We start from the raw sequence: 72089 nt of genomic DNA on the forward strand, positions 1-72089 counted from the left end.
GGAACCACTGCTTTAAAGGGGCTGTTCACCTTTAAATTAAAGGTAGAGCAGGACCTCCAACCGTTTTCACCCATGAGCCTCATTCAGATGTAAAATGTTTCAGAATGGTGCCAAATAAGTGTTGTGATTGGCTATTCATTAGCCCCTATGTGGACTGGTATTCTCAAGGAGGCTCTGTTTGTCAGTACACCTGGTTTTTATGCAACCAACACTAGCCTCCAAGTCAGGAATTTTAAAAAAAACAGCTGATTTGAGACCACTGTGAGCAACATGGTTCAGAAAGTCCTGCTCACAAACCACTGGTTGGGGATCACTGATGCAGAGAGAGAGATATTCTGAGACAATTTGCTACTGATTTATTGTTTGCGGTTTTTGAGTTACTTTACTTTTAACAGCTCTCCAAAGCGTCTTAAAGGCATCCTATATAATAAAGTTCAAGTGTCTCTGCGTCCAGTCCCTGTGTCCGTGGGATTGCGCTACTGCGCATGTGCCCCACGGACCGTCAGTTGAAGTGTCTCTGCATCCAGTCCCTGTGCGCCCGTTAATTTAATGGGCTTAAGTGAATCAATAATACAAAAGGCTGTGGTGTATTTCTCGCGACTGCTAGGAGTCACTGACATATTCTGCAGCTTATTTTGGAACCTTTTCTCGAAACCTTTAAGACATTAGTGGGTTTTTGTTGCAGTGTAGCAGTTTCCCCATACTGATAAGCAATGAATACGGTTCTCACCGCTTCTCGCGGGACAGAGCCAATTCTCTCAAAACGGCCCGTTGTCCCTTAGCCGTGAATATCCAGCCCCTTTACCGCTGCCGGACGGCGAATTCGACGTCACAAGTCTCATCTCGCGAGTTTGGCGTCACAACTACACGTATAAAAGCGCAGTGACGCTACACGTAAGCTGCTGAGTCTATGTTGTGCGAGGCAGCCATACGCACTCATGGTCTGTTGCTCGCGGCTTCTACTTCTGTGAGGGGGTGTCAGGGGAACAATTACAAATCATTTATTTGGTGTTGGTTATTGTCTCCTTGACACCAAAACCTCAGCTCCAGGGTTGCCAGGTCTCATCAAAACCAGCGAAAGTCGGCTACAAACTAGCCAAGAGGCACTTCAAAAGTAGCCCAAAAATAGCACACTGCAGTGAAAAAAAAGTCTAGAAAATAAATGAAAATATATATATATGAAAATATGCCTTTTTCAAATTTTCAGTTTCACAAATTTGAAGCAAAATGGGACAGATTCGCCTGTCCATGTAACTACAGATACATATATACATATACAATTTTAATAAAGTTGAAGTGTTTCTGCGTCCAGTCCCTGTGTCCGTGGGATTGCGCTACTGCGCATGTGCCCCACGGACCGTCAGTTGAAATGTCTCTGCGTCCAGTCCCTGTGCGCCCGTTAATTTAACGGGCTTAATGTCTAGTGACAATATAATGTACTGTTGCCCTGCACTGGTACAACTGGTGGGTTTGTTTCAGATACACTTCTATAGTTTATATAAACAAGCTTCTATGAAGCAATGGAGGCAGCCAATCAAGCACAGGATACACAATGAATAACATAAGTTCTGAAAAAAAATCTCTGTGTATAACAGAGCTTATCTGTTATCTGCGGTATATCCTGTGCCTTTTCTCCTTTTTCAACTTTGAACGAATTCCTCCATGGCTACAAAGCAGCTTAATATATACTAATGTAGATTTTCTGAAACAAACACACCAGTTTTAACAGTACAGTACAACATTACATTATATTTGCATTACTTTAACAAAAAAAACCGTCATTTTTTTGGTGTTACTGTTCCTTTAAGTAAACTGGAGAGCTGGATGGGGGGGGGCATGCTCTTGTTACATCCCTGGGCAAACTATTTGAGGTTAAAAGAGCACCTATCAGAATAAAACTGTTGCCCTACTGGAGGGGCGGGCTAGAACAGACTTTGCTCCAGTTGGGAGAAACAATAATATTTGCACCAGAAAATGCACGGTGCTGTCCACTATGGGTGGGCAGATTTTTTGTCTTGTTTCGACTCAAAAATAACGCCCATAGACTTGTATATCGTCAAAAAAAAAAGACGCGCGTCAAAACAATTTCGACGTGCGACAAAATTTTTTGGCGAAACGAAACGGGTCAGATTCGCCCATATCTACTGTCCACATTGAGACGTAGCCCCCAATTCAAGTGGTCATGTTATGCCAATAACATTGTATGATTTAATATGGGGGGATCAACTGATTTTAAGTTACATATGCACAGAATTTTTAGTCAAACCAAACATGGCTGCCCACACCCAGAGCTCCTTCCCGATGAGGGCAGTATACCCCTTGCAAGGAGCATTTTCAGGCCCAAATAGCATTGTTTTCCCCAACACAATACTGGGCTCCTGTGGTAGAATTTTTTTTTTTAATAGGTGCTTCTACCAATATTCTTGGCAGTTTAAAGGAATAGTTTAGTGTAAAAATAAAAACTGTGTAAATAGATAGTCTGTGCAAAATAAAACATGTTTCTAATAGAGTTAGTTAGCCAAAAATGTAATATATAAAGACTGGAGTGAGCAGATGTCTAAAATAATAGCCAGAACACTACTTCCTGCTTTTCAGCTCTCTAACTCTGAGTTAGTCAACGACTTGAAGGGGGGCCACATGGGACATACAGTAACTGTTCAGTGAGTTTGCAATTGATCCTCAGCATTCAGCTCAGATTCAAAAGCAACAGTTATGACCCATGTGCCCCCCCCCCCTCAAGTCACTAGTGGCAAGCAATAAATGTAACAGCACCGAGCAGCTAGTCAGGAATATGAGGAGTTAAAGGATGTTCCTTGCAGATTGCAACAAATGTTTTAATGCTGCAACATGTATTTTCATCTACAATTTAATATTCCTTATCACCCTAGAGTTTTGTCAGCATGTCTTTCCACGTGGTGATTAGCTAGCCCTTACTGGGAATTGAATGTGAACTTGAAGTGTTATTAGCGTCCTTAACAAGAAATTCTCTATGACCTTTCTCCCCAGTGACTAGTTATCCCTAAATGGGAATTCTTCCATGCGCTAATTAGCTCTCCTCAACAAAGGACTAGAAGAACATGCTAAATCGAAATGAGCTTCCATGGATTGTGTTAATCTTCTCCTGGCCATTCATCATTTAGAGCTTCTGATTACACATTGAGGACATTCAATTTCAAGCACATTTCATTAAAATGTTAAAATGTGGAGAACACTGATTATAAAGCATGCCAGTGGTTTTATTTACTTCAACCTATTTTGGAATTTTCTAAACAGAAAGCTGAAAATAGGTACAGGTATGGGAAACATGATTCAGAAATCCTTTAACCAGAAACATCCAAAATATGGGATGGCCATCTCCCATAGACTCCATTTTAATTAGATCATTCAATTTTTTTAAAAAAAAAATAAAAGGATTTCCTTTTTCTCTGTAATAAAAAACAGTACACTATACTGTATTGTGTCTAAGTCACACCACATGGGTTGTATCTGCATTTTCCCTAGAAAATGATGGACCCAGAAGTGATATAAGGAACATCGCTACCTCTCACGTCTTCTCTAGCCAAAAGGATGTAATGTGATTTGCTTTGGACTCAATCATAAAGAAATGTTCTAATTGCATTGTCTTTGAACTCAATCATAAAGGACAGTGAAAAAGGCCAATTTTTGTATTGGCGGAGCCATGTATTAGGCCACTGGCTTACACGTACATTACAGGCTAATGACAGACCATTGGCTAATGAAAGACCATTGGCCAGTTTGGCAACACACAGTTGACATCAGATTTGCTATTGACGCTCTGATGTAATCACTCAGCAGTGACATCAAGGGGGTAGAGTTGTGCTAAGTGTACAATGGGGAGGGGATTTGGTGAGTATAAGAGCTAGGAAGCACAGAAAAGAGTGGATCAGAGTTACAGTAGACCAACTAGCTATTAAAAACTTACCGTTAAGTACATTGGAAGTAAATATATCATACCAGTCCCCAGCTGGAGCTTTACTGGCTACGCTGGTGATATGTCAGCCAGGTTGCAACCCTAGTCCTTACCTGTACACAGGGCACACAATTAAAGAAAGTGAGTAGAGAGGGGGTTATGGAGAACGGTAGTGACAGCTCAGTTACTGATATTCCAGGATCCATTCAAATTCTTCATTCATGACTCTAATCCACAAACAAGAAACTTAAGACCATTATTAAATAAAAACCTAAGAGGCAACACATTTTGGAAGCATTGTTAAAGCAGAACAATACTGTGAATATATTTGTATAACCAATGGGAATAGGAAGCATAACAGCAAATTCAAGTGGAATGATTTCTCATTAGTCAGTATATACTGTATATAGAGAAGATGGTGGAACCGAAGCCAAATATATTTTCTAAACACTGCAGTTCCACTGTTTTTAGTCACTAGAGGGCAGATCTGTAAAAGTAAATCGGCATACTGTGTTGTATTTCAGAGCCACTGTCTGATAACACTGCAGCTTTTATGGAAATATACACACTAGCAAGCACATTTTTCCAATAAAGGATAGACCTCTTGTGGAAAGGTTTAGGCATTTACAGTTTATACAGTATTTGTGAAAACACTTTCTATAGAGTTCAGCCAAAATATATAATCGCTCTGAAGACAAAACTGTACTTGCAAAATAGCAATGTGAAAAGGCAGAAGGATAGTGGCGCATTTGTCATAGCGCATGAAAGTCCAAAATCTCTCTCTCACAGAGGCTTGGATAATATTGATAGATTAGATAAGATAAATTAATTTGTTATAGCCTATACCAGTGATCTCCAACCATTGGCTCGTGCTCTCCAACCACTTGACAGTTGCCTTGAGTGGCCTTAAAATAGGTGCTTATTTTTGTTTTCCTGGTTTGGAGGCAGGTTTTGCCTGCATAAAAACAAGGTGTACTGCCAGTCCACATAGGGCTAAAAATGTACTTACCTCTGTAGATAAGCCAGCGTTGTCTTTGCCGCACTTCGCCAGTCGTAGATTCGTCAGGACATCACAAATTCACGAAGATCCGAAGTTCCGCACAAGTTACCGATCATTTCCCGCTACAGCGCCAAATTTGAATATCAATGGATGTGTATGCAGCAGCGCATACAGAACACTACACAAGCACAGGGAAACTTGTGTAGTGTGTACATGTGCCCACAGTATAGTTAAGGTGCCACAAATGTAGGGGGGAAGGTGGGCACCCTAAAAAAAATACCGATCCTTTTCAGCCTATCACCCAAAAACATTTAAACTATTTTGGGACTTTTTTTTTTTTTTAAACTCCTTTTTAAAACTCCTTTTCGCCAGCGTTAGTCACTTCGCCCTTTAGACTCCATTTTATCCAAATAATTCAAATTTTTTAAAGATATCCGTGGATTGTATGCCCAGTGTTTCCCAACTCTTGCCTCGGAGGACACAAAAGGAAATTCCTAAACTTGGTTAAGTACTTAGGGTTTTCTTAGTGTTTTATTTTATTTATGGCTTTGCAATTCTATGTTTAAAGTATGTCTTCTTTGTAACATATATTTTATATAAATGCACTGTTACTGCCGTACTATTAAATACAGTATAACATTGATTTTCCTTTTTCTCTGTAATAATAAAACAGTAACTTGTACTTGATCCAAACTAAGATATAATTAATCTTTATTGGAAGCAGAACCAGTCTATTGGGTTTATTTAACGTTTAAATGATTTTCTAGTAGACAAGGTATGAAGATCCAAATTACTGAAAAATCAGTTACCCGGAAAACCCCAGCTTCCAAGCATTCTGGATAACAGGTCACATACCTATACCAACAAGTTTTGCTGCTCACTTCCTCAGGGGTCTGCAGATTTCTTACAGGTTATATACTGCAAAGACCAGGGGATTTCTGTCTAAACATGGAGTACATTTAGAAAAGGTCATATCTACAGGCATGTCAGCAAGATGCAGTTTCACACAGGACATATGGTGAATCGACGCAACATTTATTTGTAGCAAAATTGACATTTTGATTCCCAGCATTGCTCAAAGTGCCAAAATGCAAATGATAGCCATGTGCTTGCTGAAAATACATTTTGCTATATAGCTAACACAGCACAATCACCTTGAAATAGAATAAAGGTATTTGGGTTCATTAAAAATACAACAGCAAACAACTCAACAGGTCTTAAAGTGAAGCATACATAGAGTTGTTCACTTTGTCAGACAAATGTGTGTGCTGAATAAATAAGTCACAGGAGTGTAGTATGTCTAGTGAAATATGACATCAACATACTGTATAGAGCAAGTAATTGGGTAAAAATATCAAAACGTGATTTGACATTTCTCCACTGACCTTTCCAAATCCAGTTGGGTGAGGACCACTTCAGTTCAGCTTGCTCTTCAAATACCTACCAAATACGACCTTCCCATATAAACAGTCACAGACTCCATAATTCAAGTAACGCACAGATTAATATAAAAGAGCAGATATAAAATAAGTAGGGGCGGGGGAATCATATTTAACCACTGCTACAATTTAGGAATTTAAAGGATAATTTTGCACCTGCACAAGACCAAAAAACTTGAAATAGCCCCCATTTGCTTGGAAGAAGCATCATCTGCAAGTAATAGGTGCGGTCAAGTATTTTATCAAAAGGAAAGGTTGTGGGAGCATCATAAAGGTGGCCATACATGGAGAGATCCGCTCGTTTGGCGACATCGCGGATCACCTTGAGGTGGGCAATATCGGGCCGATCTGATCGTGGGCCCTAGGGCCCAACGATCGGATCCTAACGATGCCTAACGGGCGGTCGGATCGCGGGACCGCATCAACGAACGGATGCGGCCACGATCCGACGTGATTTTTAGTCCCATCCGATTGAGATCTCTCGATCGGGGAAGCCCGTCGGGGGGGCCCCATACACAGGCCAATAAGCTGCCGACTCGGTCTGTCGGCAGCTTTTATCGGCCCGTGTATGGCCATCTTAAGATTGATAAGCCGCCATATGGGTTTTACCTTGACGTGATATGGTGGCTTATCAATCTTATGATCATAATTTTGTAACTAAAAAAACCCTGTCTTTGTAAATACATGCATCTGCATAGATTACTTGTATGACAGGGGACCCGGGAATGTGCATTGATCAATCTCTCTTCTTTTTCTCTATGTCTGTAGTTAATTTAGCCAGATCAGTGGCACTTCCATTGTATTTTGGTACATTTTTATTTAGCCATGGAGTACTCCCACCTTTTCTTTTTGCATTTTGTATTGTAGCAGATCTATTCTGTTTGGAAGTTCAGCAGCAATGCTGCAGGCCAGGCTTCCGTGTGGTTGTAGCACCCCCACACCTGTCCCTTTAAATGGTGGAACAATGCCTTTGGAAATGGGTGTTGGTCTGGGCAGTTTCTCTCTCTTAAAAGCCACAAGCGGGGGAGGATTAATCTCATGGAACCAATGCTGGGGTCTAGGTCTCCCCTTTGAAAGCTAATGGCGGGGGAGGACTAAGCCCTATGATTGAAACCAATGCCCAGGTCGGGAGACCTTTATTTCAGGTAATGCTCTTATGCCGGGAGGCTTTAGCATTTGATATTATGACCAGAGGTAAATAGTTAGGGACCGCCAAATGGGTTTTACCTTGACGTGGTATGGTGGCTTATCAATCTTATGATCATAATTTTGTAACTAAAAAAAAACCCTGTCTTGTGGACAGGGAATGTGCATTGATCAATCTCTCTTCTTTTTCTCTATGTCTGCGGTCATGTATTTTACCTCTGATGATATCTGTTTGGTGCAGTTTTTTGGGCTCATTGTTGAGCAAATTTCTCATATGTGACAAAGTGTGTCATTGTCCTTATGGGTTAGACACCACAATGGCAAGATGACAATAATAATAACACATGCATGTGTGTCATCACAGAATGTTGAGAATTTAGAATAAGCAAAGAAATGAATAAGAATATTCTTAGCAAAGTAAAGGGAACAACCACATCACTTTATACAATAAATATGTTTTGGGTACAAAACGAAATAGAAATATGGGGTTCTCACATCATACACAATGGCCCTCACATACATCCGATCCACGAGTCTCTCAAACAAATGCTCCATGCGTTATTTAATGTGCTGTAATATGATGAAAAGATACTCGGATTTCACAAATGAGTATAATTTGTCCATTTATTATGCTTTATGAAGTCTGTTAACATAAAAACCAGATGCATATTACAAAATGTATGTTATCTCTGTTGAGGGTATAACATTTCAAAATATATATATTAAGAAAAGAAAATCCTTTTCTGTCATAGATAATCCTTTATATAAAAGCAGTATATTTTCAGTCAAGAATCTTGTTACAATTATAAATACAAGATATACACAGCCTTTCTTTAAGGAAAAGTACGTTTCTTACAAATATCTACATATAAAACATTAAAAGCCGTGCTCAGTTAACAGCTGTCTTTTAATGAGTTATGTCTACACCAGAAAAATACGTCTGTCATTTTTTTTTTTCCTTTTTCAGAATTTTGCTCAATGAATAATGGCTTGGAGAGGAAAAATCAAATCCCAAATCATTTAACAAGAATAATATAGCACTGAAAATCGCTAACTTGCACTCGTGGAAGCCAGCAACTTGTGTCACTGCTTACCAGCTCTACTAGACAGAGAGATTCACTGAGCTGCAGTAGCACAACAGTTGGAGCACTGAAGTTGGCCTAAAGCCCAATCTATCACAATCGGCACAATCCTTTAAACAACATAATGAATAAATAATGTATGATATGTAGGCTATACTTTGTAACAGTATTAAGGCTGGGTTCTACTCAATGGACATTATTTACAATGTTTTTTGCACTGCAAGGAGAAATATAGAACATAAATAAATTAACTAAGTCCCTGCACAGTCTTGCAGTATGGCTGAATGTGCAGCCAAGTTAACGGAGTTGTCTACATTTGATTTAGCTTGTTTTAGTGAGTATTAAGTAACAGTAAGGTTAATACAGTCCTTCTAACAAGTGCACCCACAGGCACAGCATCAGTGGAGTGAATATCTATGAAAAATATGCATACTTTTCGTTTTCATGGCAGATTAGCTCACTGGCTGACGCCATACCTGTAAGTGCCCTTGTAAGAAAGAGAGGATGGGAGCATATCAGCTTTTCTCCATCTGCATTTCGACCCAGGTAGAGAAACAGCCCTGTGTGCCACTAGCCCAAAGCTAAACCTGTCAGCAATGGCTTGGGCCAGGGGTGAGCTACTTAGAAACTACTGTGGAAGACAAGATTGCTTTACAAGTGACAAGCATGAGCTGCTGGGATATGTTGCAGCATTAATGCCTTAATTAATGCCTGAATTCAAGCTAGCCTTCCAAGTATTTTGAGCTACTTTCTTGGGACATATAAAGAAAGCACTGTAACCATTTTCTTCCTACCCCTGTAAAGCACAAGTAATGCTGTGATCACACAAGACACTATAAAGAAAAAAGCTGAAATAAAGATTTAGGCTAATATTACACAGGGGCTGAAATTGGAGTGCTAAAATTGGTAGGACATGAATTGGCCTCTACATTATCCTGGCCGCAGCCAGAACCACTGTATTGGCCCAGGTGCAGGAACATGCAGAAGATTTCACCAGAACCAGGATAGGAGGCTAATGCCCACATAGGGGCTGATTCTCGGACTGTGTGTTTCAGAAGACCAATTTCAGATCCCCAAATGGCATTAGCCTTGAACTTGTCAAAGTATTTTCAATACCCATTGGTCTCCAAACGGCTTGTTAAATCCTTATGTAAATTATTTAACATCATAATAATAAAATGCTGTATCTATGTCAACCACAATGCCCTGAACACAGCAGCCCTTTTTAACCGACAAACTTTGCTTCTGTTCAGTAACCCATAAAAAGTAAACATGCGCCTAGTGCAGTTAGAATATTGAAAGTAAATATCTGACATGGTTGGAAGTATGGTACTTACGCAAATCTGCATCCATGTCAATAAAGAAAGATACAGTATGTTCTTAGAGCCCATGTATATTTTATCAGCTTGCTAGGCTGCTTTGCTTTATTCTAGCAGTAAATGGACTGCTGATGCAGGCAGGGAGTGCATTAGATTTCATTTATTTGGGTCAAACTGCTTTCTAATACTGAAGCAATCTTCTTTCTTTTCTCCACCTCTCCGATGACATTACACCATGATTATACATAGGAGAAACAAAAGCTGGTTTTAGGGTGTAGGTAGTGATCACCAACAGGCAGATATGCTGGTTGTAAGTCCAATGAATCAAACCAGTGCAGATCTTTACAGCAGCCCTATTCAAGTAAGGTTTTGGTTGTGGCTACAGACTCTACATTTCATCAAGTGCCATTCCCTGTCAATGAAATCCTACATGCACCCAGTCTGGCAGTCTTGCATGCGCACTAGGTAGTTTCAGAGTCATGCGCTATTCTGCTCATACGAATAGTCATTTTAACAAGTGAGGCTGATCAAAAGTGACAGCACGTGGATGGACGGTGTGCAAGGGGAGAAAGGAAAACTGGTGGATATGGGCTACTCTATACAAAGCTTTCTTTCCTAAATAGTGGCATCAACATTAATAAAAAATAACGGCTGCTTTGAGTAGAGCAAACTAAAATGTAAAATAAGCTGGATGTCTGAGGATTTTGGTTTAGAAATTCTTGCAGCTGTATCACAGGAATAGTTTCCTGCTGTTGAAGACATAGTTTCTCAAACTGAGCAGCAAGAAAGACAGAAAACTTAAACCCATCTTCCTCCTAAAAATCTGAATGCAGGCACTGAAAGGTATAGTCAACACCGGCTCATTATGCACATGGTACCTTTCTGAGACTGATATTCTGTCACTGCAACATCTAGTTTTCTTCCCCACGCAAAAATATAATGCAATGACATGGTTTGAGGTAGCAAAATAGACCAAACCAAGATTTAAATATTTTTTTTCAAATGTCAAACCATTAGCTGCTTGATCTACTGGAGATTTTGGCTACCCATGCAAGCTCCTATGCACCGCATTGGTAGTCAACTGGTATTTTATACAAGAATGAAGACAAAAATAATAGTCTCCATTAAAAAATGGATCCAGTTAAAAAAAAAAAAAAAAAACTTTTGCATTTCCTGTAACTGAGCCTGGTACATTCTTTTAGTTCACTTTATGCAACTTTTGAGAACAAGAAAAAAAAATAGACAGCTCACACACTGCTGTCCTGCAACAGGGGTTCTATATCCTCATCACTCCCACGACCGGGATTATTACTTTGAGTACTGCTAACTATGCTACTGTGCTTCTCTCCAATATTAGTTTTGGATGAATGGCTGCCGTGTTCAGGTATGAATAAGGCAACCAAGAAGGCGAGAAAAACAGCACACGCACCAAACAAGAATGGGGGACCAGGGATAACCGCAGTCTGTAAAATAAGGAACAAAAGTTTAATATACAGTGAGCTAAAATTAATTATATACATATATATATATATATATATATATATATATATATATATATATATATATATATATATATATATATATATATATATACACATACATATATATATATGTGTGTGTGTGTTTAAGCTATAGGTCTTAAGCAAAAACATAATCCTACCATAAAGATTCCTACTTACAGCATCAATTGCATCAATTGGATCCTTTGCAGTGGTTTTGTCTGTACTAGGCACTGGTACTATTCCACTAAGCTCAACGTGAAAGAGGAAAAAGACAAACCCATACAGCGCTGGACCCAGACCGTTGCATAGTCCTCGAATACCGGTTACCATGCCTTGAGCAACACCTGTATGGGAGAGGAACAAAACAGTGAATAGTGCATCATATTAAGTAATTGGCATCAAGCAGTAAGACTGGTAATTTTAAAGCCTGGTGAAAAACTTGATGTCTGTGCAAATTCCTTGCTCAAAGCAAGTTCTGCTGGCAATTTAAGATTTTATATTCAGCACTTTCATTTTTGTAGAGGCAACACACACGTATTACCGCTTATTCTTAAGGGGGTCCCTCACCACAAAACTGTCTCACATTACGAAAGAAAATGTGACATTGATTAAACCTAAAAAGTTACAGGTTTGGGGTTTGCTTATCCCGAAAACCCCAGCCCCCGAGCATTCTGGAAAACAGGTCTCATACCTGTATTTGTTATTGCTAACTAAAGCAATACCTGTCTGTTTACACACTGCGCACTAGTGGCTCTGACTTCTGAAACAATGAAACAGAAACAATCTCAATAACAAGAGAAACATTTTGGTACACTGTTCTTACTAGAGAACATAAAGAGATAAACAAACACTGCTTTCAATTGAAATTACATTTACAAACAAGTTGCTTAGAATAACATTTTATTCTCAGTGAGAGAAGCGTACATGCTTATAGAAACAAGTGATTGTATTCTATCTATATTATTTTCCCGGCTTTTGTTTTGACAGATAAATACTCTTTGGAAATGATAAAAAGCTTACCCAGACAAAGCACATTTTACCCTTTAACTAACCTTGTTGATCTGGTTCCGCATTACGTGAAATGAGGGCACTCACTGCAGGGAATGTGATACTTGACATTGCTGCAACAGCTCCAGCAGCCCACATCATCCTGCAAGACAAGGAGAAGCCTTTAACTATACTGTTGACAATATAATACATGAAAGAAAGTGCTCAGATCAATTGCTATACTTTAAAATGTGCTATATTTAAACTCATATATTTAAATACTTTAAAATGTGCTATATTTAAACTCATTATTTATAATGCAACATACATTTCCCAAAGGCACAGAGGTGCATGTCCTCTTTATAGACGAACTGTACATATACAATATCTTCATAGGACATTATTGCCAAAGTGCTAAATTAAATATTTACTTATTCATGAAATTTAAATTAATTGAAGAAGTTACCATCTTGTTTGGTACTTGACAGTGGAATAACTGTATACAGGTATTATATGGTTCCTGAAATGTAAGCTTACCCTTTTTGTAAAAGGCATACTTAATAAATATGAAATCCCTAAGATAAAATAAGACACTATCTGAAGTTAACAAATTATGTCCATATAGAGTACGTAGCATACCATGGTAGAAAAATTGCAGTTTCAAACAATTTAAATTAAATAAACCCAATAGGATTGTATTGCCATCAAAATGGATTCATTGTCCACTGATATGTCCAACAAAAGGGACATAGGGGGCTTCACTGTGCCCTGATTTCATTATCATTTTAAGAACCTGAAGTAGTATGTGACTTTAATTTTAGTTTCAAATATCACTGTTTGCCAGGATTGTAATAAATGTATAAAGAATGATGCTGCAAAGGCACATCAGAAATTTGAAGTGTTGTGAATAAATGAAGATGAGTAAAGATACTGCAAAAGTTAAACACAAGCTGCTCCCTATAAAGAGGGTGCACCTTATAGGTCAGTAAGTACAACTCATTTTTTCCAATTTCCCATTCACAAGTTTGTTTTTGTTTTTTTAAACAGAGTAGAAATTCTTACCATGGTTGTGAACCAAATCCATACCAGGCCAACTGGAACATTTGAAAACCTAGGCCAAGGAGTACAGTATTCTTATTTCCAATTGACCGCATTAGTATACTCAGCAGTACAGTCTGAAAAACAAAATGGATGAAAGTAAAATCAGTTTACTTAATTAAGATTCCTGATAAAATAAGGTTGGCCTTGTCTATAACAGATTACTGTCCATTTATTATGTTACATAGCAATTACTGCTATACTATTCAAAAATACTGTTTGTCTGTGTATTTAAAGGTGAAGAAAAGAAAAAAAAATCAATGAGCAAGGGGGTGCCAATAATAACTAGCCCGTGAGCCTATGTTCCTACACAGCTGCGCCCCCTCCCCCTGACCAGATTCCAGTGCACAATGCAGTAACCAGAAAGCAGATATGATGGTGTAAAATATGCTGGGTTCTTACTCAGCTGTGTAGTTGTCGGGAGGGAGGCTTGTGCAGGGCCTGATAGTGTGTAATTGGGTTTCATTCTCCTTTAAACATAACCAATGAAGAATTTTTAAAAATGAACACTATAATCCTGACAGCACAGAAACAAAGCCAAAGCAAATGTAAAAGTTGAGATGGCTTTCTTAGCACAGGGATGCTCTATCATAACAGTTCAATAGCAAAGAAATCAATATCTTGGCCTTCAGTTGTTGAAACAGAATGAGCTACTTAGTTAATTATCTAATACAGAAAAGGGCAATAAAAACATAATACTGACAAAAAAAACACACACACACATACCTGGGCTACAATGGAGAGAATTCCCACAACTGCAATGAATGCTGCAATACTACCTGGATTGAAGCCTATGATCTGCAAAAAAAAGGCATCTCAGCATTTTAGCCCATCATATAGAACAAAAATCTTTAGACTCAAGATTCTGGTCTTGGTAATATTTATTTTTATTCTCATTATATTCTATGCCTTTTGCAACATAAAGTTATCATAGATCAACTCTAAAGCAAAATGCATTTTGATCACATAGAATAAAGTAAACTAAAATCCAAAAACAAAAGTTTTGTTACAGCTAAATTCCCCACATGGTTGCCAGTGCGTTTGCACTGTAACAGTGCTCGATTTTCAATGTATAAAAAAAACATCTAGATCTTGCAATGTATATCGGCGTTTGCCTTCTCTTGAATTAGCATAGATGAGTTTTGAACCTATGCGACATCTCTTTAACTTCATCCATTAAATTAATCTGTGCTACTCTGCAGCATGACAGTGTAAAATTAGGTTTGTGCAGTAACCTGCTGGGTGCCAGGGTGAATAACTTAAGCTTATTTTAATGCAAAAGCTAAACCTGATTATTAAATAAAAACTATATTATAGACATGTTTACGCTTTGTTATATATTACATTATTATACATTTTCCTTCTTTCAGTCTATATTTAAATACCCACAGTTATTGAAAATATTGCAGTGTGTAGAATAATTAACTTTACTGCCAAATGTGTTTAATTCACTCACCTGCCTCAGATAGAGAAAAAAGCTGGAATACTGCCCTGCTTCTGGCAAGTAAGACAAGAACACGGTTATACAAATTAGAAGAACTGTAGTGTCTTTTCCAATTTTTTTCAGAGACTGAAAGAGACAAAGAAAAGAACTGCAATAAAGATAATGTACAAAAAGATAGTGGTGTTCAGAGTTACAAAGCAAAGACAACATTTGATATATATAGCAATGAATTTAGATAACGAGTTTCTTACAGCAAATGGGTCAGCTTGTTCCCACGAGAAAGGCGCTCCCCAAGTTGTTGGTTTTATTTTCTCATGTAGAGATTCTGGCACAGCTAACAAGATGAAACAGATATCTAAGAGGGCCACGACAGTGGCTAAAAGGACCACAAGGTTGTCACCGTAATATTCAGAGATGAAAGCCCCAATTGCTGGACTGGTTACTAAACTTGCTGCAAAGGTAGCAGATACCTTCAATAGCAAGAAGAGAAAAAATGTAATTTTTAGAAACATTTTTTTTTTTAATTTAAATAACTACATTTGTCACTGGACATTTCTGCCAGGGAGAAAAACGATACTGCAAGGTAACATATATCACATGCAGAATTAGGTTAAGAAGCAGGAGACATATAATCAGTCTAGTCCTGCCACCATGTACTCAATATTAACAAAGGGGCAAATCAAGTTATTCTCATTATTTCTCACCAGGCCATATGCAGTGCTCCTTTCATGCTCTTGAGTGATGTCTGCTACATAGGCGAAAATTACAGAGAAAGTAACAGAGAATGCACCAGATACAGAGATCATAGCAAAATACCACCTGAAAAGCAATGAAAAAAAAAAAAAAAGAGATAAATGCCAGCTGGAGTTAATTTGCACACTCACAAGATTAGTAAATATGCAGAATATATATGTTGGTCTGCAATATGAAAGCATAGGTATGATTTAGTGCCCAAATTCTTAAGCACCACAACAATTACAGCTTCAAAAGTGCTTGAAAATGTAGTCCAGCTGCAAAGGAGAACCAAATGCACACCTAAACTAGCCAAATAAATGATATCCAGGCTACAAATATTGTTATTTTTTATTACTGATCCTTCTATTCAGGATCTCTCCTATCCATATTCCAGTCTGTTATTCAAATCAATGCATGGTTGCTAGGGCAATTTGGACCCTAGTTACCAGATTGGTTAAGATGCAAATTGAAGTGCTTCTGAATAAAAATCTAAATAACTCAAAAACCTTCAATAATGAAATATGAAAACAAATTGCAAATTGTCTTAGAATATCACTCTACATCATACTGAATGTTATCTCAAATGTTAACCACCCCTTTAAAGGGATCCTGTCATCAGTTAATAGTGCTACTCCAGCAGAATTCTGCACTGAAATCCATTTCTCAAAAGAGCAAACAGATTTCAATTTTGAAATCTAATATAGGTCAAGACATTTTGTCAATTTCCCAGCTGCCCCTGGTCATGTGACTTGTGCCTGCACTTTAGGAGAGAAATGCTTTCTGGCAGGCTGCTGTTTTTCCTTCTCAATGTAACTGAATGTGTCTCAGTGGGACATGGGTTTTTACTATCGAGTGCTGTTCTTAGATCTATCCACAAAAATAGTAACAAATGGCACACTCACTTCAATGCTTCTGCTTCAATTCAAATCGTGTTCTTTTTATTTCGGTGAGATCAATAAGCAAACGTTTCGGGGTCAAGCCCCTTCATCAAGTGCTACTTACAAACAGTGTGATTGAAAACATTTATAGGGTAAGGTCTTGTATGACCACACCCCTTCGTGATTAAATAACATTGGTTACACCTTTGATGTCCATTAACATTGTGCTTGTGTATTCTTTGTTACATTTTCCACCATCAAAAGGATACAAAGTGCCTCTGCAATAAATAAATCCATAAATAGTGTAAAAAACTTCATACCGCAATCCTTCTTGTAGTGTACATTATATCGATATTTCTCTAGACTGTGGGATAAAATTTATAATATAAAATAAAACTTTCATATTATAAAAACATAAAATCACGTATTCTTAGTTACAATCAAAGGCTGGACATATATCAATAAAAACAAGAGTAGCTCAGTTCCTCATTTAATCCCATGGGTGTAAGGGTATTTAATCTTTCAATCCACAGGACCTCCTGTTGTAAAAGTAATCTATCCTTATTTCCACCCCGTCTCGGGAACTTCACAACCTGTAATACCTGCCATCTTAGTTGTTTACTGTTATGGCCAAAAGTTTTAAAGTGTCTGCTCACTGGAATGACATATTTCATCTTATCTAAATCACAATTATCAATTGCTCTCCTATGTTCCCCAATCCTTAACTTGATTTGTCTTTTTGTTTTCCCCACATATGCCTTACCACAGGGGCATTTAAGCATATAAATCACCCCTGTTGTGTTGCATGTAGCAAAATCTTTTAACTTAATTTCAAATCCTTTAGAGGGATGGTTTATTTTATTACCCTTTATTATGCTATTGCAACACTGGCAAGACAAACATGGGTATGTACCTTTCTGCGGTGCGCCAAAAAATGTTGGTTGGCGGTCGTCATTTTCTATCATATCCGTCTTAGTCAATTGGTCACCCAAATTTCTAGCCCGTTTATATGAAAATAAGGGTTTCTCCTTGAATAAATTCCCATATAGTTTATCTTTCCTCAAAATCTCCCAATGTCTATGGACAATTGTTTTAATTTTTTGGGAATGTAAATTATAATTTGAGACCAACGGTATTTTTTGAAATTTACGTGTTTTATTCTCTTTTGGGGCAACCAAAAGAAGGTTAGATCTATCTATACTCATAGCTCTCTCCATATTCTGTCTCAAATCCTTTTGCGGATAACCTCTCTCAATAAACCTTTTTTCCATTTCCAACATTCTTTTCTGACACACCTGATTATCTGAGACAATTCGTCTTATCCTAAGAAACTGACTATATGGGAGCCCTTTACTGACATTCCTTGGGTGAAAACTTGTACTCATCAACAAATTATTCCTATCCGTTTCTTTACGGAATAAATCTGTGCTTAAACCATTAGACTGTTTCATAACCAATACATCCAAAAAACTTATACTCTCTTCATCATAAGTTAATGTAAATTTAATTGTTGGATGTAATAAGTTGATTTTCTGACCCATTTCAATCAACTCTTCTTTGCTTCCATGCCACGTAAAAAATATGTCATCCACATATCTATAGTAATTCTTTATATTCACACTATAGGCTTGTTCAAAAAATACCATTATCTCAATAAATGAGACAAATATGTTGGCATAACTCGGGGCTACATTACTGCCCATACTCGTGCCTTGTTTTTGTAAAAAATAGGTCTTATCGAAACGAAAGTAATTTTTACTCAATACAAATCTTAAAAGTTCTATCAGAAAAATTACCAACTGTGTGTCATAACCATATTGATACAAAGCTTCCTCAATATACATAATTCCTTCGGCGTGTGGAATACTCGTGTATAGGGACTGAATATCCACTGTGCACAGGTAAGTACATGTCTCAAAATCAGATATTGTCGAGATTTTATTTAAAAAATCGGTTGTGTCTTTTAAGCAGGATTTTATCTCTTGCACCAAAGGTTGCAATTGTTTGTCTAAATAAATGCTTAATGGTTGCAGTACTGAATTAATGCTGGAAACAATCGGACGCCCGGGTGGTTTCTGTAAATTTTTATGAATCTTTGGCAAGAGATAAAACACTGGTGTCATGGGATGATCTGTTGTTAAAAAATCTTTTATGTTTTTGTCAATTACCCCGTTCCTATAGGCTTCCACAACGTAATTATCTATCTCTTTCTTTAATGAGAGGGTCGGGTCATTATCCAACTCTATATAATGCGTGTTGTCATTCAATTGTTTAAAAGCTTCCTCCATGTAATCTGCTTTATTCATTATGACCGTTGCCCCCCCCTTATCTGCCTTTTTGATAATTATCTCCTTATTATCTTTTAACTCACATAATGCCTTATGTTCCTCCTGTGTTAAATTATAATTTTTCTTAGGTAAACGTTTCCAATCTAATGCTTCTACATCTTGTAAAACCATTTGCATAAATACATTCAAATTCTCACTTGTAATGTCAGGATCAAACGTTACATTTCTTTTCTTAACAATGGGCAATGCAACTGCTATATCTTTCGAATCCTTGAAATGCATTTTCAATCTCAGAGTCCTAATGAATCGCATAAAGTCCACCTTAAAACGAAAAAAATCACCCTTGACTGCTGGCACATATCCAAGTCCCTTGTTAATTAAGGCAATTTGTACATTTGTAAGAGAAAAGTCAGAGATATTTACCACAAGATGTTCTGATATAGCTGGCTCTCCCTGGGATGTCAGTTCTTTTTCTTGGGCCGCGTGGTTCTTTTCATGGCTGGCGTTGCAAGCGCGTCTCTTACCTCTCCTGACTCTTTTCCGCGTTCTGGAGCCGAACCTGTAGAGATGTTCCCTGGGCCTCCGCCTAAAAAACGATCTCCGCGTTGTTCTTGCGCCTGGTTCCAATGCTCGTGGTTCCTTCTCCCTTGGCGTCGCTCCTCCGCCGAGTCCAGGCTGCTCTCTCCTGTGTCAGAGGTGACGTCACTTGCCTGATTCTCGCGTTGCTTCCTCTCACGTCTGGGCCAATAGCGCGTCTGTCTCTTCTCCAGGTGCCAGCTATATACTCGTCTCATGGAATAATCCTCCGTGTCTCTCTTGAACTTCCTCAATTTGGAACGCAACAACTCTGCCTGTAACGACTCGATGCTAGCATTCATTTTTGCAGTCAGGGTGACATATTCATTTTCAGCCAAACATGCCTTCAACTCTTCATTTACTTTAGTTATATCCTGTGTCACTTTCCTAATTTCTGGTTGCAGGTATTGTATTGTTAGAAAAATCAGATCCAAGCTTGCTTTATTCAGAATCTGCTGCCATTTTTCTAAATATTCAATATTATCCTTTAATAATGCCGGTTGATTTTTTATCCTCAGACCCCTAGGTATACGTTGTACTTTTGCATATTCAGTTAAAGTAGTACTATGCAATGTTAATGTCAATTGTTTCTTATTCAATTCTTCTAAACGTTGTTTCTTATCTGCAGGACTTTGTATACCTTGAAAATCCGAAGTGTGTAAAATGGCCGACTGCAGAATCCTGTCTCTTTCCTCATTTGTAAATGAATATGTATCAGCCTTTTCTTTTGTAAGTGAAGAGATCTCCTGGAATGACATCTTCCAAAGCAGAAAAAAAGAATTTGCAGCACAAAACCGTAGGTACAAAATGTCAATTTTTTCTTCCGCTAAACTTTTATTTTTCTTTTGTGTAAAAAAATAAAGAGGTGCTCAAATGTTAGCTCTGCTGCAATTAAAGAGCTTTTATCACATATCCACAAAAATAGTAACAAATGGCACACTCACTTCAATGCTTCTGCTTCAATTCAAATCGTGTTCTTTTTATTTCGGTGAGATCAATAAGCAAACGTTTCGGGGTCAAGCCCCTTCATCAAGTGCTACTTACAAACAGTGTGATTGAAAACATTTATAGGGTAAGGTCTTGTATGACCACACCCCTTCGTGATTAAATAACATTGGTTACACCTTTGATGTCCATTAACATTGTGCTTGTGTATTCTTTGTTACATTTTCCACCTTACCCTATAAATGTTTTCAATCACACTGTTTGTAAGTAGCACTTGATGAAGGGGCTTGACCCCGAAACGTTTGCTTATTGATCTCACCGAAATAAAAAGAACACGATTTGAATTGAAGCAGAAGCATTGAAGTGAGTGTGCCATTTGTTACTATTTTTGTGGATATGTGATAAAAGCTCTTTAATTGCAGCAGAGCTAACATTTGAGCACCTCTTTATTTTTTTACACAAAAGAAAAATAAAAGTTTAGCGGAAGAAAAAATTGACATTTTGTACCTACGGTTTTGTGCTGCAAATTCTTTTTTCTGCTTTGGAAGATGTCATTCCAGGAGATCTCTTCACTTACAAAAGAAAAGGCTGATACATATTCATTTACAAATGAGGAAAGAGACAGGATTCTGCAGTCGGCCATTTTACACACTTCGGATTTTCAAGGTATACAAAGTCCTGCAGATAAGAAACAACGTTTAGAAGAATTGAATAAGAAACAATTGACATTAACATTGCATAGTACTACTTTAACTGAATATGCAAAAGTACAACGTATACCTAGGGGTCTGAGGATAAAAAATCAACCGGCATTATTAAAGGATAATATTGAATATTTAGAAAAATGGCAGCAGATTCTGAATAAAGCAAGCTTGGATCTGATTTTTCTAACAATACAATACCTGCAACCAGAAATTAGGAAAGTGACACAGGATATAACTAAAGTAAATGAAGAGTTGAAGGCATGTTTGGCTGAAAATGAATATGTCACCCTGACTGCAAAAATGAATGCTAGCATCGAGTCGTTACAGGCAGAGTTGTTGCGTTCCAAATTGAGGAAGTTCAAGAGAGACACGGAGGATTATTCCATGAGACGAGTATATAGCTGGCACCTGGAGAAGAGACAGACGCGCTATTGGCCCAGACGTGAGAGGAAGCAACGCGAGAATCAGGCAAGTGACGTCACCTCTGACACAGGAGAGAGCAGCCTGGACTCGGCGGAGGAGCGACGCCAAGGGAGAAGGAACCACGAGCATTGGAACCAGGCGCAAGAACAACGCGGAGATCGTTTTTTAGGCGGAGGCCCAGGGAACATCTCTACAGGTTCGGCTCCAGAACGCGGAAAAGAGTCAGGAGAGGTAAGAGACGCGCTTGCAACGCCAGCCATGAAAAGAACCACGCGGCCCAAGAAAAAGAACTGACATCCCAGGGAGAGCCAGCTATATCAGAACATCTTGTGGTAAATATCTCTGACTTTTCTCTTACAAATGTACAAATTGCCTTAATTAACAAGGGACTTGGATATGTGCCAGCAGTCAAGGGTGATTTTTTTCGTTTTAAGGTGGACTTTATGCGATTCATTAGGACTCTGAGATTGAAAATGCATTTCAAGGATTCGAAAGATATAGCAGTTGCATTGCCCATTGTTAAGAAAAGAAATGTAACGTTTGATCCTGACATTACAAGTGAGAATTTGAATGTATTTATGCAAATGGTTTTACAAGATGTAGAAGCATTAGATTGGAAACGTTTACCTAAGAAAAATTATAATTTAACACAGGAGGAACATAAGGCATTATGTGAGTTAAAAGATAATAAGGAGATAATTATCAAAAAGGCAGATAAGGGGGGGGCAACGGTCATAATGAATAAAGCAGATTACATGGAGGAAGCTTTTAAACAATTGAATGACAACACGCATTATATAGAGTTGGATAATGACCCGACCCTCTCATTAAAGAAAGAGATAGATAATTACGTTGTGGAAGCCTATAGGAACGGGGTAATTGACAAAAACATAAAAGATTTTTTAACAACAGATCATCCCATGACACCAGTGTTTTATCTCTTGCCAAAGATTCATAAAAATTTACAGAAACCACCCGGGCGTCCGATTGTTTCCAGCATTAATTCAGTACTGCAACCATTAAGCATTTATTTAGACAAACAATTGCAACCTTTGGTGCAAGAGATAAAATCCTGCTTAAAAGACACAACCGATTTTTTAAATAAAATCTCGACAATATCTGATTTTGAGACATGTACTTACCTGTGCACAGTGGATATTCAGTCCCTATACACGAGTATTCCACACGCCGAAGGAATTATGTATATTGAGGAAGCTTTGTATCAATATGGTTATGACACACAGTTGGTAATTTTTCTGATAGAACTTTTAAGATTTGTATTGAGTAAAAATTACTTTCGTTTCGATAAGACCTATTTTTTACAAAAACAAGGCACGAGTATGGGCAGTAATGTAGCCCCGAGTTATGCCAACATATTTGTCTCATTTATTGAGATAATGGTATTTTTTGAACAAGCCTATAGTGTGAATATAAAGAATTACTATAGATATGTGGATGACATATTTTTTACGTGGCATGGAAGCAAAGAAGAGTTGATTGAAATGGGTCAGAAAATCAACTTATTACATCCAACAATTAAATTTACATTAACTTATGATGAAGAGAGTATAAGTTTTTTGGATGTATTGGTTATGAAACAGTCTAATGGTTTAAGCACAGATTTATTCCGTAAAGAAACGGATAGGAATAATTTGTTGATGAGTACAAGTTTTCACCCAAGGAATGTCAGTAAAGGGCTCCCATATAGTCAGTTTCTTAGGATAAGACGAATTGTCTCAGATAATCAGGTGTGTCAGAAAAGAATGTTGGAAATGGAAAAAAGGTTTATTGAGAGAGGTTATCCGCAAAAGGATTTGAGACAGAATATGGAGAGAGCTATGAGTATAGATAGATCTAACCTTCTTTTGGTTGCCCCAAAAGAGAATAAAACACGTAAATTTCAAAAAATACCGTTGGTCTCAAATTATAATTTACATTCCCAAAAAATTAAAACAATTGTCCATAGACATTGGGAGATTTTGAGGAAAGATAAACTATATGGGAATTTATTCAAGGAGAAACCCTTATTTTCATATAAACGGGCTAGAAATTTGGGTGACCAATTGACTAAGACGGATATGATAGAAAATGACGACCGCCAACCAACATTTTTTGGCGCACCGCAGAAAGGTACATACCCATGTTTGTCTTGCCAGTGTTGCAATAGCATAATAAAGGGTAATAAAATAAACCATCCCTCTAAAGGATTTGAAATTAAGTTAAAAGATTTTGCTACATGCAACACAACAGGGGTGATTTATATGCTTAAATGCCCCTGTGGTAAGGCATATGTGGGGAAAACAAAAAGACAAATCAAGTTAAGGATTGGGGAACATAGGAGAGCAATTGATAATTGTGATTTAGATAAGATGAAATATGTCATTCCAGTGAGCAGACACTTTAAAACTTTTGGCCATAACAGTAAACAACTAAGATGGCAGGTATTACAGGTTGTGAAGTTCCCGAGACGGGGTGGAAATAAGGATAGATTACTTTTACAACAGGAGGTCCTGTGGATTGAAAGATTAAATACCCTTACACCCATGGGATTAAATGAGGAACTGAGCTACTCTTGTTTTTATTGATATATGTCCAGCCTTTGATTGTAACTAAGAATACGTGATTTTATGTTTTTATAATATGAAAGTTTTATTTTATATTATAAATTTTATCCCACAGTCTAGAGAAATATCGATATAATGTACACTACAAGAAGGATTGCGGTATGAAGTTTTTTACACTATTTATGGATTTATTTATTGCAGAGGCACTTTGTATCCTTTTGATGGTGGAAAATGTAACAAAGAATACACAAGCACAATGTTAATGGACATCAAAGGTGTAACCAATGTTATTTAATCACGAAGGGGTGTGGTCATACAAGACCTTACCCTATAAATGTTTTCAATCACACTGTTTGTAAGTAGCACTTGATGAAGGGGCTTGACCCCGAAACGTTTGCTTATTGATCTCACCGAAATAAAAAGAACACGATTTGAATTGAAGCAGAAGCATTGAAGTGAGTGTGCCATTTGTTACTATTTTTGTGGATATGTGATAAAAGCTCTTTAATTGCAGCAGAGCTAACATTTGAGCACCTCTTTATTTTTTTACACAAAAGAAAAATAAAAGTTTAGCGGAAGAAAAAATTGACATTTTGTTCTTAGATCTACCAGGCAGCAGTTATCTTGTGTTAGGGAGCTGCTATCTGGTTACCTTCCCATTGTTCTTTTGTTTGGCTGCTGGGGAAAAAGGGAGGGGGTGATATCACTCCAACTTGCAGTACAGCAGTAAAGAGTGATTGAAGTTTATCAGAGCAGAAGTCACATGACTTGGGCAGCTGGGAAATTGACAATATGTCAAGCCCCATGTCAGATTTCAAAATTGAATATTAAAAAATCTGTTTACTCTTTTGAGAAATGGATTACAGTGCAGAATTCTGCTGGAGCAGCACTATAAACCGATTCCCATGACAGTATCCCTTTAAGTAATTTCACACATATGTATACTGGCTAAATAAAACACCTTTTACATCGTTCAATATATTGGTCTGCCACTATATTTTGTTCTACTAGTATTAGGAGCAGTGACAGACAGGGGGGTGTTTTGTCTGCCAATGACCTCCTCGCTGCCAGGGCCTTACAGTCATTTTTACCTTCTATTCCTCCAAGCCATTTCCTATTCTAAACTGCGGCCTCATTGCTATTGTAATTGGATTCCTAGCAACCTAATAAGAACAGAGATTCCAAACTGAACAGCTCGAGAAATAGAAATTAAACCACAAAATAAGGTTAAACTCAATTAATCACATAAAAGTTAAAGTGAACTACCGTTTTTTAAAAACAGAGCTGTGATAGGAGTCAAGTAATGTTAGGTGTTTATTGTAAAAAGCACCTACAAACAAAAATCCTGCTACTTCAAGTAAACTGAGAACCAATTGAATAATAATGCCCCAAATTAATCATAGGCTGGAAAGATACACCAGGGAACAAACTGTGCAGACTACAATATGAGAAAGGAAACGTACATTTCTATCTGTGCCATAGACTGTAATTTCACACAAAAAATGTAAACTCAGGCCGAGTCAAATTCAGCATAACTATATAAATGTGAAAAGTATGGGAGTGAAATTGCTTCAAATAATTAATGTATACAGTTGCGTGTGAACGTTTCTGAACCCTTTAAATGTTTCTATATTTTTATGTGAAGGTAACCTAAATCATCATCTGATTTTCAAACAAGTCCTAAAAGTAGATGAAGAAAACCTAAACAAATGAAACTATTTTATTTGGTTATGTATTTATTGGGAAAAAAATGATCGAATAAGATATCTGCGTGTGGCCAAAGTAAGTGCATCATGCTCTCAGCACATTAACTTTGTAGAATTTTAGCCCATTCCTCTATACAGAACACTTTCAGCTCTTGGATGTTGATGGGCTTCCTCACATGAACTGCTTGTTTTACGTCTTTCCACAACATTTCAATTAGATTAAGGTCAGGACTTCGACTTCAAACATTAGTTGTAGTCTTCTTTGACCATTCTTTTGGTAGAATGACTTGCGTGTTAAGAATTGTTGTTTGCTGCATGACCCACTGTCTCTTGAAATTTAGTTTGACAGATGTAAATTTTTTCCTCCATAATTCTCTGGTATAGTTCATAATGCATTGTTCCACCAATGATAGCAGGTCATCCAGGCCCAAACCAGAAACACTCCCACCATCATGTTTCACAGAAGGTTATTATGCTGGTATCAGCGTTTTTCTTTTTCCAAATGTAACACTCCTCATTTAAGCAAAATGGTTCTATTTTGGCTTTATCCATCCACAAAACTTTCTTCAAGTATCCTTTTGGTTTATCCACATGATCTTTAGCAAACCGTAGATAGTCAGCGATAGCTATGGCTTTCTCCTTGCTACCCTGCAATACACACCATTGCTGTTCAGTGTTCTCCAATGTGAGACAGGCCTTCAGTTGCTTAGAAGTAACCCGGGGTTCCTTTGTAACCTCTTGGACTATTAGACACCTTGCAGTTGGAGTTATCTTTGTTGGTTGACCATATAGGAGTAGTTTAACAATGGTCCTGAATTTCCTCCACTTGTACACAATCTGCCAGACTGTTGATTAGTGGAGACCAAACTCTTCAGAGACAGTCCTTTGTTCTAGTCATGATACACATCCACAAATGTGTTGTATGTGTGATCAGTAGCGATGGGCTAATCTGACCTGTTTAGCTTCCCGACAATTAATGAAATGGCCACAAATTTCGCCAAATGCATTGATGTCTTATGTTTTTACACACAACAAATTTTTTTCACCCATTGGAGCCTGTGGGCGTCTTTTTCACAGCGAAACCTTTCGAAAAAAATTTCCCTTAGCATTAGTGATCAGGCTTTGCTGTATCCCCCATTCCTTAAATAAATCAGAGTCTCTCACTCACATCCCATTGACTGAAAACAGCAGATTGATTCCCGTCAAATTCAAGGATTATTTTAAGGACTCAATTACTTATTCTTTTCCCAATAAATACATGACCAAATATAATACTTTTTGTTTCATTGGTTTAACTAGTTTTTCCTCATCTAGTTTTAGGACTTTGTAAACCAAAGGATGTTTAGGTCACATTAATATAAAAATATAGAAAATATTAAGGGTTTCTTGTTATGGAATATGTATATTTTAACATACAGTCATTTGTCTTCAAAGGACAAAATGTGCCCTGTATTTAAGTGGGGTTATCTTGCATTGCTTTCTCTTAAATTACGGAGTAATGTAACAATGGTCCTGAATTTCCTCCACTTGTACACAATCTGCCAGAACACTAAAATATACTGTACCACAGTTAAGAAAGCCTGCATAGGTTTTTCTGCACAGAAACTTTGGTATCTTTAAACTACAACTTTACTATTTGAATAAAACTATTTTGAGTACATTCATTAATTTTAAGCTTGGGATATTTAAAATGTTAGCAGAGTCCTTTTGGGATACCCACCTTCAGCTACATAGTACAAGAACAGATACCCATCACTTACCAAGGACTTATGCTCATTAAGGGGATTGGGAAGCAGGTGAAGAAAACAGTCAGCAGAAGGAAAGACTTTCTTCCATAAACATCTGATAAAGCACCTATTAGAGGAGCACACATAAATGATAAGAAGCCCTAAAGGGAAAAAAAAGACAAACAAAAGATAAAGTTAACAAAACACCAATAACAGAATGACTGCTGGAAAAAGGGGTACTATACCACATTCAATAAAATAAATTATGGATTCAACCCCCACAAAAAAGCAAATTATAATCCCATTTGTCAGCATAGTGTTCTTATGCATATAAGAAGCTTTACAATATTAAATTCAGTCTTTAAATTCAGAAGTTTGGCTCTTCATATCTATTTCATATAGACTAAGAACACAAGTAGTGGATCCTTCACTGGCATTTTTTATGCTGGTGTTCATCCACCATACTGCATACAAACTTGATTGCTAAAAAGGTTGCTTGTGATGTACAAAATAGTTTCCAGTGTGAAAGGAGGAGTAACACCAAAATATACTGGTACAGTCTTGGGTGATGAGAAGGCATTCTTCACTTGTAATCCATGCACATATAAGGGGACTACAAACATAAATTTTACTGAATGACCCAGACCCATGTCCCTACTGCTACTTGGTTTTATAATGTAGCTTTCACTCCGCATCTCTGTAGTGATTGATTACGTTTCCTGCAGGCCCGTTAGCAATAACAGTATAATAAGACTCCTATTAATTAGTGGGCCCAATCTACTATTTGTGTCTGTCAGTTAACCACCCATTTAAAGGAACAGTAACACCAAAAACTGAAAGTGTCTTAAAGAAATGACAATATAATGTACTGTTGTAGTGCAATGGTAAAACTGGTGTGTTTGCTTCAGAAACAACTATAGTTTGTATAAACCGGCTTCTATGTAGCCATAGAGGCAGCCATTCAAGCATAAGATATACAATTGATAACAGATGCATCCTGGAGAGAATCTGTTATCTGCTGTGTACCTTATGCCTTTTCTTCTTTTTCAGATTTGAATGGTGGCCCCCATGGCTACACAGCAGCTTGTTTATATAAACTATTGCAGAGAGTCTGAAGCAAGGATTTCAATTTTAACAGTGCAGCACATCAAAGCAGCTCCTGCAATTATTGGTCAGTCAGCATAACCATCAGTAAATCAGCCAGTTGAGTAAGAAATATGGGCATTGGGAGATAAAAAGGTTTCGAAATATAACACACTGCTGCCCACATAGACTTTATTTAAATAATGTGCCAGAAACAACAATAAAAAAGATCCAGGTAATTTTTTAGGCACAGGTGAAAAAGTTGAAAGCTATATAAAAGCCATGTCATGGGTAGTTGCATTTCTAATGCACATCTAATGATGTGACACTATATACTTATCCCTCCACGTCCACAAGAACGGACAAATACCACAACCAGGAAACGTATGAGTAGACAACAATAGGCTATACTACTTTGTCACTTTGAAGGAGAAGTCAAGCAATTCCAGCTTTCTATGTGCAGTTAGGTCACATTTGCAACTCCCCAGTCGACAGCTGAAAAATCTAAATAGGACTTTGTCTATAAAAACAGCTATAAGTGGCTTGCTACTGGTTACTATTGGTACATATGTATTGTAATTGCTGATAGCAATAACACTGGTAATAAGATATATCATTACTTTTTTATAGTATTTCTGTTGACATTACAGGGAAACCATATTCAATACAGTATCCTTTATCCAGAAAGCACTGGAAAAGCATTTGGAGATCCAAAATACTGAAGGATCCATTATCTGGAAATCCCCAGATCCCAAGCATTCTGGATAACAGATCCCTAGCTGCAGTTTGTTTTTGTTTAAAGGAACTGTAACACCAACAAATGAAAGTGTTTTACAGCAATTAGAATAAAAGCTACTTCAGAAACTCTACTATACTCAGAGAAAAGACTCAGGTTACACAGCAGATCATCTCTGCAAAATATAATGGAGCTTATCTGCCTTTTCTTCATAGCAGTGTATATATAAATAACACAATAGTAGTGTTTCTGAAGCAAACAGACCAGTTGTACATGTGCAGGGCTATTTGCAGCACATGATATTTGAATTCCTTTAAAACACTTTAATTTGTTGGTGTTACTGTTCCTTTGTAGTTATGAATTTTTACACTGAAATCCACCCCACGTGACTACACACAGCTTGATGCCATCAGTGTAGTTACTCAAAGAAGTGTACGGAGTGCATAGGCTTCACTTTGCCTGCAGAGAAACACAGATGGAGAGAAGCTGACACATTTACTTATTGGGCAATGTAAAAACAGGTATATCATTTTAAAGGGCAGCTGTTAATAATGAAGAACAGTTAGACTTTGAAACAAGCCAGAACACAATATAGAATGTTTAGGTATTGGATCTGTTATCCGGAAACCCGCTACCCAGAAAGCTCAGAATTACGGAAAAGTCGTCTCCCAAGACTCCATTATAATCAAATAATCCAAATTTTTAAAAATCATTTCCTTTTCCTCTGTAAAAATAAAACAGTACCTTGTATTTGATCGAATCTAAGATATAATAAATCCATCTTGGAAGCAAAATCAGCCTATTAGGTTTATTTAATGTTTACATGATTTTCTAATAGACACAGTATGCAAATCCAAATTAGAGAAAGATTTGTTATCTGGAAAACACCAGGTCCTGAGTATCACATACATGATAATAAGGGGAGAATTAATTAAAAATCACAAGTGTTATTTAAAATGTTTAGTGCTGCTCGCAAAGTAAAGTCATTCACTAGCAAATATTACATTGCTCATGATCGCTAAGCAAAGTTTAGCCATCACACCTGCTCTGGAGTTTCACTAAATATTTTGTGGCAAAAAAAATTCACAAATGCAATTTCGTAATGTTATTATAAACACTGCGCATTTTCGCAAAAGCCGTTTGTTCACATACATTGAGAGGAAGTTGTTGAGCTTTGTAATTTGTCAAAAAGGACGCAAACATGCTCACATTTTTTTGTTACATTCCCTCCCATCAGGCTTTAACGGCATGTCTAAATATCTTAAGGTATGTTCAATGAATTATAACTGTTGAGAAATAATTTTGCCAAATAACATACTTTATCTTTTTTTTTTTATTACATTTTTTTTATTACATTAAAAAAGTGAGATCAGTAAACATTTGGTTTTTATTTGTAACTTGTATTTTTGTCCATTACACATGGTGTAAAGGAGATTTTTTTTTCTCTTGTCCGGTCATACAAAGTTAGGAAACTAAGTCATAATGATAGGAAAGGTACCTTAAAAAAAAATCTTACAGACTGGATTAAATCCTTAAAAATATTTTTACTACCATAGACATTTGCAGTTACATTATATTTTAAGCAAACCACACCCTTTAGCGCATCCATTGTGTTTCCTTTTTCTGATTCCTGGAGAGATGTCAAATAAAGTAAAACAAATGGCTGAACTAATGGGACACATTAGTTACACAGCACAAAGACAAATGTTTTAAATGGATAAATGCTCCCTTGTTAAACACAAGTTCAATGACCAGGGTGTGTGACTAAACATTTTTCACTGTGTTTACCATTGAAAAATCTATGGTTTTTGGTGTTTTTTGTTTAAGATAAACATGGTTACTTAACCTGCTCTCCATGCGTGGTTCTTGCTAGGTTAGATAATTGGATTACCAGTGCACAGATAATCCCCCTGCACACTGGACTATGCATTTCATCCACCTGTACATGGGGCCTTTCCAATTAACAACATATGTATTGTATTATAAGATATAATATTAATCTTTTATAGTATTTCTGTTGACATTACAGGGAAACCATATTTAATACAGTATCCTTTATCCAGAAAGCACTGGAAAAGCATTTGAAGATCCAAATTACTAAAGGACCTATTATCTGAAAAAACCCAGATCCCAAGAATTCTGGATAACAGATCCCTAGCTGTAGTTTGTTTAAAGGAACAGTAACACCAACAAATGAAAGTGTTTTACAGTAATTAGAATAAAATCTACTTCATAAACTCTACTATACTTTATATAAATAAGCTGGTGTTTAGACATGGGGGCAGCCATTCAAAGGAGAAAAGACTCAAGTTACACAGCAGATAAACACTGCAGAATATAAGGGAGCTTATCTGTTATCCACTATTTACCATGTCCCATTTAGCCCTATTTCAATAGCTACCTATGCTTCATAGCAGTGTATTTATAATCACACAATAGTAGTGTTTCTGAAGCAAACAGAGCAGTTGTACCTGTGCAGGGCAACAGCACACGATATTTCAATTCCTTTAAAACACTTTCATTTGTTGGAGTTACTATTAATTTAAAGTTGTAGCACAAGATTCGCTAGATATAATAGCCCTGTTAAAATCAGCAACAGCTGTTAAATAATTTGCACAATGCCAGTTTCTTATTTACTGTATCAGATGTTCTACATTTGTTGTGGTGTGACTTTCCAACATATGTATTATCTTAAAACTGTACAGTTGACAAAAGTCACGGTTAAAAATAATGTTCTCTCAAAAAAAGAGGAATAACTTGAATATCAGCTGTGCTTGTATTGTACTTATGTGTTAGGGTGGAGTAAGAGGAAAAAGTTTGTCCATACACAAGTCAATATTGACTGCCATCTCATGTTCATTTTTTTTTATATATATATATATATATATATATACAGTACTATGAAAATGACTATTGTAGTTTTTATATGAAAACAGAAATAAATATTTCACAAAAAAACTACTCACAGAACGTCTTTGTTTCATGGCCCAACTACACAACCTACACCCATCCATTTTAACTTTTAAAATAGTCAAAGAATTATTGAAAAATAGCATTATACCAAAGTTCAGTTTTACCCCTTACCTGCCATGACTTTGCAGCCAACTATTACAGTACCCGTATAACACCTTTCATTTACTTGGATCAACCAAAAGTGGACAAAAAAAAGTAATTTGCAAGTACTGTACCCTGCAGATTGTTTTAAATAAAAGAAGTTGAAACCCTAATGTAATACAAAGTTTCCACAAATAAAAAGGATGATGTATTTAAAAATTGTGTGTTTAACATTCAAAGGCATCACAATATAAACATGAAACAGTTTAGCTCTCCAGTTCCGTTGCAACATATTTGGGGCTGTCTTAGGGCAAATAGAGAAATGGCCTTAGGTTTATTATTTGTCCTACATATAGCAAGCAACAGTTTCTATTCAGCTGTTAAGACTTTTTTCTAGCCAGCTACAAATATGGGCAACGGATCTGTCTTGCATAAGCCATGAAGCATTAAATGAAAATAAAGAATTATACAATATAACCCCCAATAATATACAAATACCCCACCAGCTACTTTATGCCTTCCTTCATAAATAATGTGTTTTTGTAAACATGAACATTACCAGTCCCATATTCACATTATACAAATAACGTTTTCACGTACCTTTACTCCTTGAATTAGTCCATTCATTAAAAACGTATGCTGAGGGAAGGTTTTATGTAACACCTAGAAAGGACAATATCTGATTATAACAAAGTAATTATTATTTTTAAGCTTTATTTCTAGGAGGTCAACAAACTCTGTAATGCTTTACAGAGATTGTACATTATTCACATCAATCCCTGCTTATGTGTATCTTACAGGCACTTTAAATAATTTACCATATTTCTACAAAAGCTAATAAAACAGAAAAAATTGCTTCCATAACATTTCTCTGTACTATTCCCTGTTGTGTTCTCAAAATGGCTCCTCTCAATCCCATTCTACCCTTCCTACTTATTATTTAAAAAATTATTATTGAATTAACTAAATTAATTGAATTAGCTAAATGAATTTGTTTAGCAGTGTATTAGGTTTGTAATTATCCTGAAACATACAGTAGGAACATCACCTTAAGGGGGAAAGTACTTGCATCAGATGACGTACCTGGTACTGTTAATTGCTTTCTATTTCAGTCATTATACAACTACGGATCCACAAAACAGAGTGGGTTAAATGAACCCTTTTGCTCTCTCCAAACACCTCTTTATGGATGAAAGGGTGTAGAACAAATTACTTTTTCCCCACCACGATTGGGTTCCAAGTTTTCTGTGCTTTATACCAGGTTTTGTGTGTTGGCCAAAGATTGAAACAGTTCCTATAAATTCAATATTTACAAAGTAGTAATTCTTCTGGCAATCTGTAAGGTATAGTTTAGTAACTAACTATCTTGTAAAATGTCCATCCATCTAAGTCAGGGAGCATCAGATTAAGAGTACTGGTAATCTTTTCCCATGCAATTGGGCTTGTCCGTGTTGGCATATGTTGTAAATTATGCAAATAAAACCAATGGGAATTCATGCAGTTTACTAATACATGGTATTGTTTTATTATCACAGAGAAAAAAAAGAAATAATTGATAAAAAAAAAAAAAAAAAAAAAGATGACCTTCCCGTAATTCAGAGCTTTCTGGATAATGGGTTTCTGAAAAAGGTATGCAATTCCCCAATTTGATAAAAAAATGCAGTATTAGACATCTTCTGGAATTTATAGTTGACTCATGCTGTTTTGAAAATGTATACCAAAAAGTGTCAACTGTTATATAGCGAACACCTACTGCTTAATGGTAATCAGTGTAATATGATTCGCCAGTATAACTGCCTTTGCAATTGTGATTATTTGTTTTATTTATACAGTGATATTTGTGTGTTTACAGTTTCCTTGTAGTGCTTTTTGTTTTGTTAATTTGTTCATCCCCTGTACGAATTACAGCCCAAAGACAAAAAAAAAGTAACCCTAATAATCGGAAAAGAATGAACTAAAGTCAAAAGGGGAGATATGTCAAGACAATGAATGCAAAGTTACCTTTTACTTCATGTTCTTCTGAACTCAAAACAAATTCTTAGTCCTCTATATAAACACCCTCCCTTCCCCCAGCTACAGCCTGTTAGGCTTTCACATAAGGAGCATCACTCCAGAGTTGGACTGGGTCAGCAAAAACTGGTGGGCCCTGCATACCCATGCACGCTCCTGTGTAATCTGTGAGCACTCCCCTCCACTCCCTGTTTACAAGTAGAAAGTTTCAGGTATGTGGTGTGCGCAAGGTGGGGGATCAGACACCCCAGTGCAACACTGCATTTCTCATTTTTATGAGGACAAACATTCTGTTGCATCCAATAGGTTTTTGGTGATTGAAGCTCTGCCCCCACTTAAGACATGAGCACAACAGATTTCTTTATTGTAAAAAAAAAAAAAAATAATAAATTTAAAAAAAAAAGGCTTTGGATATACACAGACCACTGTACAGGTTTACAGATCAAAGGAACAAATAATGAAGATGATTTAACCACTTCTATATAAACCGATACTTAATGTGTGTTGTACAGATTTGGCAACATAATATAAAAATGTATAGGCATCAGTATATACTTTATACTTTGGAACATGAATATGATTGAATCACTTTTATAAAATATATATGTCCGTTGCATGTTGTTTAAATTTGCCACATACATCTGCATCGCACAAGCATTGACACGAGACTTCTTAGTTTATAACATTTTATCTATTAGTTTGCTTTTGGACACAGAGTGCATTGCCACAAATTAGACAGTATACATGCAGGCGTTAATGACTGTTAACTTCGGGAGTGAGAAGGTGGGAGGGTTGTGTATTTAAAAGTGCTGCTATGGTCATTTAAAATATGTGCCTGCTACAAAGTATTGCAGTGGTAAACTCCCCTTATTGATGGTCTGGGGCATGAGCACCTGGACCCACCGTCATATGCGCTAAGCCTATACTGAAGTCCACTTAACTGTTTTGATGTATTCATTTAATATATGTTTGATAAAGGAGAGCGAGGCTCTTAAACATTGCATGTGTAATAAGGACTTAATAGATTGTATATGGAAAAAAGAGCATTTTTTGCATTTCTATTAATGAACATAAACAATTAGAAAAACTTTTAATAGCCACAAAGAAAGAGTTTCGATACTTACAACTAGCATGGGTGTTGTCAACAAGCCCCAGGCAAAAAACTCCAAGAAGATAACTACCACAGCATGATATACACTTGGTCTTCCAATGCCTTGGTGCTGATTGCGAGACAAAAATGGTATAGGAAAATTACAAACATTTAAAAACAAGTGGCATTTGACAGTATGGTTTAAAAAAAAAAAATTCTATGCATTAAACAAGTTATATAACCTTCTTAAAAGGGCAGGTAAACCCCTATGTTACATTGTTTATGAAGTCATAAGCAAGGAGCCATTGTGATATGCCTGTGAAGGCTTTTATTTATCCAATTAATTCTGGATATTATTGTCAATTAGGAACCTTCAAAGACCACCTTTTGAATACCATTTACATTATAGCTCCCCATGAATTCCTAACTTACATCTGGGTTCCACTAGCCCCTCCATATTTAAGACTTGGACACAGCAAGTTGATAGCTGATATGGCTAGTGCACCATGCAATCTAGGGCAGCACACTGTTCATTCATGAAAAGGAGGGACGTGTCAGGTGGACACAGCGGTTAAGTTAGTACTCTACAATGGATTCTTACATACTGCAGCCCTATGGCACACTACTTATTGAAAAAACCAACAGATCCTTGCTATTTTTAATTTTACAAAAGCTAAACTAAAAAGCTTTTATAGTTTAACAACACAACTGGGTTATAATTTCTTGCAGATTATTCTTAATTACCGGTAATATATTTATAATACACAAACGCCATGAATATCTTGTAAATTGTATCCTTATAAACGGTGAGTACTGATGTCATTTCTGTCACATGACTCACTGAAATTTGTGTTTTATAATAAATAAAGTACCACCAGTTGTAAAATATGAGGATATTAGAATTTACCTCGGAGTTCCGTGACCTGTATAAAAAGCATTCGGCCTCGTGTTTTTATATGGTCATGAAACTCCTCTGTAACTTATAATATCCTTATATTTTACAAGAGGTGGTACTTTATTCACTATATTATCCAGTTTTTCAACATTTTTTTTATTTAATTTTTTAAACAACTCCCCAAAACAGCTGGCCCTGTATTCTAATTAACCAAGAGTTAATTTTTGAGAAGAGGTATAAACACACCTATAAAGAAAAACATAACCCAATTAGAAATAGTAAAGCTTCACTTTTACTTTATTTAACTCTTCAGAAAAATGTGGGTATAGGTTACACTGAATATTTGTTGTATCCATACAAGCAAAGTATTTTTAACATGTTCAAAGTGTGCTTGGCACACGTTTTGATTCATGCTGTCTGCACAGGAGGAAATGGAGCCATCAAAACTAGCAAACCCTGCCTGGCAGTCTCTTTCCTTTCTCTGTGCAAGAAGCATACGGATATTAAGTTGTGGAGATTACTTATTCAAAGAAGTGCAGACTGCAAAGCTCTGATTTGTTACAGTTCCCAGAATTCTTTTGCCTGAAGAGCTATAGTTCAGAGCTCCCACAATGTTTTGCACATCTGGCATCAAAAGTTACACTGGTTTGCAGCAAGCCCCATAAGGGAGTTATTCTATGTGGATTGATAAAATAATATTTAATTCAAAAAACAAAACAACATAATGACGCTTGAAAGCAACAGTGCAAGGGCGCAACAACAAAAACATTTTAAATGAATAAACCTGCCCCTCAAAAAGTATATTTAAATGTAATTATTGTACTAATGCAGTTGTTTACACTTCCATTTTGACATAAAGAAATATTAATCAAATGAAAAAAAATGTTTGACTAATATAATAACATTTCTTGGAGAATTAAACAAAAAGAGGGTCCAAAGGAGATTTTAATGACTCACCGCAAAAAAAGGAAGAGGACAGCTGCAATGCCCTGAGCAGGTACTCAAAAGACTAATATAGTTATTTCTGTACAGACAATATTGCCTTGTGTGAACAAAAATAAATATCAAATTGTTTTTTACATGGCTGTTGGCAAGTTTGGTCTTCCGAGTGTCTGTTCAAATACCATACAAATATGATAACATTATTTCTTTCTTGGGGGCGGGGGAGGTACCGTATATGTAGCCGTATATGATTATCAACAAATGAGGTAGATGCAACAAACTTCCATATTTCTCTCTCCACTGGAAGTTTTACTACGATTACACAGAGTATAATTGCTTGGCTAACTCTGGGGTTTGAGGAAAAGTTAAACCTTTCTTTAAACTTGTAGCCATCTAATCAAATTCTCTGCGGACATGGAATATTCACATCAAAAACTTAAGATTTTTGTTTTTATTTTGAAATTGACAGCAAAGCATCCGTTGTCAGAAGTGAGCTACAGCATTTTGTGTTAGAAAAGGGTAGCGAGTACAGCTGCTGGAGCATTTTGGCACACATCACGCTGTGGCTGGGGAGGGCCATGTGCAGGGTTCAGCCCAACACCCAATAAAGATGTGCGGAGCCAAAACCTTGGAACCTACACGGGCAGGCCCACGCATCACTAGCAGTTATTGTAATTTAGTCAGGCTTATATTGAATAGTTTCTCCAAAAGCCAATTACACATTGAGCAACTGCACTTGTAAATAACCCCTGTAGTCTTACATAACTTTATATTGTTACTTTAGGAGTACTCTCAGATCTGTGATTTTTCTTAACCAACTATCAATGCCTTGTTAAATCACAATCAAGACAGCTAGATTGCGCTTCTTCTACCTTACACGATTTGATTAAGGAACAACTTCCAAGCATCAGCAGCTGTGACGTGGTTAGTTGCCAAGCAGCAGCAGCTAATGACCTACAAAACTGTGGCTCTATTAAATGTTCAGCGCTGTGCCAGTATACAGCAGATTTAGTAAAGCTTCTGGGTTCTTGGCATTCACAATTCTTTCTGGACTGACACTAAACTGTTTTTTTTGTGGGTTTCCTGCATTTAGTAGCTGTGGTATAAGGAAACAACTAAAACTGGACAAAAATTAAATATCATAGTCATATACTTGTAAGATATATGCATCTTTCATAAGCAGCAAAGTGACTGACCGGCCCACATTCGTTGCAAGTTTCTGCATCAGTGTTGAACTGAATACGCATCTAAAAAGACTTTATCCCTGCATTTAACAAAGCCATAAAAAAAAAAAAATCTTCAACTTTAATATTTGCATGGAAACCTAAGTTTTCATCTAAAAAACAAATCCAACCCTTAAAGGCAGATTAAAAAAAAAAATCAAGATAGTTTTTTTCTAGAATATCAAAAAAAGTAAAAGAGAAAAAAGAGAGAAAGTGACTATGATACAGGTACGGGACCTGTTATTCAGGGTTTTCCGGTTAACAGATCTCTCCGTAATTTGGATCTTCATACCTTAGGTCTACTAGAAAATCATGTGAATGTTAAATAAACCCATTAGGCTGGTTTTGCTTCCAATAAGGATTAATATCTTAGTTGAGATCAAATACAAGGTACTGTTTTATTATTACAGAAAAAAGGAAATCATGTTTCAAAAATTGGATTATTTGATAGTAATGGAGTCTATGGGAGACAGCCTTTCCATAATTTGGAGCTTTCTGGATAATGGGTTTCCGGATAACGGATCCCATACCTGTAATATAATATAATAATATTACCATGAAAAACCATCACATAAAAGCTGGCAAATTTAAATTAATGGGAAGTGCTATGTACGAGTTTGTCTTGTGTTTTTTTCCCTCTCTTTTTCTTTCCTTGAACATGAAAATGTATAAATCTGCCCCACAATGCCATGCGAATGAAGCTTTCAACAACTGAACAATTTCTGTTCATAGATTATGCAAATTATTTTCAGTAATTTAAAGGAGAAGGAAAGGTCATTTTTACTTGGGGTGCCAAAAGTTAGGTACCCCCAAGTGATCTCTTGCACTTACCTCAAACCCTGGGCTGGTGTACCGATCAGGAGAAAACTGCATCGGCCCAGGATTCTTCCATCGAGCACAACGGAGCAATCGTCTTCTGGCTTCTATCTTCAAATTTCCCAGGGCAGACGCATGCGCAGTAGAATCACTTGGGTGTGCCTAACTTCAAGTAAAAAGACCTTTCCTTCTCCTTTGAATAAAAAATTTGCATTGTGTGAATTATTCATCTAACATCTATAAGCTATCTAATTTAAAAGTTTGGTCACAGTGAAGCCACAAACAGCCCCTTTGTGAGAGGTGAACTGATGATGTATACACCATGGGGCAGAAGTGTAGAGTACTACCAAACACTCTGAAAATATTTCTATTATGAAGGGCAAGGATGGAGCAGGCTTTAAAGTGAATCCGAGCAGAACAGGTAGCAAAAAATATCAGGCTGAAACAGCTAGGGGAGAACTCTGCGTCTGTGATAGTATCTATACAATGGCTCGTTCCCTTATTCCCTCTCTTTTTTTTTGTATTATGAATGAATTTCCATTTCTGTCATCAGAAGCAAGCACTTAATGTTTCTTTTTTTTTAACAATTCTTTTATTGAAACAAACTTACGGTACAGTCAGTTATCACAGCAGCAATAGACACAATGTTTGTTTCCGTTAATATACAGTACAGTGAAGTATTTCAGTTTTCACAATAAAACTTAAACCATAACAAAAACATGGTGTCTTTGTCGTTCTTTATAATCACGTTTTCATCTTGTCATTACATCCCTAATATTATGTTCACTATGCTGTCCTTGTCAAATTGAATAACAAGCACCACAGTGCAGTTCTATCCTGATACATCTGGTAAACCACAGTGTATCTACAGCATCACACAGAGCTGCCAAAGGTTCACAGTTTAACACAGTGTAAAGCCAATGATATATTCCCATCCCCCCTGTTTCACACACAGTATCTTCCTCCATTTACTGTAAGTGTTAAATCCCACAAAGCGGTAATGAGCCAATAGATAATCCCTTTACACGCGCACACCCCACTAGAGTAATATGTACAAATAAAGGATGGTGCGAACTCAGAGTGATCAGTCAGAGAGTCAAGGAGGATCTAGGTCAGGGTCCTCCTCAAGCCACAAACCCCATATCTTACTAAATTTCTCAGGACAACCCCTTTTCATGTATGTAAGTTTGTACAATGGGAGGGAGTTTTCCACCAATTGTTCCCAGTCCTTCACATTGGGGCCATCTCCAGACTTCCATTTAATTGCAATCGATTTTTTAGCATACATACAAAGTACAGATAATAAGGTACGTTGCGCCCTTCTCGGGGACACTTCGTCCATCTGACTTAGTAAAAGTACTCTGGGCTCTAACGGTACGAAAAGGCCAGTTTTAACTACAATGATCTGTACCACCGCCCTCCAAAATGATTTAATCACAGGGCAATCCCACACCATATGAAAAAAGTCCGCCGGGGAGTGTCGACATCTGGGGCACTCTGAGCTAATGACTGGATTTATTGTATGCAATCTTTGTGGGGTAAAGTAAACTCTATGTAAGTAGTTAATTTGTGTCATTTTGTCTTTACTACTGATTACTCCTTCAAAGACAGAACTCAATGTTTCTTCCCAATGTTCCTGCGTGATCTCAGGGATGTCCTGTTGCCACTTAGTTTGTAACCTATTGAGAGGGGACCCCTTAACAGTCCGTAATTGTGTATAAAAATATGAGAGCGGCTTACATAATACCTGTTTATGTACCCCTACCTGTAAGCTATTCAACTTGGTGTCCACCTTGTCACCCTTAAACTGAGTCACAAACGCGTGTCTCAATTGCAGATATCTAAAAAACATATAGTTCGGTAAATTATAAGTCTCTTTTAGGGCCTGAAAACCAATGAGGTTACCTTCCATTGTAATATCTGAAAGATATTTTACATTATATCTTGCCCAGAGCTGAGGGTCAGGGACCAACTCAAACTGCTTCAGAAAGGGGTTACACCACAGTGGGGCAAAGCTGGAGCATTGAGGTTGTAGCCTAGGGTAATATTGAGACACCAAACGCCAGGCCTTAAGTGTCTCTTTCATCAGAAGGGAGATCTTAACATTATAAGTAGCACCTCGATAAGGCAGATTTTTGAGGCCTTCAAAGGATCCTGCTAGTTGAGCTTCAAGGATCACAGACGCATTGGTGTCATCAGATTGGGCCCAATTCCTCACAACTACCAACTGAGATGCCAAATAGTAAAAGAAAAGATTGGGGGCCGCCAAACCTCCCTGCTGGGTCGGGAGTTGTAAGGTGGTGAGAGCTAGTCTGGGAGTGGCGTTATTCCAGTACATCGTAAGGGTAAGGCTTTTGAGTTTAGAGAAGATCATATGAGGGATCATTATTGGGGATTGCCTAAAGATATAAGTTAATTTCGGTAAAATCATCATTTTAAAAAGGTTTATCCTACCAATCAGAGATAAAGGTAAATTAGCCCATGCATTTCTTTTCTGTTCCATATATCGTATTTGAGGCAGAATATTAAGATCTGTATATTTGGTTAGGTCAGCGTGAATCCAAATCCCCAAATATTTGAAGGTGGTCACCCAATTGAGTCCCAAAGTCCTTTGAGGATTATCTGGCGGGAGAGTATCTATAGGAAAGAGAACCGACTTGGACCAGTTTATCCTAAGTCCAGAATAATTAGTGTGATCGTTTATAATGGTTAGAGCTTGTGACAGTGCCAGTTGGGCGTTAGGCAGGTATAATAGAGTGTCATCAGCATACATTGAAATGACTTCAGTTAGGTTCCCAATCCTAAGTCCTTCAATGTCCCGGGAGGCCCTGATGCGACAGGCCATAGGTTCCATGGCCAGTGCAAACAAAAAGGGAGAAAGGGGGCATCCCTGCCTGGTACCTCTGAGGATCGGAAATGAGGCGGATAATTTGTTGTTTGTACGGATTTTCGCTACTGGTAGCTCATATATTGCTCTTATCCAGTTAATGTACGATGGGGGTATACCTACTCTGTTCAACGTGGCCCATAGATATTCCCATTCGACTGAATCAAAAGCCTTTTCGTTATCCAAAGAGGCAACCAGTCTACTACCTGGATTATCGTGTGTAACAGAAATATTCGTGAACAATCTCCTAATGTTTATATCCGTGGAGCGACCAGGCATAAAACCCGTCTGGTCCGGAGAGATTAAGTGAGATAATAAGGGCGCTAGACGGGATGCCAGGACTTTGGCTAATATTTTTGCATCCGCATTAATGAGTGCTATGGGCCGATACGAACTACAATCTAGCGGGTCTTTACCTGGTTTTAATAGTAAAATTATCAAAGATTCTCTCATTGAGGCTGGCAACAGTGACCCTTTCTGAACCCCATTATACAAGTCTGTCAGGAGAGGTGCAAGTAACTTAACATGTTGTTTGTACCACTCCATTGGCAAACCATCAGTACCTGGGGTTTTCCCTGTTGGGAATGAAGCTATCGCAGCCTCAACCTCCGAGATTGTGATATTCTCAGCTAGTGCTACAGAGAGGTGTGGTGCCAGGTTAGGGATATTTATGTCACGTAGGTAGTCCCCTATTTCTTCCGGAGTAGTGCGTATTTTGGGGCTATACAAGTCAGAATAGAAATTTACAAATCTCTGATTTATTTCCTCTAGTGAAGATACCACTGAGCCATCTAGTAACTTTATTGCAGGAATAGCCATGGTAGTCGTCTCTTCCTTAGCTAGCATTGCCAGTAGCTTCCCATTTTTGTCCCCATGCTCAAATATGTTGCCTTTCTGGTAGAGTATATGCTTTTTGGTAAGCTTTACTTGGGCGAGTTTTAAGGCACTTTGACTAGCTTGCCAGCTTTGGAATGAATGGGTCGTGGGACATTTGATATATGCCTCTTCCTCCACCTGTGCTGCTATCGTTTTTTGGGCTATGTCCACTCGCGCCATTTTCGTTAAAGCTGCTATATTGCTGATAAACTCACCTCTGACATAGGCTTTAAGTGCATCCCACTTTACATGTAAGGGAGTTTCGGTGCCATTCGCAGCCAAAAAATTTAACATACTGGCATTAAGAATATCATTTAACTGGGTATGCTTCGCCCAGTAGGGGCTCAGCCTCCACACTCTATCCATGGGTGCTTGTGAATACCTGAAAGTTAGTAGCAGAGGGGAATGATCCGAGATGCCTCTAGTAAGCAGCTCAACCGATTGTACCCATTTATTCATCTCTGGACAACCTAGAGCGAGATCTATTCTGGACATGCTGTTGCAACCAGGGGAGTAACACGTGAATTGCTTGAGGCCAGGGTTGCGCACTCTCCACAGATCCACCAGGTTTATGGTAGAAATCCATCTATTGAAAGGTGCCGAGGAAACCCGAGGGGGATGCAGTTTATCAATGTCCGCATTAGATACTGCATTAAAATCCCCAATAAGGAGAAATGGCGCTATGGGCAAGCTCAGCAGTTTCCCAGTTACCTCATTAAAAAATTCGGCCGTAGGTGGAGGAGGGGCATATATGTTCGCAATGTTAAATTTTTTGCCATAGACATTACCGTGTAGAAGGATAAACCTACCATGTCTATCAGAAATTACTTTCTCTATCGCTAGAGGACAAGTTTTGGCTAATAAAACAGAAACACCCCTAGAGTAACTGGAAAAGGAGGAGTGATACATCGAGCCAATCCAGGGCTTTTTCAGGGATAACAGTTTAGAACCCACTAGATGGGTCTCCTGAAGAAAAATCATCTGAGGTTTGTACCTTCTGATAAAGTCAAAAACCAGTCTACGTTTTATCCCATCCCCCATACCTCTAACATTCCACGACAGTACCCTAATGGAAGCCATTGGACATATAGGTATAGAGTGTGGCAGGAGTGGGAGGAGGCACATCCAGAATAAAACTGCATATTAACAGGAAGATACAATAGACGGTGAATCGTGCGACACCAAAAAAACTAACATTGCTTGCAAACCCCATAACTTCAACCCCTACCCAAACCCACCCCACCCACTCCATAACCTTAGAAGAGTGAGTTTTTGCATTCCCCAAAATAAAATAAAATGAACTATGAAGGGAGATTAGTGGGTACATTTCGTCCTTACTAGGCAGAACCAAATGTCCTGGGGCCTGTCAGCTTCCGCACAGGGACTAAAGAGCAAGGTAGCCAGTGTCCTGCATTACGACATATGTTGCAGCATTACCTGTCCGGGGAAGTGTCCTCTTGTGGAGACAATGAAAAAGTGCCAGGCCATAGCTTCCAGAACGCCATAATAAACCGAAGGGTAGACTTGCAACAAGCCAACCAGGCGTAACATGGAAGAGCTCACTGCTCTCTCCGCGGAGACTGTCTGTGTCTCCCCTCCAGCCAAGTGAAGACCTCCTCCGGTGTAGTAAAGAAATTGGCCTTGCCGTTGTCTGTGACTCTCAGCCTTGCTGGAAACATCATAGCGTATGGAATCTGCCTTTGTCTGAGCTGCAGCTTGGCTTCCGTAAATTTTGCTCTCTGCTTCCGAATTTCCATAGAGAAGTCGGGGTAAAGTGATATTCTATGATTTTCAAAAAATATTTCTCTAGCTCTTCTAGCCGCTTGCAGGGCCGAGTCTCTGTCGCGGTAATTCAGAAGGCGGGCAATTAATGGACGGGGAGGGGCCCCGGTGGCGGCGGCCTACCCGGCACCCTGTGCGCCCGCTCCACCGTGAAAGCTGTAGAGAAGACGGCACGGGTAAACGTATCGGCCAGCCATTTTTCAACAAAAGTCTCTGTGGCGGTACCCTCCACCCTCTCAGGGAGGCCCAGTATCCGTATATTATTCCTTCTCAAACGATTTTCCAAGTCATCAGTCTTCTGTTCAAGCATCGCAACCTGCTTTTCTGTGGCCGACAACCTGTTGGGCAGAGGTGATGTGCGGTCTTCCACTTCACTGACCCGTCTTTCCACCTCCCCTGTCCTCTCCCTCAACTTTTGCACATCGTGTTTCAGTATGGCAAAGTCTGTCTTGAGTTCATCAATTTTCCCAACAAGTGCAGTATGGTTGGAAGTAATGGCCTGTAAGACCTCCGCCAATGTTGGTTCTGAGGGGGATTGCATGGGGGCAGGGGAGGAGGGCGCAGCTGCAGCAGGTTCTGAGTCTGAATACTCCATTGCGCTAGTAGCAGAAGTGGACGTACCTGTAGGCAAAGGCTGTGGCATCGGGTCTCTAGCAAAACGAGCTAGTTTCCCTGCAGCAGATCCACCCTGGCCCTGCGAGTCCTCCTGAGTTTGGCGCGCCGCATGGTGCACGGCGCCATTTTGAGCAGCCATGATGCGGGGAGAGACGGAATGGCGCGCTGTATGATTGCGCCGACTCCTCCGAACCATCAGAGGTTCCGGATGCGAGCACGGGTACTTTACCCTCCAGGAAGTGGTCCGTGAGAGCCGGTGAGTTGCAGGTTATCTGCAGTATGGGCCCCTGTGCGGCGGAGCTGTCGGCCTGCGCTGCCTATCCGGTCTCCATGCAGACCACGCCCCCTCACTTAATGTTTCTTGTCCTATTAAGTACAGGCATCGGATATGTTACCAAAAAACCTCCAAAATGTGTCAATTATACTTCCTACAGAATTCATTATAAACAAAGCTTGTTAGTTAATGTTTTTTTATTTAATAATGAAGTGATGCCTTGTACATGATAGTAGATAAAATACCAGGTCAATAATCCATGTTTCTAGCAACAGAAAAAAATCTTATTGTAAGCTTTTTTTTTATAATATTTAAATGTGTTAAGTAGACTTTTAAAGTTGCAGACCTTGCAGACTATAGACCATATGCTGTAATCTTAAGTGGGAGCAGTGCTTTAGCCTTTACACAGGAACGATTTTTCTTTGACTTCAAAAAACGTAGAAAAATGCTCTAGATCCTATTTTAGAAAATTTGGCGAAGTATTGAAGTCGAAGTTTTTTTTAAAGAGACAGTACTTCGATTATCGAATGGTCGAATAGTCGAAGTATTTTTACTTCAAATCGAATTCGAAGTCATAGTACCCTATTCAATGGTCGAAGTATCCAAAAAATTACTTTGGATTTTGAATTTTTCTACTTAGAAAATTCCCTCGAATTCACATGGACCCTTGATAAATCTGCCCCAAGAGATAAAAATATCGGATTTGTTATTTTGAGAAATTTGAGACCACGTCAAGTAGATTTTCAATGTTAATGGTAAAACCATTTTCTAGGCAAACTTGTCATAACTTGTTACATCACAAAAGGCATGATTTACTAACGCAACTGCTCTATGCTAGGAGTTTTCTCTTTCAATGTGTAAACAAAGTAACTGAATCAGAAAAGGCAAAACAATCCTATTTTAGAAAAGCACCTCAAAAACTAAACTTTGTGGCCACATAGGCTTCCATATTAGTGATGTGCAGGCCCGGCCCAAAACCGGCTGGTTTACCCTCAGGTTGGGCAGGTTTGGGGCGACTCCTGCACAAAATCTCCGGGTTGAGCTCTTCTCCAGTTCTCCCCGCTCACGACCTAGCAATGCTGGTGCCGTAATTTATAGACTTGTGCTCGCCCCCACCCACTTTGTGACGTCACTGCAGGGCGGGCTGGCGGATCGGGCATGGGTCTATAAATAGAGGGGCAGCACGCTTACCTCTTTCGTGACGGAGCAGGTCTTGGGGGGGGTGCGGTAGAGAGAGGCTTTTTGCTACCCCTAGTAACCTGCCACACATGGTCACCTGAGGCAAATTTCTCACCTTGCCTTATGGCACAAGCAGCCCTGTGTGCCATTCATAAACCACTAAACAGATCCTGGAAGACAAAGCACAGCACATGGCCTTACTGCTTATGTAGGGCAGGTGTTATTTACACACTGCACAAGAACAAACTGTGCTCCACATAGGGAGCAGGCATAAGGGATATGTCAACTGTGTGGTAATGTGCCCTTGGGTCCCATAAAACTTAGAGAACAGCAGCTAAGACTTACTAAACAAAGAACATTTTAGTCTAGGCTTTTCTTGAACCTTAAAAAGGAGTAAAACAGAATTTATACCTGTAATGGCATATATGTGGCAGTTCTAACAAAAAGGTGAAGGGAAAGGAATTTAAAAAGTTCCTTTAAATGCTAAAAAAGTGATTGTTGAACACAAAAAAAAAACAAAAAACAGGTTAAGCATGAATTAGACCAAAATTGCTGCAAATGCAGATAAAGTACAGTGCATTTATCTTTAGCAAAGTATCATCTGACCAATGCATTGGTTTTTTAGGCTGATCTTCCCCTGTTAAACCACTATTAACTATTTTTCACATGGGGTGAAAATGCCCATTCATTGCAGCCCTTTTGCCCCCTTTGATTTTGCGCATGTCAACTAAAAGCCTCATGTATCCTTCCTCTAAAGTGGCAGGTTTGGGATGCTGCAATCATGTTCTTGCTCAGATCGGTTATGCAATATTATTAAAAATATACTATTTTCCTCAGCAAATACAAATACAGCTAGAAAGAGCTAAAAAAACAGCTTCAAGTTTGGAAGTAATTCGACATACTACTTTACAGTTGGGTACATATATGCAATGAATCGCTATGGCTGATAAAAGGATGTTAAGAAAACCATGTTTTCATAAATATTGCACAACCCTTCAACTAACAGGGTGCAAAATAATTCAGTATGAATCTGTTCATATTCAGCAATGTTATCTCTTCACCTCTGAGAAAAGATGCATTAGTTAGGATTAACTAGGTTTAACCTGTGCTTATGAAAGGACTTCCAGTTCTATTTTTGTATCAGGATTAAGAAACAAACTCAATGTAAAATAAAGACGGTTTTTGTTCTAAAATAGGTTTCTCAAATATGAAAAAATTACTTTTATCCTGAAATAGAATAAAAAAAAAAAAATAGTATATAAATGAAATGACTTTGGTCCTGAAACAGAATTAATAAAAAAAAGAATTTTGAAATTTGGCTTGATGCAGGGAACGCAACCACACAGGACAGGACACTGTTATATGAAAAGAGGATGAGAAATGTCACTTTGATAAAAATTCTAAAACCGCTTACCGTTTTTGGCACATATTCAAGAGAAAATCTGTGCATGCAAGGTGCCGAAAATAATGCTAGTCATATTAAATTACTTTTTTTTTAGTGATGTTTAAAAATTATCAAAACGGCGTGGTAGCTTTTCTGGGTGGCCAAGCCGTGAAGCCAGAAAGATAACATATTCTAGCAAGAACTATTTTTGAAAAAGCCAACCAAATTTTAATTAATCACGACTTACACTGGAACAAAATGTCCATAATGACTCACAGTGCTTGATACACAGGATAATTTACAAGTATGGGACCGGTTATCCTGTATGATAGGGACCTGGGGTTTTCCAGATAACAGATATTTCCATAATTTGGATCTTCGTAACTTTAGTCTACTAGAAAATCATGTAAATATTAAATAAACCCCATAGGCTGGTCCTTCTTCCAAAAGGGATTAATTATATCTTAGTTTGGATTAAGCACAAGGTACTGTTTTATTATTACAGAGAAAAGAAAATTGGATTATCTGGATAAAATGGGAGTTTATGGGAGACGGCCTTTCTGTAATTGAGTATTCTGGATTATGTGTTTTAGGATAACACATCATATCAGGAATGACCTGGCACAATAAATTGCCAAACCCTGGTGAAAACTGCCTGTAAGAGGAGAGGCAGCAACTAAGCAAAAAGACAAGAAGCTTTGCGATTGTTCCTGAAAACAAAGTCTATTGTTTATAAGTTTTGGAAATATTTGATTTTCATATTGTCTTTGTGTTTACTTTCATTATCAACTTTTACAACAGCCTGGAAGACATCCAAACAGGTGAACGGAAGTACAAAAATATAAGTGTAAACCAGATTTTACAACATGCCTAAAATTAACACATTATAGTAGGGGTTTTATATGGGTTAATATTAGTAACACAAAAAAATGCATCACATTTTCCTCATATGGTTTTTCTTTCTGAAGGAGAGAAGTGAAAACCCCAAAGGAAAAAATGGCATAATGTATTCAGTAATCGCATAATCATATAGTTAGCGAATCATGCACTGCTTAAAAGGTAAACCGAGTTTAAAAAGCCATAGAGATTGTATCTATTTTGAAAGTAATGAAGTCACCTAGTAATATCACCCCATCAAGATGGTTTTGACGAACATATAATGCAGGGGTGTCCAAACTTTTGGCTTGCCGGGCCACATTGGAAAAAGAAAATTTGTCTGGGGCCACACATAAAATACACTTTTAATTGTAAAAGTAAAGGAAATACACAGAAAAGAACTACAATGCCAGTTCGATAACCAGATAGAGCTATACACTGGAATATGGGACACCTGGATAATAAATAGACATATTATTATATTATTATTACTAACTGGGCAATGGGCAGAGACCCCCCTCCTGCTATTTCCTCTGGAACCAAGAGTTTCAAGCTGGGCCGCATTCATATGCATCCTGGGCCGCATGTGGCCCTCGGGCCGCAGTTTGGACACCCCTGATATAATGGACTTATGTTCCAGAAATGGCCGAACCCACTTTTAAATCAATTCAAAGTCTTACAGGACCACACAACACAGTACCAACTATGAACCAAACACCCCAGAAATACACTTCAGAATAACAAAGCGCTGCATGTCTTTACTCACTGGCAATTTAATTGGTGAGAAAGCATTTCAAGCCTCCTGCGATAGCAAAGATTTATCATGGGCAACTAATTTGCAGTTGTGCCATTGCCCTTATTACCTTGGAGCAAACATCAAACTACAGCTCAGGCTAATAATTGAATCCTACAAAATGCAAGACACTGCATGGAGGAAATAAGTGAAAGTTGCTTATTAGTTCATGCCTTTCTTAAAGGAGAAGGAAAGTCTTCTTCCACTTGGGGGTGCCAAATGTTAGGCACCCCAAGTGATTGTATGTACTTACCTAAAAACCCGGGGTTCTTCCAGCAAGCACCATGGAGCGATCCTCTTCTTTCTTCAAACTTCCTGGGGCAGACACATGCGCAGTAGAACGAAATAGCCAACTTTTTAGTTAAAGTTTTGGCTTTTCGCTGTACTGCGCATGCACAATCGCGAGAAGAAAGAAGAAGCCAGAAAAGGATCGCATCTTGGTTCTCGCTGCAATAACCCTGGGCCGGTGCAGTTTTCTGCTGATAGGAGCATTGGCCTGGGGTTTCAGGTAAGTATATGCAATCACTTGGGGGGTGCCTAACATTTGGCACCCCAAAGTGGAAGAAAAATTTCCTTCTCCTTTAAGAGGTTGGCCTCTTGTCTATCACTGGTAAACTGGTAAGATTAAGAAAATGCTTTTATAAAGCTCTAAAATCGTAAAATTTCTGAATCCTATAGTTAGGGCAATACTGCTTCAAACTCATGGGATGGGGACAACTGAGCTCCACAGGGTCCATCTAAAAGGCTCTGTAACCTAGACCAACCACTGCCTTAAAGTAGCCCTGTTGTTCTTAACTAAATGGCAGATAGCCAATGAGTGCGCACGTAACACAACATAATGTCACCCTTGCACACTGACGCGGCGCGTCCAGAATTGCTGCCGACCCCCACCAGTCCCCGGTACATAAAAGGTTGGGGACCGCTGCTCCACATGATGGTGGGGGGCAGAACTACAGAAACTGCAAAATTACAAAAACAGCAGTCTGAACTATGGTTCCACTGTTGTACTGAGCATGCCCAGTGTTATATACAAAAGAGAAGGGGGTTGGCATGCTGACCACACTGTAATAATAATTTTTTTGTATCTCTGACACTTGTAACTGCAGATCAAGCAGTTTTCTTGCACTCCACTGCTCCCAATTGGCAATTAATCATAATACCTGTAGTGTGAAAAGACACACTGGTGCTAGCCAAAAGTTGCTTGGAACATGTATGTAAGTGCATTCACAAATGAGCCATCCAGCCCATTAAGCAGTTTGGAAGTGCAAATAATGCAAAACTACAGATGACATTGCATTCAACATCCGTTGTAATGTTTTACATTATGCAAAAAAAGAAATATCATTTAAACAAGACATACAAAAATTTAATAATGGTAAAATATACAAATGACCACATTTCTCCCTGTTATCTGAAAAACAGTTGCAGAAATACTATCCAAGGGCAAGAGGGCCAATTTTGGGATCATTGAAGGGCTGCATTTTTAAGCAGATTAAAAATGTTGGTTGTCCCCCAAATAACTTGTCAGGCCATTCGCATGGAGGGGGTTGTGGTAGAGATGCACAGAATCTATTACGTTGGGATTTAGTTAAATCCTTTGTTAAATATTCAACTGAATACTGAACTTAACACTCATTTTCGTATGCAAAAGAGAATGTGTGGTTAAAAAATGTTTTACTTCTTTGTATGGGTGACAAAAAGTCATTTGATTTTAAGGATTCGGATTTTGGTTTGTCCAGGCACTTGGATATGGTTAAATCCGAACCCTGCTGAAATAGGCCCAATCCCAAAACTATTCGGTGCATCCCAAAATTTGGGAGCTCTTAGGACTACAAATGTGGAACATGAAGTTGCTTTGCTGTGTTCCATAGGCCATACACTTGGGCCTGTGTAAAGTCAGGGCTAGACATTCCTATAAAGCCACAAGAGATTACAGAAAGTTCTGCAAAAGGTCCCGACCTGTTGCCTGCCAGCAGTCATATGAGAACCAGCTGAGGCACTGTACAGGAAGCACTCCAGTAATACTGAAGGGTGTAAAATACAGAAGACAACAAAGTACCAGCAACTTGTAAAAAAAACGTTCCGAAAGCTACTGTCTGTGGTTATGAAGAAAATAGCTAGTGCATTGATACAGTTAAAGATGTGCGACGTTCACAGTTTAAAGGAACAGTTCAGTGTGAAAATAAAAACTGTGTAAATAGATAGGCTGTGCAAAATAAAAAATGTTTCTAATATAGTTAGTTAGCCAAAAATGTAATATATAAAGGCTGGAGTGAACAGATGTCTAATAAAACAGCCAGAATCCAACTTCCTGTTTTTCAGCTCTATAACTCTGAGCTAGTCAGCGACTTGAAGGGGGGCCCACAGGGAACATTTCTGTTCAGTGAGTTTGTAATTGATTCTCAGCATTCAGCTCAGATTCAAAAGCAACAGATATGACCCATGTGGCCTCCCCTCAAGTCTCTGATTGGTTACTGCCTGGTAGCCAGGGTAACCAGTCAGTGTAAACCAAGAGAGCTGAAAAGCAGGAAGTAGTGACATGTTACACATCAAATCACTCCAGCCTTTATACATTACATATTTGGCTAACTAACTATATTAGAAACACTTTTTATTTTGCACAGCCTATCTATTTACCCAGTTTTTATTTTTACACTGAACAATTCCTTTAAATGTCTTACACAGTGCTTACAATTAGGAAACTGCTATTGCCTTCTTCAGAATAGATTGGATTAAAGGGTTAATTCATCTTTAACTGTTAACATTTATATATGTGCTATTTTAAGCAACTTTTCAGTTGGTCTTAATTTTAGTTTTCCTAGTTTTTGGATTATTGTCTTTCTTCTTCTGCCTGTTTCTAGCTTTTTAATAGCGGTCACAGACCCCGGCATCAAAGACACTAAAGTTCTGGGATGCTACAATTATTTTATTGTCACCGTAGTATGAACTCATGAAGCAACAATGCCAGTTATAAAATCTCAGGTGCAGCATGACTCAAAGCACTTCCTACTGATCTAAAAGTTAAGCAACGTGCAGCAGATTGTAAACCATGTGATCACAAATTCCCACATTCCATAGCCCTAAACAAAATTAAAACTACCTTATTCTTTATCTATATACTTTGAGCCGTACAAATAATGCCACAAAAATAAATGCTTATGGGACAAACTGTTACCTCAGTCTGGGTGTACAGAATTACCCTGAATGTGAAGATCCGATACATTCAATCAGCAATTACATTTGATCTTAGAAATGTAAGGAAAAGTTTGATTAGATGCTGTTGTTGATTGCACTGGTGTAATGTATCACCTACATGTTAGGGCTAGTCCACACGAGGAGATTCGGGGAGATTTGGCCGCCTGGGGACTAATCGCCTGGTCTTTTGAGCGACTATCTCCAGACTATCTCCAGGAGACAAAATCTCCCCAGATCTCCTCGTGTGGCCTTACCCTTAGGCTACTAGAAGTAACCGGAGAGCTCCCTAACCTAGGAGCTTTGCCTGGAAGCCTCAGGCCTTCATTTATCATAGAATTCCTAGGTCTTACCTAAAATGCTTGGAACATACAATGGAAGAATGGCAGGTAGGGTTGCCACCTGGGCTGTATAAAAATGATGGTTGATCCCAATGTTATTAATAGGGGAAAAAGATGAGCATATAGGAAAGCTGGTATTTTTTTCCAGAAAAGGTGGCAACCCTAATAGCCGGCGATTTATAACTTATTTATGAATGTTATTTTTAACAGTAAGCTGTCAGAAAAGTAAAAGGGTACATAGGTTCTGCACAAATGACATGTTTAGGCAACAAAGACTAAATACAGTGGTGTGAAAAACTATTTGCCCCCTTCCTGATTTCTTATTCTTTTGCATGTTTGTCACACAAAATGTTTCTGATCATCAAACACATTTAACTATTAGTCAAAGATAACACAAGTAAACACAAAATGCAGTTTTTAAATGAGTGTTTTAAATGGGTTTTTATTATTTAGGGAGAAAAGAAATCAAAACCTGTGTGAAAAAGTAATTGCCCCCTGAACCTAATAACTGGTTGGGCCACCCTTAGCAGCAATAACTGCAATCAAGCGTTTGCGATAACTTGCAACGAGTCTTTTACAGCGCTCTGGAGGAATTTTGGCCCACTCATCTTTGCAAAATTGTTGTAATTCAGCTTTATTTGAGGGTTTTCTAGCATGAACCGCCTTTTTAAGGTCATGCCACAACATCTCAATAGGATTCAGGTCAGGACTTTGACTAGGCCACTCCAAAGTCTTCATTTTGTTTTTCTTCAGCCATTCAGAGGTGGATTTGCTGGTGTGTTTTGGGTCATTGTCCTGCTGCAGCACCCAAGATCGCTTCAGCTTGAGTTGACGAACAGATGGCCGGACATTCTCCTTCAGGATTTTTTGGTAGACAGTAGAATTCATGGTTCCATCTATCACAGCAAGTCTTCCAGGTCCTGAAGCAGCAAAACAACCCCAGACCATCACACTACCACCACCATATTTTACTGTTGGTATGATGTTCTTTTTCTGAAATGCTGTGTTACTTTTACGCCAGATGTAACGGGACGCGCACCTTCCAAAAAGTTCAACTTTTGTCTCGTCGGTCCACAAGGTATTTTCCCAAAAGTCTTGGCAATCGTTGAGATGTTTTTTTAGCAAAATTGAGACGAGCCTTAATGTTCTTTTTGCTTAAAAGTGGTTTGTGCCTTGGAAATGTGCCATGCAGGCCGTTTTTGCCCAGTCTCTTTCTTATGGTGGATTCGTGAACACTGACCTTAATTGAGGCAAGTGAGGCCTGCAGTTCTTTAGATGTTGTCCTGGGGTCTTTTGTGGCCTCTCGGATGAGTTGTCTCTGCGCTCTTGGGGTAATTTTGGTCAGCCGGCCACTCCTGGGAAGGTTCACCACTGTTCCATATTTTTGCCATTTGTGGATAATGGCTCTCACTGTGGTTCGCTGGAGTCCCAAAGCTTTAGAAATGGCTTTATAACCTTTGAAATTGAACTCAGGTGTGATAAACCACAGTTAAGTTATTTTTTAACAAGGGGGGCAATCACTTTTTCACACAGGCCCATGTAGATTTGGAGTTTTTTTTCTCCCTTAATAACGTAAACCTTCATTTAAAAACTGCATTTTGTGTTCAATTATGTTATCTTTGACTAATAGTTAACGGTTTTTGATGAGCAGAAACATTTAAGTGTGACAAACATGCAAAAGAATAAGAAATCAGGAAGGGGGAAAATAGTTTTTCACACCACTGTACAATGATAGGGAGAAGGATTATCACTTACCGTGCCCCCATCTTTCATGAGGATCCTTTTGACCAGCATGATTCCGCTGGGCTCCTTCTTCTGGCTCATCTTGTTCTCATCATCTCGGCCAATGGCAGCTGAGGCCACAGACGCTCGGGTGACAACCAGGGGGCCCCCAGCTCCAGTCTCCTGAGTGTCCAGGGTTGTGAGCACAGGCTGAGTAGCTGCTACAGTGGCACTGGGAAAAGAGGTCGGGTATTCGGATTGTTCTGCTCTGCCTCTTGTACATATGTGCCCGGGCAAAGTATATAGGGGGACTGGGTACAGGTGGATCCCCTCGTCTCCCTTGGGGGTAAGTGCAAGCTCTTGGGCCACCAGTGAGACAGGATCTAAGAGTAGAGGAGAGAAAGCAGTATGCCCAAGCACAGGTGGGTCAGCCCAATGTATCGGTGCGCCTGTGGGCTCGGTGGGTAAGCAGCCAATGGGTACGGTTACCAGATATCCAGTAGCTCCTGCCAAAGCTTCCCGGTTAATTTCAGACGAGGGCTTAATGATGCCTAAACACACAGATGGACCCCCAGGCTGACAGGCAAGTCCGGAGGGAGGCTCGGACAGCAGTGTTCCGGTGCCCTCTCCCGGCTGCCGCTCTTCCTTGAATGGATCCAGAATCCAATCCCGGCCAGGCCGGATCCACTCGTACACACACTCACACACTCACTGACACCGGCACACACGGCCTTCCGCCCCTAACCTGGCACTAGCTGCGCACATACAACCGGAAACGCGTCACTGACCTGCCCAGACGGCTTGAATTCGCCTCTCGGCTTTGACTGCAGCAAAGCCAGTAGGGGGCGCTAAAGATACCGCAGTTTGATTGAACAGCTGCGACATCTGTCATAAGCACTTATAGCAGGGTCAACATAACTCCCTGAGGCTGTTGCTTACTGATAGCAACGCACTGAAGTCGATACAATTCATTTTGTACAGACTTCCTTCAAGGTGTTTATACAAGCGGCTTCTACCATTCCTGCACACTGACGGGCTTTTCTTTTAGTTATAGATCAGCAACGCCTGGGAAAGGTTGCAGACAATGAACATTTAATACAAGGCAGCTACAAAGTGAGTGGCATTAGCCACATACCTGCCAGTAATCCACAGAGCATGGGAAAAGCAAGAACAATATTAGCTTTTCCCCATTAGTGCTCTTTAGGGAGTTGTACAAAACCAGCAAATAATATTCTAAGTTGTTTATGTAACACCAACACTTTTACAGACAATGTTTATCAGACCCTGCCCTAGCAGAGCTTACAATCTAAGGTATCCATCAAATTCAGGGCCAGACTGGGCCGACGGGACACCGGGAGAAAACCCGGTGGGCCCCCTGCGCTTGTTGTGGGCCCAGATCCGTACCCAGAACCACAAATAAATAGGCTTCATCCTGCTGCGACCTCCCTTTGTGGGGAGGTTGCGGCAAAAACATTGCACGCATTCGCGTATGTGCACACACACGGCACAGCCCCCCGGAGTTGCAGGGTGAGGGGCCCTGGGACAGAAGCCCCGGGTGCCCCCTGTCCGAGCGTGATCATATTCACAATGGGAAGGTTTGTCAAGATCTGCCTGGGTGATTTTGAGTGTGGAAGAGAAAACAGTCTGATAGCCTGACTCCAGTCCAGTGAAGTGATAACTGGAGTACAAAACCAACACTAACTCCTTCCTTAAGTTGGCCATACATGGGTAGACTGTTGCCATGCTGTGAATGAGCTAAACAGTGTGAAACTGGGACACCAGGGGCCCACCAAAAAACCTTAGACCAGGGGCCATCTCTCAGTACTATTTTCTTCCTCTCCTCATTCAAACTGTATTCTTTTAGTCAATTTTCTTTATATACTATAATCTATTATTCCATCTATTTAGCCTCTTTGGCTAAGGAATAGCCATGAAATAAGACATTTAGAAGCAAGAGGGCTCACTGGGAGTTTTTCCTACACTGCAGCTAAACAATAGTTTGAATGAGTGATTCGCCCCTATGTATGATAAACGATATGTGAAGAGTCTTTTGTTGTATCTTTGTCGTGTTGGCTGGATCATCCAACATATTGAGCGTTGGCTATCTGTTCCTTTGTTTACTTTCGCAAAAGGCATGCGCAGTGAACAGTCGTTTAACGATTCTCTGACTGTACCGTCCATTGACCGATTTCATTGTTTCACAACCAAAATTTTGAAACCTGTCCGATCGACTGTTGGGCAATTTTTGTCAGAACGATATGATCATTTGCACCCATCATTGTAACGATAAGTAGAAAATGTTATTAGATAGTGCTAAAATTGCTATTTCACACAACAAAATGTGTCCACCTTCACAGTGCCCAGGTTTGCTACCCATTGAGCCATAACACAGGAATGTGGCCACCTCATGAAAACAGTACTCCCTGGGTTTTTTAGCATTATATTCATGATGGATGGGAGACACATAAGTGTAGCCTATTCAGACATACAAGTTTGGGAGCAGTAGGTGACGAGGGTTGCAGCAGAGCTCTGCCCTTTTTCCACTAAAGCAGGCAGTAGGGACAGAGTTGGCTTGATGTACTGTACACCTTTCAGAGGTGAAGAACTCCGCAATACGTGGGGGAAGAAGTGCTACCCGAATGAGCAATAAAGGGCACACTCTTCCCTTTGTAAATATAAATTGCCCAATAAGAGTGTGTGTCACTGCTGCTTCAGCAATAGCTGCTTGAAAATGTGCATGTTTTAGCTTACTATCACGTAGCATAAGGTGCCATTTGTGTTTGTCAATTTACGTTTAAGTCTATGACAGGGTTATTTGGGGTACTGATAAGTATGGGGCTTAAATTCCTGAAGTATCCCTCTGTGCCATTAGCCAAATTAGTTTTCTGGCCATTTCTCAATGGGAATTATTATGTTATATAACAAAAAACTAAACAATAATGTATCATTAGTTCAGATGAATACAACATGTCCTTGTAGAATCTCTATTAGGGTAAGGACACACTGGACGATTTGTCGCCAATGTTTTTAAAAAGCAAATCGCGGCGACATATCGCTCGTTTTGTCTCTGAACAAAACCAAATGAAAGACGCCAGCTCCTGTGCCCACAGCGCGTTTGTGAATCGCCTGTAGCTCCAAAACGCACTGAGACCCTTTTCCGAGCGATTCATCAGAAATAGCATGTACTTAGAAAAGCACTGAAATCTCCTAGACACGCAAACACATACAGATAAGTAGCAGCAATTGTATTCAAATTACAATGCGAACGCAATGACGCAAGAACGTAAAGACGTAAAGACGCCAGGTTACAGCGGGAAGCACAAACCGTTTCCGGTTTGGGTGGAGCATGTACCGCACAGAGTAATGGGATACAAATCGCTCTGTGCCAATAGTCGCTGTGAATCGTCTGTTCAAAAAAGACGATCGTCTTGTCGCCGCGATTTACTTTTTTAAAACGTTGGCGACAAATCGTCCAGTGTGTCCTTACCCTTAAAGGGCAATTAAAGCCCAGAATAAATAAGCCTCATAGTATAAAGCTACTGCCAGTGGCTGTACATATAAAGGAGCAGTATTTTGTTCAACATGACTTGAAAAAATAGGGTTTTTGCTGTAAATACATTTTCCTGTTGGTAAAGAGATAGCTATGTTTTTATTTATTGTACTAAGCAGTGTAACCTAAAACAATTATTAAAACCTCAGCATGAATAGCTAGCAGCAAGCCTTTGTTTTAGACGGACACTAGCCTGGAAATTCTTGTGCATTACTTTACAGGAAACATGCATGCACTTGTTGCTTCTGCTGCAGGGTTATCAGTTGGTATTTTCATCCAGTCAAAGGTCACCAGATCTTATCTTAACCTTGTTTCTTGGGGGGTTATTTATCAAAATCCGAATTTATCTGGTTTTTTTTTTTAAATAAAAAAGCCTGACCAAATTAGAATTCACAATTTGATCTTATTTATTATTTAAAAATCACATTTTAATCGGATTGGAGGAAAACTCGATAAAATCAAGTGAAAATCCGAATCAGTCGATTTTTTAAGCCTTTTTCCCCGAAATGTCCTGAAAAGGATTTTTGCCCAAAAAGACCAAAATAGTTGGATTTTCAAGCTAATTCCAACACAGACCACGGAAATGTCCAAATAGTATAGTGGCCTCTCCCATTGACTGAGGTATACAACCTCAGCAGGTCTGAGATGCCGCATTTTCATATTCTGACTTTTTCCATCCTCGGGGTATAATAAATCTGGAACAATTCTAGTTTTTTTCCCACTAAAAATTTGTATTTTATATTGAAAAAAATAGAATTTTTTGAGTTTTTAGCATTTGAACTTTTATAAATAACCCTCTTGGACTAAAAGTTAAAATATCAATATGTGTACAATATTATAGGAAAATGAGGCACACAGGAAAATGTAACCTAACATTCTCGTTTCTTACTTGAGGAAGGCATGGTTGTTTTCTGATCATAGGGGCTCTTAGTGACACCACGTGGAGAGGTTATCGGACTGACAACCAGCCAGTGGAGGGAAAGTATTCAGATGGAAGGTTTACAGATTAGGGAGCAAATTATTTGTGTCTATTTTGCTGAGTCAGCAAAGGACCACTATACCATACCCATTCACAAACACTCACAAAAATACACATATTTGGTTTTATTCTGATTATTTCTTGATTGTTTGGTTTAGCAGTAATGTGCAACATGTGAAGCAAAAGATGCGTGCCGTTGAAAATAAAATGTAATACAAAGCCTAGGCCATTCAATAAAAGTAATGTAAAAGAATATGGAGCCTCCCTGTTTAAGGGGTCATGAAATAGTTTCTTTAACTTTATTTCTGTTCATCTCCAGTACTTTAGTCTCACGTTTTATTTTACCTAATAAACTCTTGTTCTTTAGAGATTTCTATGGGACATGTAGATACATGCATGTATAGTACTTTTCAAGTAAATAAAAGCCACAATGATCTGTTGCCCTGGCAGGAAAAGAGGATCAGATATCCCTTAACCTTGTTTTGTATACCATTTTCAACTGGGAATAGTATATGCAGATTTTATACTTTACTGGGTGGATTTGTGTACACCGTGTCATAGTAACATCAGGCAAATAAAATAAACCACGGATAAATTCTCCTGGTAACTGTGTTTAATATTAATAAGGCCTTGGTTTATACTCTGGATGTGTGCTACTTCCTAGGAGACAGCAGGGCTAGCAGATTGTTGTAAAGGTGTTAAGGGTACTGTCTTCTGCCTGCTAGAATGAAAAAATGCCTCCATTTTCCGAAGAAGTCGCCAAAGTTTCCTCGTGAGGCAACTTCGGGTGGCTTCGGAAAACGTAGCGCCACGAGTGCCATGCCGCAGGCGTTATTTCATTCTAGTAGGCGGAAGACAGGGGAAGCAGTTCGGGTAGATTAGTCGCCCAAAAGAAGAGGCGATTAGTCACCGGGCGACTAAATCTCCCCGAATCTCACAGTGTGACCTTACCCTTAAGGGTATCCCTTTGTCAGGTGACAAAAGAAAACATAATATGGAAACAAAGGATGCCTTCCTTTTGGAAAGGTCATGCTTATTCTTAAAGGACTTATTCTTAAAGGACCATGAGGGTACAGGAAATCTTAATAGGAGAAAAGCTTCCGTGCACAGAGCTGTTGTGTCCTATTTTGTGCAGCTGGCAGCACGCTGAAGATGGGGGGGCCCAACTAATCAAGTAAGTGAAGCATGGCCCCTTAGTCACAAAAACGTGGCAAGCAATTTTTTAAAAAATTTGGGGGGACCTGGACAATTTTTTTTTACTTACAGGGGGCCCCTGATCACCAATGGCTTTTTATAACTTGTGGGGGGGCCTAGGCCATCAATTAATTTTTTACTTGTAAGGGGGGCCTACCACCAATGTTTTTTTTTCAAAAAACTTTTATGGGGGCCCTGGCGCCAATGTTTTTTTTTTTAACTTGTAGGGGGGCCCTGACCACCAATTTTTTTTAAAAAAAATTTTATGGGGGGCCCTGGCACCACAGTTTTTTTTAATTTATAATGGGGCCTGACCATCAATAGCTTTTTATAACTTGTGTGTGTGGGGGGGTTACCTTTTTTAGCACTGATGTCTATGTGGTCTTTTAACTGTAGTGTGGAGTGGGCGGGATCTGGGGTGGGGCATGGGGGCCAGGGTGGGCGGGGGCGGGGCCCTGGATACAGACTCTGCCACTTCCAGTGCCTACTGAATTCCAAACATTTTAACAATTTTTTTAAATAAGAAAATTACTTTCTTCTTTGTGTGCTGAGTGCTGAACACAAAGCATTGTTGTGACAGTAAATGGAAGGTGTGCAGTTGGATGTTATAGTCAGCTACTTCTAATATTATGATTAGTCAATTACAAGATTAGTTTGTATAGGAGAGTTAACAGATACAAGTATAGGATCTAGTATCCAGAATGTCTGGGACCTGGGGTTTTTCAAGATTAAGGTGTTTACATAATTTGGATCACCATATATAAGTCTGCTAAAAATATTTAAACATTAAATACAACAAATAGGATTGTTTTACCACAAATACTGATTTTGCTACCATTGTTAAGATCAAGTACAAGGGAAAGGATATTGTGTGTGTTTTTGTATGTATCTGCTTAATATTTACTAGACTGTATTTAAAAAGGTGGTTTTGCACTAAAGAATATAAATTCAATATGGATTTAAAATGCAGTTTTCATTTAATTCCACTTAAACTATTTTCTTCAATCAACTTAGGCATGGACATGCATTAGCCGTTGCTGGAAATATTGCTTTCGTATTTAGAGGTTGTGACACAAGTAGATCGTTGGCAAGTAAATTCAAAACATTGGACCTAACTAATAAATTCTTCTTATCATTTTACAAGCAGTACCATTTACTCAATAGTAAATAATGTCATTTTGAAACTGTATCCCTCCAGGTTTTTACTGTAACAAATTAAAAATATATGCCACTGTTTTTTCTATTATTACAGTAAACAATTCAAAGTATGTATTTACAGTTTCTCAGAGTGATTTAACATGGGAAGTTATCCCACAGAATGGTTATATTCCATCTCCAAAAGAAGGACATTCCATGTGGTAAGTACTGAATGCTTTCAAATTCCTTTTAAAATAAATATATATTCCAATTCTTGTTCATAATTTCCCAGAAGTATATAAAGTTGTATCTGAATGAGAAGATACAAATGTTTATATTAAGAATCTAAACAAAATGTAACTTTGCAACAAAAAATATCATACATGGCATATTATAACAACTGGCCCTTATTAATGATAAAATGGTATGCAACAAATTTGTTTTTAAAATATACAAAGTCAAGAATAAAGCATGGTTTTACAAATTCAATTTGAAAAGTAAAATAACTTGAATGCTAAACATAACCCTCCCCTGTTGACTATAGTAACAGTAGCCACCAAATGTTTAGCACTTTAGATTTTTACAGTTGATAAATGTTCAGAATTTTAGAAGACTTGAATTTGAAACAAATCACATATTTCATTGCAATTTTCTGGAATCAAATAAAAAGTAAATCTCAGATTTTAATAAATATGCCTTTGCTTGGTGAAGGGTAGACGATCAAAATAGTAGGGGGGTTGGAAATGCTATACATTATTGGGAAAAGGAGGGTGTATTTCCTATTTTTTTCTGCCCATTATAGAATCAACTACCCAGGTAGCAGAAATCATTTATATCTGTTTCAGCGTATATCTGTTTATATTTGTGGACAAACTTTTATGGCTCATGCTGATTTCTTGAGATTTTATTATCTCATATTCACAATGTTGTAAAAAGAAAAATCTATTTATTTGGAGGCCGGTCTGAACAAAATGCAAATGAAAGCCTATCGGGAATATATGAATTTGATTTGGGTAAGAAAGAATATGTGTGACAACAAAAGTAACTTTTTTTGTCTTTTGTTTTGTTACCTATGTTACAGCCAAATAATTTACTGTATGTTGCTTGAAGGAAACTTTTTTTCCAGATGGACCAACCAGTAAAATTCATATGATTTTTTTGATCCCCCCAAAAATGTATAAAAAGTTATATTTTTAATAAATCCTTCATTATATGTGGTTTCATTGTTCTACTGTTATAGTGTTTTCCATAAACTGCAGGACCTTTGCCAAAGTTCATTAAAATTCTGTAGGCCATATGCACAAACTAGTTTTATTAAAACCTGCAAAATCAGTAGCTTTCAATATACAAACATTACTGTGTTCTTCATATCTTTGTAACAAAAACTTGCATGCATATTTTAGAGGGAACATTAACCTATGTATATAGTTGTCCCTTTACGAAGAAGCCCTTCGTGTGACGAGGGAAACATGCAAAGGTTTTGAGAGGCATCAGCACCTAATACTCTAATTTTTGGACACATAACCAGTGTCATGTATTGATTCACAGATAAAGATTTAGCATGATGTGAATAAACACTATTATACCAAAAAGAGAACTGAGTAATAATGAACTTCGTCCAAAACAATGAATGATCTGCCATCCTATGCCAAATTGGGGGCTAGAAAAGCTAAATTAAAATGCTACATTTATTAGTTAATTACTTCAAATTCAAAGTATAATAAAATATATAAGAATCAAAAGAAGGACAACACATAAATCACATGTGTAGGATCTATTATACATAATGATTGGGACCTAGGGTATTCCGGATACGGGGTATTTCTGTAATTGGGATCATCATACCTTAATTATTCTAAAAATCATTTAAACATTGAATAAACCCAATATTTAAACATTGAATAAACCAAATAGGATGGTTTTGCAATTAATATGGGTTCATGCAGCTTAGTTACTATCAAGTACAAGGTACTGTTTTATTACAGAGAAAAAGTAAATAGTTACAAAAAAATAGAATTAATAGCTTGAAAAGGATTCTCTGGTAGAAGGCAAACCCATAATTTGAAGTTTTCTGGATGATTATCATCATCTGAGGTCAGCAACGTAACTAGAGGGGGGCGGGCCCTGGCGCAGGAAGCGCAGCCGGGGCCCCCGCCCCCCTCCGTAACCCTGGAACTGGCCGGAAAAAGCGGCGCGCAAACTGCCGGGGGGGCCCTGAGGAAGTGCGGGCCCTTGCCCAATCGTACCCCCTGCTCCCCCCCTAGTTACACCACTGTGTGAGGTACCCAGCCTTAGTCAACAATGATTTTGTATCATCAATAATGTTTTCTAGACATGGACGAATCTGACCCATTTCGCTTGGCCTAACAGCAACAAATTCACCGAATTGAAGTCAATGGGGCATTTGTTGCTGATCTTTTTTCAAACCGCACAACTTTATTAAAAAGTCTTTTTTTATTAGTATTAAAGTCTACGGACATTTCTTGTGACGAAACACAGTGAAATCAATATCAGTAGGAATATCCCGACTGATATCCTGTTGATTTGTAACTTTAAAAAATGCATTTTTCATGAACATCTAATTGAAGAGACTGAAGTATCTTTAATTGACAATACACTTTTTTTGCAAAAATTGTAAATCAGAGCAATCTTATATTCGGTGCTTCATATACATATATAAACTTTTCTATATTATAGGAACCTTAGAGTGGAAGAAATGAATAGCAAATGGAAAAGCACCTGCTACCCTGTGGCACAGTGTTGCCGTTGGATGAAAACATGTTTATTTTTGGTGGATTGCATCATGGTAAAATAATGGATGATTTGTCCATATTTAACACAGGTAAATTAATATACAACTTAAAGTGCAGTTATTCAGAATTGTTTGTTCTCTTTCTCTCTTTACCTCTGTCCTTCTTAGTGGGTTGATTAGTTAATTGAACTTTGTGTTTTGAGGAGTTTAATGATTGGTTTGTGGTCCAAAATAACAACCTTGCACACTGCTGTGCTCCATTATATGTTATAGTTGCCACACAGCACGCTGAGCAATGCATTGCCCCAACAAGCTAGTGATAGTATTGCAGTGTTTTCTACCTTGAATTCACCAACATGGGAACTGATCTACATGGCAGCTTCAATAAATGCACAGCATACATCATAGTAGAAGAGTGTTGGGCTAAAGCAGGAGAGCTGTACTATGGATCTATTATACAGAATGCTCAGTTCCTGGGATTTTCCAGATAAGGGATCTTTATTTTATTTGGATCACCATAATTTAAGTCTGCTAAAAATCCTTTATACACAAAATAAACCCAATAAGATTGCTTTACCACCAATATAGAAAATGGATTCTTGAAACTCAATAGGGATAAAGAATTAGAATTAAATTGGAATTGGTTTATTGGACATGGCCTTCCTGTAATTCTGAGCTTTCTGGATAACAGGTTTCCGGAGGAGGGATCTTATACATGTACTAAAAATTCTACTTATAGAAAATCATGTCATTGTTACTTTAAAAGCTTTTAATGTCATTTGTTGGCATTCATTTTTGAAGACAGTATACATCTAAAATTAAAATCATATCCTCACAGTGTTTAAAGAGATGTTTTAGGGGTTTTTTCTTACTATGGAAGCTATTCTGCAATCAGTTTAAATTTTCAGATTTATGTGCAAATAAAAATATGAATTGTACAATAAGTACAAATATTTTTCCTATCCATGAAAAGTAAGTTTTCTGAGAATATTTTCTTGTACTTCTTTATTTATACTTATTTACAAAAAGATATGCTTTTTTGCTATTTACTAACAATTTTTTTTTACATTTCTTCACTTTTAATTGAGTAAAAAAGTTGACAATTTTTTTTTAATCCCATTTGAAAATTGTCATAATTCTCTTTGGGAAAGCCTTGCTTGCTTGTTTATATTTGTTTATCTTTTATTAGCAGAAATAAAATAGGTTCCAGTAGTTAATACCTAATAAAAAAATTTCAAAACAAAAAAATATGGAAAAGGTTGGGGAATATCTCCGAAATTGGGAAATTTTTCTCAACATATTTGCAGTTACTCTAGTATGAGATTTCCATATAAACAGAATTAAACTGAATATAAAACCAACTCATGCAATCAATATGGGCTATTTGTATTTGCATTTTAAGTTTAATTTTTTTATTTTGTTTTTATTTTTGTTTCAATATATAAAAAGGTGACTAGTACTTTAAAATGCTCATAATTTCAATTGTTTCCAGCTGCAATATTTACACTGTAGGGCTTATTTACTATGGTACAATGCAAATGCTGGGGAACTATGGAATGAAAATGTATAGTCGTTTTGATTGGGAAATGCTTATTTGGTAGCCTGCTTGCTTTTTTTTTTTTTCATTAGTTCATTAGAATACATCTATCCATGACTTTCTAAAAATAATATAAATTTCCCCTTCAAAGTTAATATTTTACATTTTCAGATATAAACCTCAGAAAAAGCACATTGTTGTTAGTCCTTGTGTAGAGATGGCAAATCTTTAACCATATGCATATGTTTTTAATCATTTTAAGTTCGGCCAGGACCTCCATATGACAAGGTTATATACATATAAAAAAATTCACTAACATTCATTCAGCCATACCCCCCAAGCTGTGGGGTTATGTTTTTATCCTACATCTCACCTATTAACCTTTAGGCTGGACTTCTAAGGGTAACAAACATATATTCCCTCCAAATATCCCCCAAACTGTTCTTTAAATTAATCATTGCCCCAACAACATGTTTTTTGTCAGGGAGGCCCCACCCTACTCTAAGCATTTTTCATAACTTCTGAAATTCTACAGTCTTTCTTTGAGTTATACTAACAAAAAATACTTGCAAAGAAGAAGGGATTGCCTGTCTCACTTACAGAATGAAATACAAGGAAAAAGTCAAGGGTGGTAAAGGGGTGATGAGAGGAAAGCTTGCTTGGTCTGTCCTACTTTAATTTCACCTATAAACATATGGGTTAGTAGCACTAGACTGTTGCCCTATTGGATTGAATGTTCTGAAGAGGAAGCAAGAACTGAAGCACATACAGAATAGGTATTGGCAAACAGGCTTATACAGACAGGCCTTGATACCACGGCACTGGTGAGTTTACGGTGATATAACAGACTGGGAGCACAGACAAAGATGCAGTTTACACCTGAACTGTATTCTATCAAATATAATAAGGCTTTTAGTATCATCGACCACTGCTCTGCACTGGGTGGAGCTCTAGGACCCTTGGGTTTTAGGATTTATTCTAGGGATTTCTGAACTTGACAAATAATTTGGGTGAAACGAGAAAAATTAGTACAATAAGACGTTTTAAATTCATTAAAATGTATCATGTCTCTAATCTTAACCAAGCATTATTTGCATTTGATGCTCATAGAAACTTTTTTCATATATATATATATAATGTAAATATTTTGACTTTGGAGTTTTGTTTTTTTTTATAGTATTAGAGTTGGGTCCCAGTTAAACAACGGACTCCATACCTGATGCTAGGTAAGTAACCAAGTTTACGCAGAATCAACAGTTAATAGATAGAGAAAATGTACTGTATATGATGAGTAAAAGACACTCTAAATTTCACTTTACTTTGTGACTCCTCTGGAAATCCTATCCCTCCTGTCACTGATGCTGGCTTCACACTGTAACATGTTCAAGGACAGATAACAAAGCTGCAAATGCTTGGGATTGGGTTCTGCTTCTCAGAACTCAAACTTTTTCACAAGTTAACCATAGATAGGCTCTTAGATAGACCAATATCAGCATATCCACAGCTAACGTTTACACAAAACTGATGCTCCATTTTCTTTTTGAAACAGTCATAATTGCTACATATGCTTTGCTTCCAGTATAAAACACCCACCAATGTACAACAAAATTGTTATTTCAATATAACACATCCAGGCTCATTTAATCTGCCTTAAAAAAACAAATAAATAAATAAAAACACAATTATAGAACAACAATAGCATGAATCATATGATTACAACTGTTCATTCTTGTAACTAGGGCTATTGTGCTATACAATCACAGGGTAATTACAAGAAGTATCAGGTCATCAGTACCTGAAACTAGGTAAAAAGAAGTAGAACACTACAAAATCTTTACTTAATTTAGAATAAAAATAGATTAAAAAACACTCAATTCAAAGATTTCTGTGAAACCGTATGTGAGCACAAAAAACATGTAGATAAACTTTCACCAGAGGCTAATAAAATCTCATCAGTAATACAGATTAAAGATTAAATGCACATCTGAGACATGGATATGCCTTTCAGCCACTTTTGCTTGCTGTCTCATGCAGTGCAATGACTACAATAAATTAAAAAATATCACTTGTGCTTCTATGGCTGGTCCTTTGTTCTCAGTGTGTGGGTCCCATTCATTTTATGCCGCTAGCTCTAGCCACAAGAAAAAAACATTTAACTTCATATTTATACTTATGTTGCTCTATATTTCTGTTTGGTGAGGCAAGGTAGATCAAAATATAAGTAAAAGCAAAGTGTTTTACTTACATATAGGTATAGAATGAATTACCCAGAATTCTGGGGACCTGAGGCTTCGTAGATAAAGACATGTTTCATAGTTTGGAGCACCATTCCTATGTGTAAAGGCACATAGGGGCAAATTTACTAAAGGGCGAAGTGGCTAACGCTAGCTAAAATTTTTGAGATCGGACTAGCATATCAAGGTAGCATCCCTAGAGGTGTAAGAACCACCATATTTTTGTACATGACAGTATCTTTGAGTGTTCAGTAAGAATGGGCCAATGAGTACTACTGGAGTTATTTTAAATCAGATTGACTCCTTCCTTCAGGGTTTCAGATACTCAAATCTACTGCCAGCAGATTCCAACAGTGATTCTAGCCAGTTGCCAGTGTGGTATGGGACATTACAGATGTAAACGGGCCCCATAGATAACACTCTTTATTGCTGCAAAGCAATTCGATTCACTTGGAGGGAATGTTACTCAAATTTTTTATAGGTAAATGTTTTGTTTTAACATATCACACCCAACAGTGCAATTTAACGAGCAAACATGGGGTCATGTGGGCCTCAGTTAAATGGATACAATTTGTTGCATGTATAAGTATATTCATTAAATGTACTTTCCTTTTACAAATACGTTTCTCACATTTCTATATAGTTGCACGAAGCGCCTTGCACCCATCTAGTTAGGTCTGATGACATGAATACAAGTGCACCTATTGGCACAGGGGAAACCAGGAGTAACCACTGCCATGAATGTAACAGTAATTATAGGGTTCCAAATACGGGCTGCCTCAATATCAAATGTGTGTGTAAAGAGTTACCCAAGCTCTAGGAATAACACCGTTTGTTCTGATAATTTTGGCTGCAGCTTGTGCACAAATCCAAAAACGTTGCACAATGCATTTGCATTTGATTTGTAAATAAGCCCAAAGGAGTTCTTATTTAGCATAGCATCCTATTTTAGAGTTTCCATTTTCCATTATCAGCTATTATTGAGTCCACCTTATTACACAGAACCCAAGCTAAAGTGACCTGCTCTAGATTTAACAAATACTTTTTTATTGAGCATCATTGGCTTGAATTTTCATGACATTTCTGGCCTCTTATGTGATCGTAGCTATGAAATGAGAATGTTACAGCATTCTGAATTATCAGACTACTAAGGGAAATGCAAGGATTTTCTTAACCCGATTACTGTACATTAGAAATAAATTTGCCATATCCCATATGCAGTTTATTAATTCCTGGTGGCTCCTTAAGTATGGACACCTTTATAATCAATGTGTTTATGTTCTTGTCCCTCCTTCGTCATATGATTTGTGAAATGGGGTACATAATAAATAAGATGGGTGCTATAGTAGCCCACAACCTGTATACTTTACCCAATGCGGAGCTGTCATCTCTTGAGTGGGGTGGGGGGCAGCTGGAGTATTGCAAGGGGTCTTAACTTGGAAGACGGGTCGGTACCCACAGGTTACCAACAAATAAGCGGGTAACCTTTGGTTTGAAGGTGGGAATTTCAGGAGCCGGTATACAGTAGGTGTGGGTGGTAGGTCTTATCTATAGCAAGTTTTACTCCATTACACATTTTTTAAATGTTTTCTTCTGCCCCGCCTACTTCTAATAATGTCACTTCTAGTTTGCTGCAACAGCACTTCCTGTTGAATTGTGGTCAGCTAGTCATGGATCGACTTGTGGATAAGGCAGTTGTGGTTCCCAATGTAAAAACGTGGGTTGCAGGTCCGGGTCAGGGTCAGGTTTCAAAAATTGGTTCTGCGCAGGTGTCTAAAGACAAATGAGACGATGATTGGTGAGTTTGTGTATTTGCTGTCTTATATACACCTTGAGGTCCAGCTTGGAGGACAATTATTTTAAGATTTGGGATAAAATCTTAATGCTACATAACGGTTCTCATTCCATGACAGGAATAATAGAAAACTGCATCAAAGCCATTTTTACCCCTCAGTATCAACAGGATCCATATATAGTATGTGCACAAAAATGTACAGGCTCCTAATGTAATAGTCTTAAAAGGAAATCTTTTTAGATCATAGTATAAACATATACATACTCCTTCAAACATAGCCTTACATGTTTCACACCTAAGCAGCACTTGTTCATAGGCAATAAGGAATCCAAAGCACAAAGGGTTTTTAAAAACATCTGCTAATACACCAATGATTTCCTAATCTGTAACCTGGTTATGAGCCAAGGGGATCCTGACCAAAGGTTTGACTACAAGAGGGAACTTGAACCAGAAAAGTCCAGCAGCCGCTGCCACCATGTTTTTGACAACCCATATTTCCCTTACCTTTACCTTTGTCCCTTATGAGAGAAGCACTTTTGTAAATGGCTGAGGTGTGGCATTTATTATCTTGTCTGCTTGTAGGTATTAAGACACCTGCTCTGCAGTTTTGTTAAAGGGGTGGTTCACTTTTAAGTTAAGTAATGACCAGTTCTAAGCAACTTTTAAATTGACCTTCATTTTTTTTTTTTATATAGTTTATGAATTATTTGCCTTTTTCTTCGGACTGCTTCCAGCTTTCATATGGGGGTCGCTGACCCCATCTAAAAAAATGTTCTGCAAGACTACAAATGTATTGTTATTGCTACTTTTTGTTACTCGTCTTTCTATTCAGACCTCTCCTATTCATATTCCAGTCTCTTATTCAAATCAATGCATGTTTACAACCCTAGCAACCAGATGGCTGAAATTGCAAACTGGAGAGCTGCTGAATAAAAAGATAAATAACTCACATAACACAAATAATAAAAAATGAAAACTAATTGCAAATTGTCTCAGAATATCACTCTCTGCATCATACAAAAAGTTAATTTAAAGGCGAACCACACCTTTAAATGTTTTGATGCAAAAAATGGTTTGCGATTGAGAAATGTTATTACATACACTGCAAACGTTCTCAAACTATAACATTTGCAATTGCTATCTTACTGCAGTATGAGGGCAGCGTGTGTTTGCAAAGGCAACCTTTTTTTACTTTGTGAACTTTTATTCGCAATGTGAATGAATTGTGAATGATTCTTGCACTAGCAAACAATATTATATTGTCCCCTTTGAATTTTGAAAACCATCAGTGAGATCTGAGATTATCTTGTAAAATCTCCTCCAAACATTTTTGCTTAGTACCAGCACTGGGTTAGAGGAAACAGATTTAGTTTTTGTTTTTCCCATCTGCTATTAGTGATAAGAGTCAGATCCAGAGCAAGTAGAAACGAGGAAGTCCTGGTTTGTATTAATAGTGGTTGCACCTAGCTACAGCATAGCAGAGAAAGGAAGTCAATTTTAGATGTATGCTTTGCCCTATTAGCTCTGGTTTTCTTCCTGTACTGGAAAGGTTTATATTCAATACTTTTATTGGATGCATTTTAACACATAGCTCTTAACATAAGATTGTATAGGTATGGGACATGTTATCCAGAATGCTCGGGACCT

The 72089-nt window shown here is 38.0% G+C and overlaps 1 protein-coding gene across 1 annotated transcript; it reads right to left on the reverse strand.

Annotated features, from left to right (window-relative positions):
* Window positions 1-8122: 8122 nt before the first annotated feature.
* mfsd14bl.S (major facilitator superfamily domain containing 14B like S homeolog) lies at window positions 8123-56086 on the reverse strand. The gene is made up of 12 exons (XM_018243879.2): window positions 55298-56086; window positions 35502-35597; window positions 32968-33030; window positions 27528-27655; window positions 15653-15767; window positions 15200-15418; window positions 14961-15074; window positions 14231-14302; window positions 13469-13581; window positions 12472-12569; window positions 11597-11763; window positions 8123-11380 (listed from the first exon to the last, which is right to left on the reverse strand). Exons 1-12 carry the CDS (start codon window positions 55364-55366, stop codon window positions 11165-11167), a joined length of 1470 nt encoding a protein of 489 aa, XP_018099368.1. The 5' UTR covers window positions 55367-56086; the 3' UTR covers window positions 8123-11164.
* Between the last annotated feature and the right edge of the window lie 16003 nt (window positions 56087-72089).

This window comes from Xenopus laevis, chromosome 1S (genome assembly GCF_017654675.1).
Source record: "Xenopus laevis strain J_2021 chromosome 1S, Xenopus_laevis_v10.1, whole genome shotgun sequence".
NCBI lineage: Eukaryota > Metazoa > Chordata > Amphibia > Anura > Pipidae > Xenopus > Xenopus laevis.

Bases quoted from the DNA above. Each gene is read 5' to 3' on its own strand.
- mfsd14bl.S (XM_018243879.2), bottom strand. From the start codon at position 55,366: ATGAGCCAGAAGAAGGAGCCCAGCGGAATCATGCTGGTCAAAAGGATC. The intron at 15,768-27,527 runs GTAAGTGATGGG...ATTGCTTTTCAG, and splicing joins TTAATGAGCATAAGTCCTTG to GTGGTATTTTGCTATGATCT. The intron at 15,075-15,199 runs GTAAGAAACTCG...TGTCTCTTTCAG, and splicing joins AACAAGCTGACCCATTTGCT to TCTCTGAAAAAAATTGGAAA.